Genomic DNA, 70,972 nt, shown 5'->3' on the forward strand with positions numbered 1-70,972 from the left:
TCGGAGCCTGGAGCCTGTTTCCGATTCTGTGTCTCCCTCTCTCTCTGCCCCTCCCCCGTTCATGCTCTGTCTCTCTCTGTCCCAAAAATAAATAAACGTTGAAAAAAAAATTAAAAAAAAAAAACAGTAAACCAAAAAGCAACAGAAACAGAATTGGCTTGTGTTCTTATGGAGGCTGAGAAGTCCCAAGATCTCAAGTCCGCAGTGAGCCCACGACAATGTAGTTGTAGGTTGTAGTCTGTAAGGCAGCAGGCTTGACACCCCAGAGAAGCCAATGTTTATGCCTCCGCTGCCTCCCAGCTCAGGCCTGGCCCGGGCTAAAGGCCTAAGTGGGAAAGGGGGACCAGGTGTGGCACGTTCATCCCACTGCGACTCAACGAGAATATGCCTCCCTCCCCGTCTCCAACCATTAGACCCCCACATGGAGAACTGTCCTCATTCCCCCCAGTCACCCCCTTTCGAAACTTATTTGGATTCTGACTTCTTCCCACCGTCCCCCGCAAACTCTGAGACCTCCGAGCGGCCTCCTGCAAGACCCGTCTCCTTAGTAAGTTGGAGGTGTGAGGCCTTTTCGCTCGGAAACTCAGCAGCCTTTCCAGCTTCTCCAAAGGGGGCCCCTCTCGATTCCAAATCCCCCAGACGCTGCCGTGTTAGTTAGGAAACACCGTCTAAGGGGGAATAGCAGGACTTGACACGTCGGTGGCCTTTGGCTGGCACAGAGTCGGAAGCACGGAGAGCACGAGAACAAGCAACACACGAACCCAAGAGAAGTGAAATCAATGTTGCAACTTGAATGGTTTCCTCAGGGGAAGGATTCGTGGACCCACACCATTTGCTGGGATTTTTCATGATCCCCAAGGACCTTGGGTGGCTCAGTCCCATGGCTTTTTGGCAAAGGCCACGTCCACCCTGGTGACCGTTGTGCGAGTGTCCACAGCCACCGGGTCGGAGCCTCATCCTTTTTGTGCCTCCCCAGCTGCCGCCCCAGTAAAAAGCTCAGCGCGTTTTAACAGGCCCAGGTGGGTTTCAGGTATTCACCTGCCTTCTTGATGCTCTGCGTGTCCTTTCTCCATGACTGGTTGACCCCAGAGCCGGCTTCGGGAAGAAGCACGACCGAAAAAGCCTGTCAAAGTGGACGGGATCTAGAATTACCTCTAGGAGAGATAACAAGTGGCCCCAGAAGCTCCTCCGCACTTTAAGAATACACACAACATGTGTATGCAAGGGCACGCACACACACACACACACACACACACACACACACACCAACTTAGTCATAAGATACTGCTTAAAGGTGACATCTGATGTGAAACGCCAGCTTTATCCCTTCCTTGATCCCCACATATATATGAAAATATTTCTAGACTCTCTGGTTTGTTCCACTGACGTGTTTGTCAATTCCTGTTTCATTGCTAATCCTATAGAGTAAGTTTTAATATCCAGTAGGGAAAACTCCCCCGTTTGGATAATCCCTCGCATTTTCTCTTCAAGGTCATTTTATAACCCAGGTACTGGTTCCAAGTATACACTCAAATTCCTGTTGTGGTTTATGATTGCGATCACACTGAAATCACACATTTAGAGGGGAATTTAGAGCAGAATCGACAACATTTCAAAGATTAGCCTTCCTTTCCCCCCCCAAAATAAATAAAAATGTTATTTCAGTGTCCAAACAGGAAGCTCATGAAAAGGTTCATGGACATTTTCCCTAGGTTTTTTTTTTTTTTTAAGTTAATTATATTTGGAGGTATTTTACAATGCTCATGACGCGTTTGAATAAGACATTTTCTTTGTATTGTATTTCCTAATAGAAGTGTCTACAAAACTTATTTTCTTATGTGTTTAACTGATGTCAGCCAACCTTTCCTGATCTACTTCCTGGGTGTTTACTTTGGTTCTCCTAAGAAGGAACTCCATTAAGACAAAGGCAGTTTTGCCACTGTCTTGTGTTAGTCGGACACTAATAATAGTTCTCGTCCCTTTCTGAGGTCTTTTAGAGACTGAACTCCGTATCTTAGTGTCTTGACCTGGTTCTACTCGGTTTGGGACAATAGCTTGGAGGCTGGGTCCTCCCTGCCTCTCAGGCAAAGGAGGTCTGACCTGGTTCTCATAGTCCTCAACTAATCCAGGTGTCACTGAATGTGGGTAACAACTGACCCCCCCCCCCCCCGGCCCTGGCACCACTGGCCCACTTGCAGTTTTCAGCCGTGAACCAGTAGTAACCAAGGTGATCGTGTCCAGCGCTCGGAACTTGCGTGTGGTCAAAAGGTTCTGAGAGCCATTGTGAGTCACCGTGACACCTCTGGGCTTAGCCAGTCAGGCCCTGGGGCTCAGGGCAGGAAGGATAAGACAAGGAGGAGAAGAATCCTCTCTCTCACTCCTTGACCTCTCTTCCAGACGTTCCTGAAGCGAGCTCGGTGGTCTGAGAGGTAAGACATCCATATCCACCAATAACATGTAATATTTCTTTGTGACGTTACCTCACCCACCCACCTGATGACCCCCAACCCTACTGGATAAAACGGGCACTGCGTCGGGTTCAGAAATACAGCACAAAGCTTTTGGGGGGGGCAGTCTGGGGGTCGTGGTAGGGATCAGGGGTGTGGGGGTCAAGGTCAGGTATTAGGGGTGAGTGCGGTCTCCAAACGCAGTTTGTCAGCACACTCACAGCCCTTGTCCTTTGCTCCTCTGGGCCTTACACAGATCCTTTCCTTAGGAAAGGATCCTTTCTTTAGATTCCTAAGGATCCTTTCCTTACATCCTTTCCTTCTTGAAATGCCTGGAGTGGATTCTCTTTAACTGTTCTTGCCTGTTGCAGGGAACAAGGCAGATAAAGCGATCTCTGAGGACTCCCCTGGAAACAGGTGCATGTGGTGGGGGGGCGTGGGGGGGGAAGAGCCCCCCGGGTCCCCTGGGTCGATTGACTTTCATCATCTTTTCCAGGAGTGGTGCTCCTTCGTGAAGCCGTCTGTGGCGTCAGCGAGTCATGGAGAAAGAAAAACCTGAAGTGAAACCCAGCACACCCGCACCCAGCAACGAGGAGAACACACCTAGACCCTCCAAACGCCCCAGGCCTTCCCAAAATATTGTGTGCTTTTTACTGAATAGGCAGCTGGGGAGGCACAGAAGTGACGTGGACCTGTCCATGTGGGTGTGGATGCTGGACTGAGCCACGCCCCGGTGCAGGTGGCCCCTTCCAAACAACCATGGGTCTTGCCTGCTCACCCCCACCCCCACCCCCACCCCCAACCCCACCTCTTGAAAATGCGAAAGAAAAATTGATTTAAAATAACAAACACCTCTCTCGTGTCAGCTCTTGAAATAAAAGCTACGTTTTCCTCCTTTTGGTTCGATGTGTTCTTATTGCCCGAACAGCATTCTTAGGTCAGTTACACCGGACAGGGGATCGTACTCATGGTCACACGGAGCGCAGGAGCTCTCCTACACCGGGGGATGGCGAGGTCACACTGCAGGGCAGGTCTCTTCCACCTTTAACCCGGGACAAAAGGGAACCGAGATGTGGAAGCAGGTCCCTCCAAGAAGGGAGACTCCTCTCCCTAGGCGGTTTTGAGACATCCTCTGGGTTCCCCCTGGAAAACCCAGGTACTAGCCTAGGGACACGCATTGTTTCAGAACAGGCCACCAGCAGGGCGGGAAGTTGAGGACACTCCTTTGGGGTTTCTTATTCTGATGCTCAGGAGATTATCATTTAGACACGACAGCATTGCGTCTTTGTTGGTTCTATTTCATATTTTAAAAGTCAGAGCACAGGGCATTTTAATATGGGAATGTCACACCCTCTGGGCCCCCTGAAGGTAATGGCTCTTCTCACTGTCCCCAAAGTCTGGACCGGCCAGACCCTTATCCGGCCGGGTGGGGAAAACCTGGCAGTCGGTGCTGGTGGTGGCTGGAAGCCGGGAATGTACTGGACTGAAGGCCCCAGCCCATCTTGGCAGTACGGGGCCCTGGATCCCCTGTGAGAGCGTACAGGGCTCCACAGTCCCTCAGGGAAGTCGGATGGGAGTGAGAACATCGGGCATTGAGAAACAAGCTGAGGCCCAGGGGAGAGCGCCCTGGGTACATGGCCCGCTCAGGGGACCAGCCAGGGACCAGCGAGAGAAGGTGCAGGGGCAGCGCAGGTGCGGGAGCAGTGAGGCACGGGCAAGACTGTCCTGGGCAGCGAGGACAGCTGCCTGACCCCAGCCCCACTGCTGGTAGGGGAAGGCCCCCACCTCCCCCCACCTGCCCGCAGGTCGGGGCGCCTGCTCCTCCCCTCCCCTCCCCTCCGACCTTGGGTTACGCAAGACCACTCAAGGCCTCTGCATCCCACCACCTCCGCCCCGAGCCTGTGCCCTCCCCGAGTGGAATCTGACTCGGCCTCTAGTGTTCCTGGAGGGCGGCTTCCGGCGTCCTACCTCTCACGACTCACAGCAAATGGAGTTGCGATGGGCCGCGAACCTTGGGACGCGGGGGGCCACGTTCCAACAGGGAGGACACTCACGGATAGCACCTTGAGCGACAGCACGAGCGGCGCAGAGGGACGTCGCAATGTACCCTCTGGTGCCGGGCACCGTGGGTGCACGTGTGTGCACGCAGGTCTCGACCTGGTGCAGCAGGTGGCACTGTCGCTCCTGGGACTCGGGGCCCCGTGCAGCAGCTGGCACCGCCTACCCTGCATCTCCCAGGGGTGCCTGAGCCAAGCAGCAGCCCAGCGGAGGCTCCACAGAGGCCCAGCCCTGGGCAGTGACACTGCGGTGGCAAATGTGACAGGTCCGCCACTGAGGGGCCTGCTGTGAGGGGGGAGGGGGGAGGAGGGGGGGCTTGGAGGTCAGAGAGGCCTCCCCGCGAGCCCCCATGGTGTGCAGATCGGACCGGAGGGACATCCCTCCACCACAATGTTACTGGAGGGATGCATTTCAGCGTCATTTGTGTCTCCAGAAGTCAGAAGCACAAGTAAGACATCCAAAGGGGCGGCGGCGGGCAGAGAGAGACCGAGTCGGAGGAGAGGGAGCCAGAAAGGGGGAAGGAAAGAGAGATTGGCCCCAGAAGTCGATCCTGGGCCCCCTGCACAGGACCAGCCAAGTCCACACCCATCCCCCTTAGGAGCCTCCCGCCTTCTGGTTTGTCCAGGGGCTCAGACCCTCTTCTAGAAGAGTCCTTCCTGGGGAGCTTGACAGCATCCCCTGTCCAGTGCCTGGAGAAGCAGCGCCAAATGGCCAGGGAAGACCCTCCATCGCTCCCAAAGGCTCTGGAAGAGGGGACACAATGCCCACCCCTCCTCTGTCTTCCTGGGGTGGGGTCAGGAACAGGAAGTGAAAATGTAACCAGCAAGGGGTCGGCCACCTCTCTTTCCCTCTACTCAATTGGCTGCCCTCCTCCCCTCCCCCCCCCCCCCCCATTAGAGCAACCTGAAGGAGAGAGGAGGCAGGGCTCCCTGATGTGTGTAAAGGGGCCTGTGCTGTCAAGGACACCAGAGACCCTTCAACAGAATGGTGCACAGACACGATACTTGTGCATTACAAATACACTTATGATCGGAAGGAATCTTGCGAAAGAAAACATGCATCTGTCCAGGAACAAAAGTTCTATTAGCATCAAATACAGACTCTGACACTATGACTTCTCTCTGGAAGCAAAATTGCCATAAAAAGTACTTTGTTCCTTGGGACACGCAGTTCTCATTGACACAGGTACACGTGAGGCCATCAGTCAAACAAACAAACAAGCAAACAAACAAACGTTGGCAACATACTTTTGCCTGTTCAATCTCCTACACATAGCACACTTAGAGAAACCTTTCAAAAAGTGTCCCTCTTCCCTGAAATAATTAAATTGTGGTTCATGAAATCACATTTACCGTTGTAACATTTTAGAACTGTGGAAGGCTTAGAACGGACTTCCTCTAACCCCTCCGTGTTACACGCAAGGAAGCTGAGACCTGAGCAGGGCGTAGTGACTTGGGGCTGTCCCTGGGCTGTGGCTCAAACGTCCTGATGGAAGCACTCAGTCATGCTGCCTAGAGCTGTATACTGTGTTCCTCCATGAGGTTTCAGCAGATATTTTAGTTTCCCCAACTTGCCTCCCAGTGGCTTTTTGTAGAATAGCGAGTAGAGACTCATTGTGATAGCTGTGAGCCAAAAGTTAAAATATTGGGAATGAAATTCCATTTGCAATAATAGTAGGAATAGAATCAGACACAAACCACATATAGAGGAAGGATGCAGAGCTCTGACAAGATCTGCAGATATTATACAACGTGCAGATGTGATTAAATGCAAGAAGGGGGCGCCTGGCTGGCGCAGTTGGAGAAGCATGCAAGCCTTGATCTCGGGGCTGGGAGTTCAAGCCCCACGTCGGGTGTAGAGATTACTTAAATAAATAAACTTTGAAAAAAAAACAAGAGAAGGAGACATTAAGGCAGGCAGGCAGGCGGGCAGGGAGCCCTCTAGATTCTAGCGCCAACAAAAGCGAGCAAAATCGGGGGCGCCTGGGTAGCTCAGTCCGTTAAGTGTCCGACTTTGGCTCACGTCAGGATCTCAGGGTTTGTGAGTTTGAGCCCCTTTGGACCCTGTCTCCCTCTCCCTGCCCCTCCCCCACTCGTGCATGCGAGTACTCTCTCTGTCTCTTAAAAATAAAAATAAAAACATAAAGGGGAGTAAAATCAGAAGTGGGGATCACATAAGAACTACCTGTTTAACTACCAGTGACCCTCCCTGTGTTCACACCCCCCGCCCCGCAATCTGTTGTTAAGCAGTGTCGGGCTGAGTTAAGGTTGCTGTAATTGAAATCAAGTAGTAAGCAGAAGTTTAAATAAATGAGATGGGGGGTTGATGCTATCAGAAAAAAGTAAGAAAGAAAGAAAGAAGAAAGGGAACAAAGTAACACAATAAAAAGATACAAAAGGCAGAGAAAGTATCATTCTAGGGAAAAGAATCACTACCAGGTAGTGTAAGAGAAAGTTATGCATACTCTTTTTTTAATAGCATTAAGAAATTTTAAATAATGGAAAAAATGAAAATAAAGGAGAAATGATAAGATAAAGAAGGAAATAAACAGATAACAATGAGCTGGCAAAGTTCATGTAAAAATAGGAAGAAATAGGGGTTCAGTCCGTTTGAGTGTCTGACTCTTGATTTTGGCTCACGGCATGATCCCAGGGTCATGGGTCAAACCGTGCCTCTGGACCCTGTGCTGAGCATGGAGCCTGCTTGCGATTCTCTCTCTCTCTCCCTCTCTCTCTCTTTCTCTGCCCCTTTCCCCCTCCTGCACTGCTCTCTCTCTCTCTAAAATGAAAAATAAATAAATAAAAGAAAATAAAAAATACTTCTTAAAAAATAGTAAGAAATAAAGCCATTGCTGAAATGAAGCCACATTAGAAACATCAGGAATCAGAATGAACTGGTACAAGTAAATAGAATAGAAAAGAAAAAACACCTAAGAAATAACAGCCGCTTTAAAAACGGCCATAAACGTGGAAGAAAAGGACAATGCGTTAACCTCTGGGTGTTTGTTATCCTCGCAACAATTGGGAACTGGGGAACTCAGTTTTACAAGGGGGAAAGAGCAGGCTGCTTTTTAAATTCTCTTCTGCGACTTGTAGCATCAGAAGGTTCATTAGTTTGCCACAATCTCGGTGGAGGAAATAACAGAAACGTATGGAGTCACAGTTCCGGAGACGAGAAGTCAGAGGTCATGAGTGGGCAGTGTTGTTCCTTCTGAGGGCTGGGAGGGAGCATGTGTTCCAGGCCCTTGCCTAGCTTGCTGGCGAGATTTGGCATTTCTTACAGTATTAGTCAGGGTTGTCTGAAGAGACAGACCGAATAGGACGGACAGACAGACAGGTAGGTAGGTAGGTTGATAGAGTCAGATTTATGAGAAAGAATTAGGTCGTGGGGAGCCTTAATAAACAGTATTTATGGGATGCTTGGCTGGCTCAGTCGGTAGAGCATGCAGCTCTTGATCTCAGGGTCGTGAGTTTGAGCCCCACATTGGGCATGGAGCCTAATTAGAAAAAAGCATAAATTAAAACAGTAAACCAGGGGCGCCTGGGTGGCGCAGTCGGTTAAGCGTCCGACTTCAGCCAGGTCACGTTCTCGCGGTCCATGAGTTCGAGCCCCGCGTCGGGCTCTGGGCTGATGGCTCGGAGCCTGGAGCCTGTTTCCGATTCTGTGTCTCCCTCTCTCTCTGCCCCTCCCCCGTTCATGCTCTGTCTCTCTCTGTCCCAAAAATAAATAAACGTTGAAAAAAAAATTAAAAAAAAAAAACAGTAAACCAAAAAGCAACAGAAACAGAATTGGCTTGTGTTCTTATGGAGGTGAGAAGTCCCAAGATCTCAAGTCCGCAGTGAGCCCACGACAATGTAGGTGTAGGTTGTAGTCTGTAAGGCAGCAGGCTTGACACCCCAGAGAAGCCAATGTTTATGCCTCCGCTGCCTCCCAGCTCAGGCCTGGCCCGGGCTAAAGGCCTAAGTGGGAAAGGGGGACCAGGTGTGGCACGTTCATCCCACTGCGACTCAACGAGAATATGCCTCCCTCCCCGTCTCCAACCATTAGACCCCCACATGGAGAACTGTCCTCATTCCCCCCAGTCACCCCCTTTCGAAACTTATTTGGATTCTGACTTCTTCCCACCGTCCCCCGCAAACTCTGAGACCTCCGAGCGGCCTCCTGCAAGACCCGTCTCCTTAGTAAGTTGGAGGTGTGAGGCCTTTTCGCTCGGACACTCAGCAGCCTTTCCAGCTTCTCCAAAGGGGGCCCCTCTCGATTCCAAATCCCCCAGACGCTGCCGTGTTAGTTAGGAAACACCGTCTAAGGGGGAATAGCAGGACTTGACACGTCGGTGGCCTTTGGCTGGCACAGAGTCGGAAGCACGGAGAGCACGAGAACAAGCAACACACGAACCCAAGAGAAGTGAAATCAATGTTGCAACTTGAATGGTTTCCTCAGGGGAAGGATTCGTGGACCCACACCATTTGCTGGGATTTTTCATGATCCCCAAGGACCTTGGGTGGCTCAGTCCCATGGCTTTTTGGCAAAGGCCACGTCCACCCTGGTGACCGTTGTGCGAGTGTCCACAGCCACCGGGTCGGAGCCTCATCCTTTTTGTGCCTCCCCAGCTGCCGCCCCAGTAGAAAGCTCAGCGCGTTTTAACAGGCCCAGGTGGGTTTCAGGTATTCACCTGCCTTCTCGATGCTCTGCGTGGGCGCGCTGGGACCGACTTCGCCGTGTCCTTTCTCCATGACTGGTTGACCCCAGAGCCGGCTTCGGGAAGAAGCACGACCGAAAAAGCCTGTAAAAGTGGACGGATCTAGAATTACCTCTAGGAGAGATAACAAGCGGCCCCAGAAGCTCCTCCGCACTTTATTTATTTTTTTATTTTTTTATTTTTTTCCAATGTTTATTTATTTTTGGGACAGAGAGAGACAGAGCATGAACGGGGGAGGGGCAGAGAGAGAGGGAGACACAGAATCGGAAACAGGCTCCAGGCTCCGAGCCATCAGCCCAGAGCCCGACGCGGGGCTCGAACTCACGGACCGCGAGATTGTGACCTGGCTGAAGTCGGACGCCCAACCGACTGCGCCACCCAGGCGCCCCGCTATTTTTTTTTTTTTAAGTAGGTGTCAAGCCCAGCGTGGGGCCTGAACTCAGGGCCCTGAGATCCAGACCTGAGCTGAGATCAAGAAGAATAAGTTGGTTACTGGACTGGGCCACCCACGTACCTTGCTATTCTTGAGCCCTGACATTCAGAGTTAGGAATACTTCTAATGTTAAGAAACGTACTGGTAGGTTTTCCAGTAATACATATCAAGAATTAGTTATCTCAACTCTTATGAAACGTTTAGATAGATTGTAACTCTTAAACTAGCAGTGGCGATTTTGAGCATTCTAAAATTGTGTGTGTTGATGTAGTGATTCGGCAGCAATCTTTCTAACCTCCTCTTAAAAGGCTGCTGAGTCTAAAACCTCAAACTTCTGATTATGACGTTCAGATCCATACATTCCTTTACTGCTCCAGTAAAAATTTTTAGATAAAGTGACTTCCTGAAAAAGATCATACAATTCAGGGATTTTTTTTTTTCAACGTTTATTTTATTTTTGGGACAGAGAGAGACAGAGCATGAACGGGGGAGGGGCAGAGAGAGAGGGAGACACAGAATCGGAAGCAGGCTCCAGGCTCTGAGCCATCAGCCCAGAGCCCGACGCGGGGCTCGAACTCACGGACCGCGAGATCGTGACCTGGCTGAAGTCGGACGCTTAACCGACCGCGCCACCCAGGCGCCCCCAATTCAGGGATTTTTGTTGTAATACAACAATATAACCTCCCTGCCCCAGGTCTGGTACTAGGGCTTTGTTTCCATCAGTGTAGAAATGCGGCACTGATTCTCTACCCAGCAGCCTTCCGCCCCTCTCTCACACTACCTCTGCCGCAAAAAGGCATGGCTCCTGCTCAGGGTCGGCCCATGTCTCACAAACATGTTCTTGTGGCCTCTGGGTTTAGGGGCCAGGGGTCCTTACTGTCCCGAGCATCAACCTCACTTTTGTATAAAACCAGTTGAAATCTGTTCTGGTTTCCTTTACAGACTTGTCAGAGCATAACAGCGTGTAGTACGTGATGTAAAAGTAGGAACATAAAAGGTAGGAACGCAGCTGCCTCTTTGCTGTGCAGTGGTTTGGTATTATCTCAAATCCACTTGCTTCGGACAAGACAAAAGAGTTGTTTTGAGAGAAGAATGGGCAGATTGTGTCGGGACGTCATCATCTGCCTGTTCTCACTGATAAGCACGCAGCAGCTCAGCTGCTGAAAGCCCTCGCTGGGGGCTTATCTATAAAAAACATACGAAGAAGCAACATGTCCAGATAAGGGGACATTTTGGCTATCAATACGCAGAGTTTGGGAGGGCAATCCAAAAGCGTTTGGCCTGGGCCAGGCCACACTTTGCTGATCTAAACAGTTCTCCAGAGACCTTGGGGGCAATTAGCTACTGCCACGGTAAAGGCGCCTCTTTTTCCAACAGTGATGAAAGCCACCCACTGGCCCTGGGAAGGCCATCCTCTTGCCCAGCAACACCGGTAGCCACATTGGTTCTCTAGCAACCTGCTCTAGCCACGGGGGTTTTGCTTTTGCGGTGGTAGCTGCATGCCAGCTGGCAGCTGGCTAAGTCATCTCTGCCTAGTACCAACTCACAGAAAGGTACAGCTCAACTAAATCTGCGCTTGGTTCCTCTCATCTCCCTTACCTGGAACAACAGTGTGGTCGATTTGGATCATGACGCTTCTGTATTCATTTATTAAGAGACATTACCCTGGGGGCACCTGGGGGCCTCCGTTGGTTCAGCGTCTGACTTTGGCTCGGGTCGTGATTTCGCGGTCAGTGGGTTCGAGCCCTGCGTCCGGCTCTGTGCTGACAGCCCAGAGCCTGGGGCCTGCTTCAGAGTCTGTGGCTCCTCTCTCTCTGCCTCTCCCTCACTTGTGTTCTCTCTCTCTCTCAAAAATAAATTTAAAAAATTTTTAAAAGATATTACCCTGTATGAGAGTGGCTTATGAAATTCCCAAGGGAACCTGTGTTAAATACATTGCTCAGTCTCTGAGCACAATTTGCTTCCCAAAACAAAACACCCTCACAGGGACCTCATGGGATCCTCCAGGAAGGGGCTTGGGCCTGCTGTATGAAATACCACTACGAAAGCATGGGGCCCATCGATCCTGCCTTCCCATAGCTGGTTATCACCACAAAGTCCGGCCAGTGTTATCTGACATTGACCCCAGGGCCAGGGACTAATAAGAAAGGAAATCGGCCAGCTTACTTGTCCCCGGTCAGCACAGACACACGTGTGCACCTGGCCCATGTTTTACGTGTGATGTTTCGTAGTGACATCATCTCACGAAAACAGCAGAGAATAGCTATGCCGGTGACGTTTGCCAGCAGCGGCACAAGATTGGGGCTGGGTGAGGACTCTCATCCGGGTGACTTTCTAGTGCCTCTCAAGTATCTGGGGCTCCTCACTGTTCTAGGTTCAAGACACAAGGCCTCAAGGAAGAGCCACATCAGTTTGATGACAGGGGAACGTCTGCCTGGGGGAGGCGACAGTGGGGAGAGACGGTACGTTCCTTGAAGCGTGGGTTTAATACGATAAAAGAGCCTTAACTCTCCTGTGTCAGTATCAACCCAAACTGTATGTGACTGGGAAACTCCAGAAGGAGAAAAAAAGATGGGTAACCAGAAAAGGACCTGGGGTTCAGAGGAAAATGAGGTCAAGAATCAAAACTCCAACTGGCGTGTGCTACGCTACAAAGAGAAACGGCAAACCTCCCTCCACCGCCTGCAGACAGAGACTTCGGACAAGCCCGATGGCAAGAAGCGGGGATCTGGACTCCCCTCCGTATCTGGTGCTCCCTGAAGGGGCTGGGCTCCAGCTTGGGCACCGCAGCGGTTGAAGAGTGACATGGTGACAGTGGAGATGGTCCCAGTAAAAGGAAACAGAAACCGTGACCCCTTTGCAGAATTCGTGTCGATGTTTTCACAGTTGTGACCACTTCGTGTACTTGATGCACGAAAGCAGGTTGAAGGGTGGTTCTTCCTTCCCCTGTACTTCAATGTGCTTGTGATCATAAGGTACACGGGTCTTGTTTTATGAGGTTTCCCCTTTTTTGTGTGGGTCCCTGGGTGGGCATGAACCATGGTATTCTTAAAAGACTTTCCCCATTGTCTACACACAGAAAAGTTGGAAAACTTGGACAGTGCACAGTGTATGCCCTCCACCAAAATCCAGGGATGAGCTTTGTGTCATAGTTGGTCATGGTGTCCCTTGAAGAGAAGCAAATGGACAGTCTACTAAATTCTTACTTGAGCTATTTAAGTGGAAGTGTTCCCGGTTGAGTGTGCAGAAGTTGAAATTGATTGACCAAAACAGTCACAGCCCCTCAACCGACTGCCAGATTTGAGCCAGTTTTTTTTTAATTCTTTTAAATGTTTATTTTTGACACAGAGAGACAGAGAGACAGAGCATGAACGGGGGAGGGTCAGAGAGAGAGGGAGACACAGAATCCGAGGCAGGCTCCAGTCTCTGAGCTGTCAGCACAGAGCCCGACGCGGGGCTCGAACTCCCAGACCGTGGGATCAAGACCTGAGCCGAAGTCGGACACTCAACCGACTGAGCCACCCAGGTGCCCTGAGCCAGTTTTTATACCCAGCTCCCTTTGAATGAAGGGGACACAAGGCCCCTAAGGAAAGACCTCACCACACTGCCAAAAATATAGAATGTTAATCTTTCTGCCAGCCTTCCCCCGAAGGGACCTAGGGCCTATTACCAGGGTGACTGTGCATTAGGGAAAAGGAGATGAGCAGACCTTTGGGGGAGTAATGAACACTGCTTCTGGGCTGACACTAATTCCAGCAGACCCGAAGCATTGCTGTGGCCCACCAGTCAGAGTGGGGGCTCATGGAGGTCAGGTGATTAATGCAGTTTTAGCTCAGTACTGTCTCACAGAGGGCCCATTAAGTCCCCAAATGCACCCTATGATTATTTCCCCCATTTCAGACTATAACTGGAACAGGTATACCCACATTTCTTCCCTGACCTATGGAGTGACAGCTATTATGGTGAGAAAGGCCAAGTGGAAACCACTAGAACTTCCTTTATTTACGAAAAGTAGTAATCCAGAAGCGATGCCACATCCTTAGAGGGATTTCAGGGGTGAGTGCCACCACCAAGGACCTGAAACACGTAGGAATGGCGATTGCCACTGTGCCCCAATTCGCTTTGCGGATTTAGCCTGTGTAGACACCAGACGCATCCTGGGGGATGACAGTGCCTTACCGTAAACTCGCCCAGGTGGGGGCCACAGTTACAGATACTATTTCAGATGTGGTTTCATTGCCGGTACCTGGTATGCAGCTCCTGGCAAATGTGTCTCCTCGATAACTGTTAGTAAATACCACCAGAAGCCATTTGATTTCAGCCAGCAAGGCCAGCAATACATTTTCATTGTCCCACCTCGGGCATTTGTCAACTTCTAAATCTGTGTCCTCATTTAGTCCCTGGAACTTTTTTTTAAATTTATTTTTTTTAAGCTTTTAAAAAAAGCTGATATATTAGAGAGAGAGTGTGTGCATGAGTGAGCAGGGGAGGGGCAGAGAGACAGGGAGAGAGAATCTCAAGCAGGCTCCAAACTCTCAATGCAGAGCCCGACACGGGACTCGAACCCATGAACCGCGAGACCATGACCTGAGCCAAAATCAAGAGCTGGACGTCCAATTGACTAAGTCACCGAGGCACCTCTAGTTCCGGGAATCTTGATCAACTTTCCCTTCCACAAGACATCACCAAGAACTACTATATTGATGACGATAAGCTGATTAGACCTAACGAACCAGAAGCAGCAACTACTCTAGGCTTCAGGGCTTCCCTGAGTGTCCACTGGCCACAGCTTGAAGCTCAGTGATGTTAACGCTGTTCCCTGAGGCAAAGTTTCCCTGGAAAGCATGTCTGTTCCCAGCCCATTGTTTGTGACCTAAAAGCCAACCTGCCATCACTTATCATAAAAGGGCCAAACAGCAAGGGCAATTATGACAGGGATCTGAGGACAAACTGTCCTAACAGACGACCGGTTTGTCACTTTGGACCCAACGAGAGCTTCAAACGGCTTCAAGAGTGGAAATGTGTGCATGTGATTGTATGTGGAGCGTGTGGGGAGACGTTCCCAGGGCACACCTTCCCCCCATCCATCTTCCGATGTACTCCACTCCCTCTTTCCTTCCCCCACCAGTTCCCCCATTCCTCACTGCTGGATAACCTGACTTGGGGGGGGTGTGGGGGTAATGACTTCAGCGCCTCAAGCCAAACTGCTTTTCTGGGCTCACCGTCAACGGAGACCCAGCTCTGCGGACGGGACCGGACTGCTGACCCTAACGTAAGAACGGCTAACCGTTGTGTTTGTTTCGAGACGGGTCTCCCTATGTTGCCCAGGATGGAGGGCGGAGGTCATTCACAGGCACAAGCGCACTGCTGGTCCACCTGTGAAATTTCACCTGCTCAGTTTCCGGCCTGGGTGGGTTCGCCTCTCCTCGGGTAACCTGGTGGTCTCTCGCTTCTGAGAGATTAACCAAAGAGATGGCGACCTTGGCCCACGCACCCCGCCAGCATAGCGCTCTCCAGCCCAGAACTCCTGCGCTCCAGTGATCCTCCTTGGCTCAGCCTCCGGGGCAGCTGGACCGACAGGTTTGGCCACCAGGCCAGGCCAGCTAACAGCTTTAAGCACCAACATGCCAGCAGTGCCGTCAAATGGACACGGTGCTCCCCCTTTAGTCCTCAAAACCACCGCATAAGCCTTTGAGCCACGCGGGAAGCGAGGCCCAAGGGGCAACGGTCACCTGCCCAAAGTCCCATCGTCAGTGGGCAGTGAGCAGAGCCAGGACCTGAACCCCTACCTCGAGTGGACACTGACCGTTGTAGCAGCAACACTGCCTCCCTGTGGAACAGGCCCTCTTCCCCGTTCACTCTGCGCCTGGGGAAAATCTGGAGGATCGCAGCTCCAGACGAAATGAGAAAAAGTCACTTGCCCAAGGAAGCTCTACTCAGGGGAATCAAGAAAATCCGAATGGGGAAGTAAGTCTCCGTGGTGTCCCAGTCTTCGGGGCCAACCAAACCAGATAAAAGCACTCTCTCTGTCCCTCTCTCTCAGCTATTCCCTCATCTCTCAAGCTCTCTGCATAGACGCTGCAAGAGGCAGAAACAGCTTCTGCACCTGGCTGTGGATGTCCTGGGACAGGAGGGCCAGGGACCGCTCGGACACCAACAGATCTAGGGCCTGCTCCAGGGTGCGCGTCTCAGGCCAAAGCCACCTAGGAGTGACACAGCTCCAGGAGCCGCCTGACTGTTTCCAGGGACCTAGCGCCAGGAGCCACAGAAGCGCAAGTGGGAGGCCACCAGTCTGGGCCATCAGGTGCGGGGGGCAAAGGGGTGGGTGGGCAGGGCAGGTCCTCACTGTAGGCACAGTAACTCCTGGGGTGTCACAACAGGGGCCCTTTTTTGCTCCTGGGAGCCAGGGCCAGATGCCATGGTCAGGTTCCTAGACATCCTGACCCCGAAACCAGCCGCGACCTCCGGCAAAGGTGTCCGGAGCCCCGTGCGACAATAAACAGCATGTGCAGGATCCGCATGCCCCTGGCCCCCAGTCCCAGCCCACCAGCCCAACTCCGACCCGGGGGGAGCTGTCTCCAGTGCCCGGGGCCTCTGCGTGTTCGGGGCGGTGGGACGCCTGGTCCCTCATCTCACTTCCGCCCAGGTCTGGGAGGCACAATCACAGGTGGCTCTCCGTCCTGGTCCCAGGAGGGAAGTACCAGCACTAAAGTCTGGCGTCCGAATACCATCAGCACTAACTGAGGACCAATGTGAGGACTAGATCTCCCAGGAACAGCATCCCCTCTGGCCTTGTGCCAACTCACCCAGGAGGGGAAATGTGACCCAAGCGCGGGGCGCGGGAGGCACCAATCAGAAGACAAGAGGCAGGGCCACTGGGCGAACCCAAAGTCCCAGAAGCCCGCGGGTGGCGGCGGTAGGCAGAGAGGAGCACACAGGGTAGCGAGGTTGAAGCTCGGGTCTTCAAGAGAAGAAACTAGAAAGGTAGCCCAAGGCCACTGCGATCTGTGAGAGCCTGACCAGAGTCATAAGCCCAGGAAAGGTTGTTAAAATGCGAATTCTCGAGCTCATGCAAGCTGCGGTGCTTCAGGGTGTTGGGAAGGGGCCCAGAAATCTGAAGTTTTCCCAGACTCTCCCAAGAAATTCTTCCTGCACAGAGAGGTTTGGGAATCAGTGACCCAGTCCTAACAGAGTTAACGGAGGTCCCCACCGCTCTGATCTCTCTAGGGTTACCGGGAGAGAAGCCCTCCCTAGGATAGGAACCGGGAACGTCCCACCCAAGCCCCTGGGCTCCAGAGGCACTTAAGACCGGAAACGGGAAGGCTTCCATAGCAGCTGGAGGCCCAGGGGAGGCCAAGGAAGTGGCGACCCCTCCCACGTCAGCTTGCTAAGGGGCCCAGACGGCTGGCGGGTGTTTCGGGGCCTGCCGGGAAATGTAGTCCAAAAGGCGGGCGCGCGCCTGCGCCCTGCGCAGCTGCCCCGGGGAGCCTGGGAGAGCCGTGGGCGCCGAGGCGGTGAGTCCCCGAGCGGCCAGAGGGCGTGGCCGTCCCTGGGGCGCGGGCGCGGGCGGAGGTGCTCCGGTGCTGCTGGAGCTACGGCAACCGTCCATCGCCAGCTCTGACCCCGCGGCGTGTGCAGGGGCGAGCGACGGGCGGCGGGCCGCTGTCCGGCCGGGACCCTACCACCGCTCCCTGCGACCGGGCCGGGCCTTCCCGAGTTTGTCCGAGACCGGGATCGCCCCTCGAGGCGGCGGGACATCGTGGGCGGGAGCGCGCTGGGGCCATGCTCGCGCCCCAGGCAGGCGATTTGTGACTGGCTTTTAGACGTTCCCACGACGGGTCCCCCCTCGCCTTTCTCCGAGTGCCCGCTCTGCAAACACCTCTCTATCCGTGGGCCGGGTGAGAGCAGGCTCGCTCAGGCGGCTTTTGGGGAGAAGCCGTGAGTCCCGGGGTGCAGTGACGTTTCTTTGCGGAAGGGCGGATGGGGGGACAGCGGGACGGTCAGGGCCCTGGTGGACGTGGTGGAGGGTTCGGCGCGTCTGGGGAGGGCTGCGGGCTGCGAGGCTGAGCACGGTAAGGGCGGGTCCACAGCGCCAGCCGGCCGAGTTCCTGGATGCCCTCCAGCGACGGTTAGGTGCCTAGGCGGGAGATGGGGAAGCTTTCTAGGAATCAGTGCTCGGGACAATAACCTTTCCTGAGTGCTTCCTCTGTGCCCCGCATGCTGTCGTTCGCTTCCGTGCAGTTGCATCCGACACAGGAAATTTTGTGAAATCGATGCGATCATCATTTTCATGTTACAGACAGAAGCGCTGGGTGTCAGGCTCACAAAGCGAGCAGGTTATCCCGCCTGGGTGGTCTGCCGCTGAAGTCCAGGTTACCATCACGATAAGGGGTGATAGGATCACAGTGTACATTTGGAATGACTAGGTAGGAAGATCATGAGTATTTTTTTCTTTGTCCCACAACGGGGAAGAGGACAGGTACCTGAGGCATCTTGGCAAATGCAGAGAGAGAGACAGGACCCATAGCTTAGGGTGGGTGCTGGTATTGAGACACGTCTGTGACCTCAGGCATTGCCCTAAGAACATTTGGATGTTTTTAGACACGAGCGTTGCAGGAATCTGTTCATTCTAACCTTGTCACCATTTCTGTCTGGCATTTACTGGGTGACATGGGACAAGTTATTCAGTCCTCCTGAGCCTCAACTTTCAGTTCCCCCATCTGAATTCGTGGCATAATACTAGTCCCCGCCTCCTCTCTTTGGGTGAGGGCTACCTGACCTAATAAATGCAGGAAGCCGAGAACAGCACTTGGACTTAGCCACATGAATGCCATCAGTGGCCTTCGGAATTAATGCAGCCCAGATGGCTGATGGCCTGCCCTGATGTAGTGTATTTTTCTCATGAGAAAGCCAGCAGGCATGCCATAGCAGGATGAGGGTCACGCTGATGTGGGCTGAAGTACACACGCCTTGAGTGGAGAAGAATGAAAGGTTGCGGATTTGGAGCCTTTGGAGGTGTGGTTCTCCTAAGATGCCTGGTATTTAAGGCAACCAAGGGTTCCAATAGCACAGGGACTTTCAGGGTGGTTCACCACTGCTCCCCTATTTCTTTTGTGGCCTGTATATATTCAGAGACACAAAATAGCTTCTATTAGCTTGGGAGTATAGTCACAGGGCAGCACATCTAGGGTGCTTCATTTAAGGGAAGAGGTTCTTAGCCTTGGGTCAATGGAATTCTAGAGTTGCACTATCTAGTAGAACTTTCTACAGCGATGTCTATGGAGCACTTGAAATGTGACTAGTATGAATGAGAGACTGCATTTTTAATTTCATTGACTTTGAACTGAATCTACCACATGGGACTTGTGACTACCATATTGGGCAGCACGGTTCTCGAGGGTCCGTGTAGGGCGTAGAACATTTTGTAAATGTTTGGAAAATGGATGCAGCATTAGATGTGTATGGGTATTTTTCTAGGAAGTGATTCCCTGGCCTTCCTTAGATTCTCAGAATCACCAGAAAAGATTAAGGTCTGCTGCTTTAGGGCTTTGGCGGAATGTAAACAAGTTAAGGTAATCACTGCTGTTTCTCCTTTCCTTTTGTCCTGTCCTCAGCTGTGGGTGGCTCCCCCTTGACACACGTACACAAAGAAATACTGGAATCTGAGACTTCAGGCCCCAGAGAAATTGCACACGGCCAGAAGGGGGCGATGGCTGTGGCCCTGGGTTGTGCAATCCAGGCTTCCTTGAATCAGGGCTCTGTGTTTCAAGACTATGACGCGGACTGTGAAGTCTTCCGCCAGCGCTTCAGGCAGTTCCAGTACAAAGAAGCAGCCGGGCCTCATGAAGCCTTCAACAAACTCTGGGAGCTTTGCTGTCAGTGGCTCAAGCCAAAGATGCGCTCTAAGGAACAAATCCTGGAGCTGTTGGTGTTGGAGCAGTTCCTAACCATCCTGCCCACGGAGATAGAGACCTGGGTGAGGGAACATTGCCCAGAGAATAGAGAAAGAGTTGTGTCGCTGATAGAAGACTTACAGAGAGAACTTGAGATTCCAGAGCAGCAGGTGAGAAGAGTTTGGGATCTTGGTAATTAGACAGAAGGAAGTAGCAGAGACGTCTGATACTAGATCAGACATTTCGATTCCAACCCCGCGCTTTCCCTGAAACGATTTTCATTTTTTCCTTCTGCTGGAATTGGCATATGGTTCCGTGATTCTCAACTATTAAACCCAGCTTCTATTCTGTAACAAATACTTAGTAATGTCTCTTCTGCTGTCCTGAAATGAAATTTACATATAAGGTAACCTTACATATGCACAAAATCAAAAACAATACTACAATAAGTGGTCTGTGGGCCAAATGCAGCGCCAGGCCTGTTTTTATGCAGGCCATGAGCTAATAATGGTTATTGCCTTTTTAAAAGGTTGTTAAATACAAGAAGTGTAGGTGATAGACCAACATGACCCATAAAGGGTAAATTATTTAATATATGACTATAAGAAAATGTTGCCAGCCCGGGTCAGGTGGAGTCTAGAAAGGATATCAAGGGAAGGGGACATAGTTTGCCATAACCGAATCAGCATGTGAACACACTCCCTTTTCGGGCTTGACTGCACAGAAGACTTGAAGTTGTCAGATGCCCGCATCTGTGCCTAAAGTCACCGGGAAGGCGACAGCCACCAGTTCAGACTGGGACAGCTCAAACACTGGGTGGCACCGTGTGATTTTCCACAGTGGCAACGAGTGTCAGTCAATCTGAACAACAAGGAATACAGTGGTTGTCTGATTTCCCAGGTAGGGCTTTCCTAGAAAATTCAGGTCACGCTACCATATGCAAAACTATTTGGTGTGTAGATGAGCCACAGTGTGAAGTCCTTGACAGGTTCTTTTTACCTGGATGGAAGTTTGAGGGGGAACTACAGAGTTGGCGGGGACCCGGAGCAGTGCCGCACCGTGAACGGTATATACTCCCGTCTCTGCCCACTGAATGCCACCGGCCACCTGCCTTCATGCCACGTCACCCTGTGGTGGTGGCGCTGCTGTCCCCTGCTCAGAAGGGCACAGGGCAGAACCTGTGGCAGGAGGGAGAAAGGGCTTCGAGTTGGGCCTGAGGTGCCCGGTGTTGTGTGTTGACGGGGCTGTGCAGTGAGCCTCACTGAACCGGAGCCTTGCAAGATTTCCTGCGCCCGCCCCAGGGCGTAAGGAATTTATGGTTTCCCTTCCTCTCTCTGTCCTCCGGGTTTGGCTTACGATAGCAGATTTTACGTGCCTGTGGGCTAATCGTGCACTGCCCAGTACGGCCGCCACCCGCCAAGTGTGGGTGGCCCTTGAGCGCTAGCGATGTGGCCAGTGCAAACTGAGATGCGCTCTAAGTGGAAAATGCTGGCCACATTCAGAAGACTGAGCATGAGAAAAAAAGTAGGTGAGATATCTCCCTAGTGATGGTTGGCGTTGATTACATTCTGAACTTAGGGTATTTTAGCGGTACTGGGTTAACCGAGGCATGTTATTAAGGTTGACTTCATCGCTTTCTTCTTTGTTTATGCGGGTACTGCAAAAGCAAAATGACGTACACGGGTCACACTGTCGCTACCGGGCATTGCTGGTCTAGACTTTAGAGTGATGGGTTCTGCCATTTGCCCCAGATCGATAGGCAGGAAATGCTCTTGGAAGAACTGGCACCGGTGGGAACGGCACACGTACCACCAAACATCCACCTGGAGTCACCCCCACTCCAAGTAATGGGACCTGCCCCGGAGGGCCCAGTGGCAGAGCCTTGGATCCCACAGGCAGGGCTGCAGGAGCTGAGCTATGGTGCCGCTGAGGAGTGCCAGCCCTTCCTGGACCCCGGTAAGGCAGGGGTTTTATTTCCTTTCTGAGGTTTGTACTTTGAGAGCTGAAGCCTCTCCAGGTCTGGGGGTGGGTCAGAAACACCCACTGCTGGATGGAAGGGGACCACTGTGATGAAGCGTGGGAGGAGGGACGCCTCTCTGGGAGGAGCCGAGAACAACGCACGGTACATCAGATGGGATTAAAAACCCTGTAAGCTAATGACCCTGCTCAAGAAGCCTGTTTTCCCCTTTTCAGTTGTTTTTATTGTTATAAAATGCACATAACATAAAATTTACCATCTTAATCGTTGTGACGTGTATAGTCCAGTGGTATTAAGTGCATTATTAATGTCAAACCACTACTAACATCCGTTTCTATAACTGTTTTCACCTTGTAAAACTGAAACCCCAAACTCATTTAAACAAATAATTGCCCATGTCTCTAGCCCTGGAAACCACCAGTCAGCTTTCTGTCTCTATGAATTTGACTACTCTGCGTACCTCATCTACATGGAATCATACAGTATTTGTCTTTTTGTGCCTGGCTTATTTCACTTAACACATGTTCTGAAGGTTCATCCATTTTGTAGCATGTGGCAGTATTTCCGTCCAAGTAAAGGCTAAATAATACGCCATTGTACGTACCTACTGCATTTTCTCTATTCTCCGTAAATGTATGCTTAGTTTTCTTCCATGTTTTAGCTAGTATGCAAATATCCCTTTGAGACCCTGCTTTTACTTCTTTTGGCTATACAACTAGAGGTGGAAATGCTGAATCATACGGCGATTCTGTTTTTAATTTTTTGAGGAACAGCCACACTGGTTTCCACAGTAGTTGTACCATTTTACATTCCCGTCAATAGTGCGTAACTTTTCTAATTTGTCCACATCCTCATCAATGCTTGTTATTTTCTGTTTTGTGATAGTAGCATTCTTAATGGATGTGAGGTGGTATCTCACTGTAATTTGGAATTGTGTTTCCCAAATGTTAGTGACATGGAACATCTTTTCAAGTGCTTATTGGCCATTTGTAGATCTTCTTTGGAGAATGTGTATTCAAATCCTTGAACATTTCTTTTTCTTTAAGGTTTATTTGTTTATTTTGAGAGAGGGAGTGTGAGCCTGAGCATGAGTGGGGGAGGGGCAGAGAGAGGGAGAGACAGAGAATCCCAAGCAGGCTTCATGCTGTCAGCATAGAGCCTGCCACTGGGCTCGAACTCACAAACCACGGGATCATGGCCTGAGCCCAAACCAAGAGTTGGATACTTAACCTACTGAGCCACCCGGGTGCCCTATTTTTTTTTAAAGTTTATTTCCCTTTGTACCTTTCAAAAACGGAATGTGCTTTGTTGTTGAATTTTAGAATTCTCTATATATTCTAGATACTAATCCCTTATCAGATATGATTTGCAAATATTCTTCCCATTTGTGGGTTGCCTTTTTACTCTGTTGAAACTGTCTTTTGATGGATAAATTTTTAAATTTTTCATGAGCTACTCTGTGTCTAGCTTTTCTTTTGTTGCCTATACTTTAGGTGTCATATCCAAGAAATAATTGCCAAATCCAGTGTCATGAAGCTTTCCCCTATGTTTTCTTCTAAGTTTCATAATTGTAGGTCCTGACTTTAGGTTTTTGATCTGTTTTGTGTTAATTTTTGCACGTGCTGTCATGTAAGGTTCTAACTTCATTCATTTGCACACACATATCCAGTTTTTCCAGCACCATTTGTTGAAAAAAGTATTGTTTCTCCATTGAATAATCTTGGTGTCATTGTTAAAAATCATTTCACCGTATATATTAAGGTTTATGTATGGGCTGTCTGTTCTATTCCATTAGTCTATATGCTAGTAAGTTTTGAAATCAGGAAGTGTGAGTCCTGTAGCTTTGTTCTTCCTTTCCACGAATTTTTGTCTGTTTGGGCATCCCTGTAGAGTCCATATCGTTTTAGGTATGGGTTTTGCTATTAATGCAAACAAAGTACCATTGGGATTTTCATAGAGATTGTATTGAATCTGTAGATCACTTTTGGTAGTATTGACATCTTAATAGTATCAAGTCTTCCAATCCATGAACATGGGATGTGATCTTCTTTCTTTCTTTTTGTTTTAAAAAATATTTATTTATTTTTGAGAGAGAGAGAGACACACACACAGAATGCGAGCAGGGGAGGGGCAGAGAGAGAGGGAGACACAGAATCAAAGCAGGCTCCAGGCTCTGAGCTGTCAGCACAGAGCCCGATGTGGGGCTCAAACTCACAGACCATGAGATCATGACCTGAACCAAAGTCAGATGCTCAACCAACTGAGCCACCCAGGCGCTCCTATTTATATCTTCTTTAATTTATTCTACCAATGCTTTGTCATTTTTGTGGTATAAGTCTTTGATGTACTTAATTCCTAAGTATTTTATTCTTTCCGATGCTATTGTAAATGGAACTGTTTTCATAATTTCTGGAATTGTTCATTGTTCATCGTCAGTATATAGAAATGGAACTGATGTTTGCAGGTTCATTTTGTATCCTGGTACTTTGATGAATTCATTTATTTATGTTAACAGTTTTTTAATGGAATCTTCAAGGTTTCTACATACTAGATCATATAATCTGCCAATAGAGATCATTTTACTTTTTCCTTTTCACTTTCAATTCCTTTTACTTCTTTTTCTTGCCTAATTTCTCTGGCTAGAACTTTCAGTACTGTGTTGAACAGAGTGGCCAAAGCAGGCATCCTCACCTTCTACCTCAACTTAGAGGGAAAGTTTTCGGCCTTTTACCACTGAGTGTGATGTTCCCTGTGGGTTTTTCATATATGGCTTTTATTTATGTGGAGGTAATTTCCTTCTGTTCCTATTGTGTTGAGTGTTTTTTTTTTTTTTTTTTATCACGAAAGGATGTTGAATTTTGTCAAAATGCTTTTTCCACATCATTTGAAATGGTGTGTTTTTTTCCCTTTATTCTGTTAAGGTGGTATATTACATTGACCGATTTTCATATGTTGAAGCAGCCTTGCATTCTAGAAGCAAATATCACTTGGTCATGTTATATAATCCTTTTAATATTGCTGAATTCAGTTTGCTAATATTTTGTTCAGGGTTTTTTGTATCAATGTTCATAAGGGATATTGTTGTGTCATTTTCTTATAGTGTCTTTTCTGGCTTTGGTATCAGGGTAATGTTAGCCTCAGAGGATGAGGAAAGTGCTTCCCCCCCTTCATTTTTTTTTGGAAAAGTTTGAGAAAGATTTGTATTAGTTCTTCCCTAAATGTTTGGTAGAATCCACCAGTGAAGCCATCAGGTCTAGGGCTTTTCTTTGTCAGGAGGTTTTTGATTACTGCTTCACTCTCTTTACTAGTTTACTGAATAGGTCTATTCAGATCTTTCTGTTTCTTTGTTATGTAGTCTTGGTAGGTTTTGTGGTTCTGGTAATTTATCCATTTCATCTAGGTTATCCAATTGGTTCGTATACGGTTGTTCATAGTGCTGTCTTGTAATTGTTTTTATTTCTGTAGAATGATTGGAAATATCCCGACTTTAATTTTAATTTTAACAATTTTTGCCTTCTTTCTCTTTGTCTCTTTGTCTTAGTTCATCTGGCTAAAGGTTTGTCAAGTTCATTCATCTTTTCAAAAAGCCAATGTTTGGTTTCATTGATTTTCTCTATTGTCTTTCTAGTCTTTATTTTGTTTATCTCTGACTGATCTTTATTGTTTCCTTCCTTCTGCTTTGGGCTTAGTGTTTTTCTTTTCTTATTAGTTCCTTAAGTTGTAAAGTTATGTTACTGTTTTGGGCTTTTTTTGTTTACTAATGTAAGTATTTATTGCTATAAATTCCCTACTTAGCCCTGCATTCATTATGTCTCAAAAGTTTTGGTACTTTGCATTTTCATTTTCATTGATCTCTTAAGTATTTTCTAATTTTCTTTGTGACTTCCTCTTGCATCCATTGGTTATTTAACAGGGTGTTATTTAATTTTCACAAATTTGTCAATTTTCCAGTTTTCCTTCTGTTCTGATTTCTAACTTCATTCCAGTGTGGTCAGAGTAAGTACTTTGAATGAGATCTGTGTTTTTAAATATATAGAAACGAATTTGTGGCCTAACATACCATCTGTATCCCAGAAACTGTCTCATGTGCACTTGAGAAGAATCTGAGATTTTTATTCTGGCCATCTTAGTGGGTGTGAAGTGTTTCTTCAAAGACTGTAATGGTGTTGAGCATCGTTTCATGGGCTTATTGGGCGTTTGTGTATCTTCCCTGGAGAAATGCCTATTTAGATTTTTTGCCTATTTTTTTTTTTTTTTTTAAGTAGGCTTCACACACTCAACGTGGGCCTTGAACTCCGGTCCCTGAGATCAAGAGTTGGATACTCTAACAACTGAGCCAGCTGGGCACCCCTGCCTATTTTTAAGTAGGATTATATGTGTTTTTATTATTGAGTTGTGTATGATCTTTTTATATTCTAGATAAAAGTCTGTTATTAGATATATGACTTATAAGTAGTCTTTCATGTTTCGTGACTGTCTTTTAACTTTCTTAATAGTGTCCTTTGTAGCACGAAAGTTCTTTTTTTTTTTTTAATTTTGATGCGGTCCAGTTTAACTATTTTTTGTTTTGTTGCTTGTGCTTTTTATGTCATACCTAAGAAACCATTGCCTGATACAAGGTCATGAAAATTTAGCCCTAAATTTTCTCCTAGGAGTTTTATAGTTTTAGCTTGCATTTAATGCTTTGATTCATTTTCAATTAATTTTTGTATAAGTTGCACAGTAGCGGCCCAAATAATATGTATATTTACATATATTCTCGCATATTCAGTTGTTTCAGCATGGTTTGCTAAAAGGCTCATTCTTTTCACATTGAATGGACTTGAAACTCTTGCGCAAAATCAGTTGACTACAGGTATATGGGTTTACTGCTGGACGGTCAGCTCTAGTCTAGTGATCTCTATGTCTATTCTTATGGAAATACCACACTGTCTTTATTATTGCTTTCCAGTAAGTTTGGAAATATGAGAGTGTGAGGGCTCCAACTTTGCTTTTGCTTTTCAAGATTGTCTTGGCTGTTCTGAGTTTGATACAATTCCATGTGATATTTAGCATCAGCTTATCAGTTGCTACAAAGAAGTCAGTTGGGATTCTCATAGGGGTTGTGTTGAATCTGTAGATAAGTTTGGGGAGTATTGCCATGTTAACAGTGTTAAATTTGTGATGCATACACATGTGGTGCTTTTCCATTTGTTTAGATTTTCTTTCATTTTACATTTTTTATAGTTGCCCAAGTATAAGTTTTTACACTGCTGTTATGAAATTTGTTCCCAAGTATTCTTTTTAATAGTTCTTCCAGAGGAACTGTTTTCTTCATTTCATTTTTGGGTTGTTCATTAAAAATATATAGGATTACAGGGCGCCTGGGTGGCTCAGTCGGTTAAGCATCTGACTCTTGGTTTCAGCTCAGGTCATGATCTCACAGTTCCTGAGATTGAGCCCCCGCCTTAGGCTGCTGTGCGCTGACAGCGTGGAGCCTGCTTGGGATTCTCTCTCTCCCTTTCTCTCTCTGCCCTTCCCGTGCATGTGCTCTCTTTCTCTCAAAATAAATAAACTTGGGGCGCCTGGGTGGCGCAGTCGGTTAAGCGTCCGACTTCAGCCAGGTCACGATCTCACGGTCCGTGAGTTCGAGCCCCGCGTCAGGCTCTGGGCTGATGGCTCAGAGCCTGGAGCCTGTTTCCGATTCTGTGTCTCCCTCTCTCTCTGCCCCTCCCCCGTTCATGCTCTGTCTCTCTCTGTCTCAAAAATAAATAAACGTTGGGAAAAAAAAATAAATAAATAAATAAACTTAATATCTCTCTATATAGGATTATAATTAATTTTTGCATATTGATCTTGAGTCCTGTAATCCTACTTGTTTAATAGTTCAAATTATTTTTTAGTGGGTTCCTTAGGATTTTCTATATCAAAGATTATGTCATCTGAAAAAAGAGATAGCTTTACTTATCTTGTTCTAATCTAGATACCTTTTCTTCCTTTTCCTTGCCAAATTACCCTGGCTAGAACCTCCAGTACAATATTCAATGTAAGTGGTGAGACCGGACATCCTTGTCTTGTTTCTGATCTCAGGGGAAATGTATTTAGTCTTTTACTGTTATTTATGATGTTAGCTGTGGGCCTTTCCTCGATTCCTTTTATTAGGGTGAGGAAGTTCCCTTCTATTCACGGATTATTGAGTGTTTTTATCAAAACAACTCTTGAATTTTGTCACATGCTTTTTGTGCGTCTATTGAGATGATCATGGTTTTACTTTTTATTCTCTTGTAATGGTGTTTTTCCTTAACTTTTGAATGTTAAACCAACATTGCATTCCTGATGCAAATATTACTTGATCCTGGTGTATAATTCATATTATATGTTGCTGGATTTGGTTTGCTAGTATTTTGTTGAAGATTTTTATATCTATTTTCATCGGAGATACTGTCTGTAGGTGTTTTTTTTTTTTTTTTTTTTTTTTTTTTTTTTTTTTGGTCCTGTCTTTATCTGGTTTTGTTATCAGGGTACTATTGGCCTCATAGACTGAGTGGGAAAGTCTTTGTTCCTTTTCTATTTTTTGGATGTGTTTGTGAAGAATTTCTGTTTTTTTTCTTTTGTGGTTTATACCTTGGATGTCACATTTAAGAAACTGTTGCCTAATTCAAGGTCATGAAGATTTATAGCCATGTTTCCTTCTTTTTTTAAATATATTTTTTAAGTTTATTTCTTTTGAGAGAGAGAGAAAGCACGAACAGGGAGGGGCAGAGAGAGGGGAGATAGTGAGAATCCCAAGCAGGCTCCACACTGACAGCGTGGAGCTGGACATGGGGCTTGAGCCCACGAACTGTGAGATCATGACCGGAGCCAAAGTCAGATGCTTAACTAACTGAGCCACCCAGGTGCCCCTCTTTTTTTTTTTTTTTTTTAAAGAGAGAGAAAACGTGAGTCAGGGGAGGGTCAGAGGGAGAGAGAGAGAGAGAGAGAGAGAGAGAATCTTAATCAGACTCCAGGCTCAACGCAGAGCCCAGCAGAGGGCTCAATCCCATGACCCTGGGATCATGACCTGAGCCAAAATCAAAAGTTGGATGCTCTGGGGCGCCTGGGTGGCGCAGTCGGTTAAGCGTCTGACTTCAGCCAGGTCACGATCTCGCGGTCCGTGAGTTCGAGCCCCACGTCGGGCTCTGGGCTGATGGCTCAGAGCCTGGAGCCTGTTTCTGATTCTGTGTCTCCCTCTCTCTCTGCCCGTCCCCCATTCATGCTCTGTCTCTCTCTGTCCCAAAAATAAATAAACGTTGAAAAAAAAAATTAAAAAAAAAAAAAAAAGTTGGAGGCTCAACCAATTGAGCCACCGGGTGCCTCTGTACCTATGTTTCCTTCTAAGAGTCTTGTGGATTTAGCTCTTAAATTTAGATCATTGATCCATTATGAATTAACTTTGGTATATGGTGTGAGAAATGGGACTAGCATCATTCTTTTACATGTGCATATCTAGTTGGCCCAGCACCATTTGTTGAGGAAACTATTCTTTTCCCATTGAATTGTCATGGTACCTTTCTCAAAAATGGATTGACAATAAATGACAAGGCTATTTCTGGCTTATCAATTCTATTCCACTGATACATTTTTCTTTCCTTATGCCAGTACAGTGAGTTGGAAAGTGTTCCATTCTCTTCTGTTTTCAGTGAGAGATTATGTAGAATCGGTGTTAATTCATTAAATGTTTGGTAGAATTCACCACTGAATCATCCAGACCTGGGCTTTTCTTTGTGAGAAGTGTCTTGATTACTAATTCAGTACCTTTACTTGTTATAGGTCTATTCTGATTTTATATTTCTTCTTGAATCAATTTTGGGTAGTTTTTGTGTTTCCAGGAATTTGTGCATTTCATTTATCTAATTTGTTTCTGTGCAGTTGTTCATACTATTCCTTTATAATCCTTTTTATTTCTGTAAGGTTAGTAATAGTTCCCCTTTCATTTATGATTATAGTAATTTGAGTTTTCTTTCTTCTTTTCTTGGTTAATTTAGCTGAAGAGTTGTCAATTTTGTTAATTTTTTTCAAAGAACCAACCTTGGTTTTATTGATTTTCTCTATTGTTTTACTGTTCTCTGTTTCATTAAATCCTGCTCTAATCTTTATTATTTTCTTCTGGTTGTTTTAGGTTTTGTTTGCTCTTATTTTTCTAATATTTTAAGGTGCAAAGTTAGGTTATTAATTTCAGATTTTTCTTTCTTTTCAATATAGGCATTCATAGCTATAAATTTCTCTTTAAGCAGTGGTTTAGGTACATTCCTAAGTTTTGGTATATTGTGTGTTCATTTTCATTTATCTCAAAGTATTTCTAATTTCTTTTGATTTTTTTATGATTATTTATTTAAGAGTGTGTTGTTTAATGACCTTGTATTTATGAAGTCCTCAAGTTTCTTTCTGTTATTTCTTTTTTAAGTAGGCTCCATACCCAGCGTGAAGCCCAATGCAGGGCTTGAACTCAGAACCCTGAAATCAAGACCTAAGCTGAAATCAAGAGTCGGACACTTAACCAACCTAGCCACCCAGGCACCCTTCTGTTATTTTTTTCTAACTTCATTCCATTTTGGTGGGAGAATATACTTTGTAATTGTGATCCTTTCACATTTTTGAACATTTGTTTTATGGTATAGCATCTTGACTGCCCTGGAGAATTTTCCATGTGCACTTGAGAAGAACACATATTCTGTACTTCTTGGGTGGAATGTTCTGTAAATGTCTGTGACATTTAGTAGGATTATAATCTTTTGTCTTCTATTGTTGATCTTCTGCCTAGATATTCTATCCAGTAGTGCAAAGAGGTATTTAAGTCTCTGCTACTGCTCAATTGTCTATTTCTTTTACTCTTTCTGTCAGTTTTTGGAGTCATGTATTTGGTACTCTGTTTTTAAGTGCATGTATGGTTAGAATTGTTGTATCTTCCTGATTGGTCATTTTACCATTATAAACTGATCCTCTTTATCTCTAGAAACTTTTTTGTTTTGATGTCCATTTTGTATGATATTAGTGTAATCAGTCTGGCTGTCTTGTGGTTGTTATTTGCATGATATATCTTTTTTCATCCCTTTACTTTCAGTTAGTATCTTTGAATCTAAAGTGTGTCTCCTGTAGACAGCATGTAGATGGATTTTTAAAACCTAGTATGATGATCTCTGCCTTTTGAGTGAGTTGTTTAATGCATCTATGTTTAACCTGATTTTTGATATGGTGTAATTTACATCTGCGATTTTACTTTTTGTTTTCTATATTTCTCATATCTTTTTTGTTTCTCTGTCCTTCGTTTGCTGCTTTCTTTTGCAATGAGGAAATGTTTTGAATGTAGCACTTTACTTAAGTCAATTTTCACTATTTTTTAAAAATTATTTCCTTAGTGGTTACTCTAGAGATTAGCATGTACATCTTAACGTAATCAGATTTAGATTTATACTAATTTCATGCTAGTAAAATATAGAAATATTTCTTATATGTACCTCTATTTTCTTCCTTTTTTGTGGTGTTCCTATCATACATATTGCATTAAAAATGTTAAAACCTCAAAAAAATGTTAGAAACCCAAAAATACATTGTTAAAGATACTACTTTATATAATTTTAAGCCTTCTAAAAGAGCTAGAGAAGAAAGAAATACAAATAGATATTATGACTTTTGTTGTATTAACATTATTTATATTTCCGGTTTTCTTCATCTTTCCTGTGGATTTTAGTTATTAATTAGAGTCATTTTTTTACCCCCATACAGTTTTGCGCTCATCCACCTCATTTGTGCTGTTATTGGCAAATATATTACATTCCTACAGATTATTTGCCCAACAGTGCACTACATATATATTGTTCTATACACTGCTTTTAAAATCTTTTAAGAGAAGAGGGGCACTTAAGTGGCTCAGTCAGTTAAGCAACTGACTTCGGCTCAGGTCATGATCTCAGGGTTCATGAGTTGGAGCCCCGCGTCGGGCTCTGTGCTGACAGCTCAGAGCCTGGAGCCTGCTTCAGATGCTGTGTCTCCCTCTCTCTCTGCCCCTCCCCTGCTTGTTTGTTCATTCTCTCTCTCTCTCTCTCTCTCTCAATCTTTTAAGAGAAGAAAGGAGCAGAAATTAGTATTTATACCGTCTTTTATAATTACCCTCCCTTGTTGTGCCCTTTGTTTTTTCGTGTGGATTTGAATTCCCATTTGGAATCAGTAGCTTTCAGACTGAGGAACTGCCTTTAGTATTTCTTGTTAGGCAAGACTGTTGCCAATGAATTCTCTCAGTTTTTGTTTATTAGAAATACTGTTATTCCAGATTAATTTTTAAATTTTTTTTAATGTTTATTTATTTTGGAGACAGAGACAGAGCGTGAGAGGGGGAGGGGCAGAGAGAGAGGGAGACACAGAATCCCAAGCAGGCTCCAGGCTCTGAGCTGTCAGCACAGAGCCTGACGTGGGGCTCAAACTCATGAATGGTGAGATCATGACCTGAGCTGAAGTTGGACACTTAACCGACTGAGCCACCCAGGCGCCCCTCACAATTCATTTTTTATAGATAGCTCTTCTGGATATAATTTCTCATTTTTCTTTGAGCACTTTGAATATGTTGTCCCACTGTCTTCTGGCCTCCAGTGTTGCTAGTGAGAACTCGGCCTTTAATTTTATTGGAGTTCCCTTGTAAGTGACAAGTCATTTTCCTCTTGCTGTCTTTCAAGGTTTTCTTCTTTTTATGTGACCTTTAGGATTTCTACTATGATATGTCTGGTTTTTTAAAATGTTTATTTTTGAGAGAGAGCAGGAGAGGGGCAGAGAGAGAGAGAGGGAGACAGATTATCCCAAGCAGGCTCCTCCGTGCTGACAGCAGAGAGCCCTGATGTGGGGCTCATACTCACAAACCCGGAGATCATGACCTGAGCCGAATTTGATGCTTAACTGACTGAGCCACCCAGGCTCTCTGATATGTCTGTTTGAAGATCTCTTTGCGTTTGTCCTGCTTGGAATTCATCTAGCTTCCGAGATGTGTAGATGAATGTGTTTTCAACACATTTGGGCAGTTTGGCACCACTGTTTCTTCAATTTGGTTTTTTTTTTTTTTCTGCTCCTTTCTCTCACCCTCTCCTGGGTCTCTCATTATACATGTATTATAATGGCACCTAGTGGTACCCGACTTTTCTCTGAGGCTCTTTTCACTTCCCTTAATTCTTTTTTTCTCTCTGTTCTTCTGATAGTATAATCTCTACTGATCTGTCTTCAAGTTCACTGATTGTTCTGATAGTTCACATCCATTCTTGAGCCATTCTAGGGAATTTTTCATTTCAGTTATGGTACTTTTCAGCTCCAGAATTTCCACTGGATTCTTATTATACTTTCTATTCATTGATATTCTCTATTTGATGTGATGTGATGTGATGCTGTTTGTCATCATAATTTACTTCCTTAATCATGGATTGGTTTCGTTCTTGGATACTCATAATGGCTACTTTGAAGTCTTTGCTATATTCACTATCTAGTCACTTACATAGGCAGAGTCCGGTCCCCACTCTTTTTTTTCTTCTAGTGTATGAGTCATACTTTCCTGTCCACATGCATGGCTCATCATGTTTTGTTGGAAACTGGACATTTTCTTTTTTTTCTTTTTTTTTTTTTCTTTTTTTTCAACGTTTATTTATTTTTGGGACAGAGAGAGACAGAGCATGAACGGGGGAGGGGCAGAGAGAGAGGGAGACACAGAATCGGAAACAGGCTCCAGGCTCTGAGCCATCAGCCCAGAGCCCGACGCGGGGCTCGAACTCACGGACCGCGAGATCGTGACCTGGCTGAAGTCGGACGCTTAACCGACTGCGCCACCCAGGCGCCCCGGAAACTGGACATTTTAGATAAAACATTGTAGCAACTCCGGAGTCCTTCTTTCCCCTCCCTAGGGCTTGTTATTGTTATTTGTTTGCTTATTTGTTTGGTAATGGCTGCGTTCCTTCAGTCAACTCTAGTCCACTGTGAAATGTTAACCTTTTGATGTTGCCCCTCAGGGAGCACAGTCTTGGATGTGCACACAGTCACCCTGGAAAGGCAGCACTTTTATAGGGCTTTCTTTGGCTGCCTCTTTCCCTGACCTGACCCTGCCATTAATTTCCAGCTAATTGCTCTATTGTTTTCAGCAATGCCCTGGAGCATAACTCCTCCCTGGACCAATCTAGTCCATTTCAGATACCTTTGTTGGGCTGGCTCCTGAGGTCAAGTTTTGAGATTTGTTGTGATCCCAGGAGGGCTCCTCCCAGCTTGTCTTTTTTCCCCACTTCTCTTCGGCAAGCTAGTCAGCCTGGGGTTTAGGGTGTATAGTCCATAAATCTATCAAACTCTTTCCTGTTGCCTTTCATTATCATCTGTGCTCTTTTTTAGAATATCCTTAGGCTTAAATGTTCATCCTCTGTTGCAAATGAATCAGGTGTTTTTTTTTTTTTTTTTTTTTTTTTTTTTTTTTTTTTTGAGAATATACTAGGAGCTACCTGTTTTAAGGCCTGCTTCTCCGAGGCCAAATCTCTGATACATTGCTCTGGAGGTGGGGGAAATGGTGTGCTTATCTCTAAGTGAAACTGCCACTTTCCAGCTGAGCACTAGGTCCGGCCCTCAGGTCTTCTTGGGTTGCATCTCCAGGCTTAGAACCACTGTCTTATAATCACAACTGCCTTACAAGGACAGACAGGGAGTACTCTAGTGTTGTCACCAATAGGACACCCAGGGTAGCTCCTCCATGCCACCAGTAGAGACTGGGCAGATAAAAGCTGTCCCCACCTTGCAGCCACGATTGTTTGGACCTGAGAATCAACAATGGGTAGCTGGGGTAGGATGAGAAATGCTGAGGTCCTGCCCCTTCCAAGAAGATAGCCCTCGGAAGGGTCTGGGGGAGAGGCTGCCTCGGTCCCTGTGCCAGTGTAGAGTGGAGCGGGGAGAGGCACCAAAGAGAACTGTTGTGGTTTAAATCCTCAAGAATCTCCCTATTACCGGGGCTCCTGGGTGGCTCAGTCAGTTAAAGGTCTGACTTCGGCTCAGGTCACGATCTCGCTGTTTCCGAGTTGAGTTCGAGCCCTGCATCGGGCTCTGTGCTGACAGCTCAGAGCCTGAAGCCTGCTTCCGGGTTCTGTGTCTCCCTTTCTCTCTGCCCCTCCCCCGCTCGTGCTCTGGCTCTCTCTCAAAAATAAATAAACTTAAAAAAAAAAAGAATCTCTCTATTACCTGTGAATTTTAGCAGATTAAAAAAAAATAGATGTTTCCTAGTTTGCTGTAGGCCCTTAGGACCAATGTTTGTTTTATTTTTTTTAATTTTTTAAAAAGTTTGTTTATTTATTGAGAGAGAGAACACGAGCAGGAGAGGGGCAGCTGGAGGGAGAAAATCCCAAGCAGGCTCCTAGCTGTCAGCATGGAGCCCATTGCGGGGCTCGATCCCATGAACTGTGAGATCGTGACCTGAGCCCAAATAACGCTTAACTGACTGAGCCACCCAGGTGCCCCTGTTTTTTTTTTTTATTTATTTAAAAAATTTTTTTTAACGTTTATTTATTTTTGAAACAGAGAGAGACAGAGCATGAACGGGGGAGGGGCAGAGAGAGAGGGAGACACAGAATCGGAAACAGGCTCCAGGCTCTGAGCTGCCAGCACAGAGCCCGACGCGGGGCTCGAACTCACAAACCGCGAGATCATGACCTGAGTCAAAGTCGGACACTTAACCGACTGAGCCACCCAGGCGCCCCATCCTGTTTTTTTATTTTTAATAATTGTCACTAGTTTCAGTGGGAAGGAGGTCTGCAGAGCTCCTCGTGATATGTTGGAAATCCACCTCCCCGACTACATTTCGGTTATAAATCCACATTTTACACCGAGGCCTTTGCTAGTCTGCCTCTTTCAAGTTTCAGTTTTCCCTCATGGCAGCTTTCCTTTGATCTGGAACCCCCAGTTTTGTTTGACCTGTGCCATGTTACCCTTTGATCCCACTCTTCGCTTTGCAATCTAAACAAAAACAATGCAGTGAATTTATTTTTCATTTTTTGTGAGCTTATGTATTTTGAGAGAAGGAGAGAGCACATGGGGGGAGAGGCAGAGAGAGAGGCCCCAGCGATCTGGGGCTCACACTCACAGCAAGACCCTGACTCGAGATGAAATCAAGAGCCAGACACTTTACAGACTGAGCCACCCTGGGCACCTCAACAATATAGTGAACTTAAACAAAATTGTATTTGAAATGCATTTTTGCTTGTCATTCTCAATTGCAAAAGGTCTTTTTTCCATGAAAATATAAAATAAGGTATTTTAGTCCCCTTCCTATGTTTTGACATAATGTTTTGAAACGTAAATTTTCATTCCTTTGCTAATGTATTTTAATAATGCTACTATTTAAAAAAATATTGCTGATGTTTAAACAGCATCCTGCAGTTAGATTTCAAGGCAACAGTTTTCATCCCACACTTTATTGCAGACCAATATACTTTGCCAGACCGAGGAAGGTGAGGAAAGGTCGTGGAAAGAGAATGTGAGCCACAGCAGCTGTCAGTGGGGAGAGAGGTGGTAGGACATGGGGACAGTGAATGTAAGAACTTGTTCTAGTTGTTCTTAGACTGATAGAAATACCGTTGGATGGTTTTTTGGGCTAATTTCAAGAGAGTGCACTTCTAGACTTCCCCTGAAATAAACATAAACCCTGCTTTTGCTTGTTGGCAACCTAGGCATTTTCCATTTTATTTGAAAATCTCGATAGAAAAGATTCGAGTAAATAGTTTCATAACCCATACATTTATTTATTAATTTTTTTCAGCGTATTTATTTTTGAGAGAGGACGTGCATATGTGCAGGAGCGGGGGAGGGGCAGAGAGGGAGGGAGAGAGAGTATCCCACGCAGGCTCTGAGCTCTCAGCACAGAACCCGACTTGGGGCTCAAACTCACGAACCAAGAGTTCATGACCTGAGCAGAAATCAAGGGTCACGTACTTAACTGACTGAGCCACCCAGGTGCCCCTCCTAACCCCAACTTTTAGCTTTCTCTTCACTCGGTATCAAGAGCAGCATTTCTCAGTTTTATGCCAAAATATGCCAAAACTCTATGAAGATTTACTGCCTATTTTGGTTCTAACCTGAATAAATTGAATATCAGACTAGATCTAGAAATCACGTAGTGTGTTGATTCCAACACAGAAATGGTTTACTCTCCTCCCATAGAGGAGAATGGCCTGGAATTGAGCACGAAAGGATGTTCTCTCATCACATGTTTTGTTTTTATCTTTAAAAAAGAGGGTCTCTTGTGAGAGATCTTGGGTGGAGTCATAGTCATTGGGGAGGAAGTGGACCTTAAGCGGCCACATGTCCCAGATGTCATCAGAGGAAACCCTTGATGACATACACTATTCTGCTTCTCATCTTTCTTATGGCCAGGGTATCCAATACCAAAGCTGGACGTGAACTTTTCATTGGAGCCTCGAGAAGAGGCATGGGTGAAGGAACTACAAGATTCCAAAGAAATGAAACAGTTACTTGACTCCAAGATAGGTAAGTCCTGGTTCATTGACGTCATGGAATAAAGAAAAGAAAAATTCGGCCTTCATCAGGGTAAGGAGTTTGGGATTCTACCAAGGAGTTTCTGTATTCCTGCTGGTGGTTTAATACAATCCTTCCTTTTCCCTCGTGTGTTCCTCTCTGGGGGACGCAGTGACATCTTCAGTTTCTGTTTCTTCTCTCAGGTTTTGAGATGGGGATAGAAAATGAAGAAGATTCTTCAAAACAGAAAAAACTGGAGAACATGTATCCATTTATTGTTACTTTAGAGGGGAACGCTCTCCATGGGCCCATTTTGCAAAAAGACTACGTACAGTTGGAAAATCAGTGGGAAAGTCCCCCGGAGGATCTACAGACAGATTTAACAAAACTGGTAGATCATCCGAACCCCTCTGCAGGAGAGAAACCTGAGAATTCCAACTTAGAAGAGCCTCTCGACCCCAGACCCCAGAAGAAAAAGAGTCCAGGGGACAAACCTCACCGATGCCCTCAGTGTGGAAAATGTTTTGCGCGGAAGTCGCAGCTTACAGGGCACCAGAGAATTCACTCTGGAGAGGAACCGCATAAATGCCCTGAGTGTGGAAAAAGATTCCTTCGTAGTTCAGACCTTTATAGACACCAACGGCTTCACACCGGGGAGAGGCCCTACGAATGCACTGTGTGTAAAAAGCGATTCACTCGACGGTCGCACCTTATAGGGCACCAGAGAACGCATTCTGAAGAAGAAACCTACAAATGTCTTGAGTGTGGGAAAAGCTTTTGTCATGGATCGAGTCTCAAAAGACATCTGAAAACTCATTCGGGTGAAAAACCTCACAGATGTCACAGTTGTGGGAAAAGTTTCAGTAGACTGACAGCTCTTACTTTGCATCAGAGAACTCACACCGAAGAGAGACCTTTTAAATGTAATTACTGTGGGAAAAGCTTTAGACAGAGACCGAGCCTTGTTATTCATTTAAGAATTCACACAGGGGAGAAGCCATACAAGTGTAGTCACTGTTCTAAAAGCTTCAGGCAGAGGGCAGGCCTTATTATGCACCAGGTCACTCACTTTAGAGGACTTCTTTAAGAATCTTGAAGAGAACAGGTTCCCACAGAGATTGACACTAACTAAAAAAAAAAAAAAAAAAAAAGTTAACCAACAGCAGCCTGTTTGCCTTGGAAGAATCTTTTTGTTTGAGCTTATGAGAACAGGTTTTAAAAACTATTTAAAAAGCCCTTCTTCCAAAGTATATGAATTCCAGACTATCTGTCTACTCTTGCAACATTCCCAGATTCGATTTATGCTGTCTCTCTTCCTTTTTTTTTTTTTTTTTACAATGAAATGTTTTGCGTCCTAAGCCAACTATGTCATAGATATAATCATAAAGCATAGACTTGATGACAATCCTTTTCAGAGTAGGGTCAATATGATGGATGATCATGTCTATCAACATAGCTACTAAAGCAGCACCATAATTATTCTGCTGTCATTACGAAAGGGGATGATGTTCGTGCAAAGCTTTATATGTGTCCTCTAAGTAGTAAGCAAGGAGACAGTGTGTTTTATCAAATAATAAAAATGTGTCGAGAACACATTTGCCTGGTAAGAACTGGGTTATTTCCATTGAGATTGTTTATGTCGAAGGAAATTAAGATTTTAACCTTTACTTATGCATTTTTGCAAAGTTTGCTAGTCTGTTTAGTTGGCGGTCTGGGGTGATGCTGCTTAGAGCTGAGTATCAACTTGATGATTGATTTTGTTCACAGAATAACTAAGCTCTTTGTGGAAGAATCCCTTGGACAATTGATGTCACACAAGTAGAATCTAACTTAATTTAGATTGCGAAACCAGTGTCTGTGGCTTTTTACTGTCCTTTGATATTCACCGATGTGTCTCTCCGTGCTTTTAAGATTTTGCCCATTCTTTAATTCAGTGTCCCGCTAACCGTGTGTCATAGAGCACTTAGTTCTACAAGATGTTTTACAAATAAGTTCGGGAATCCCTGCTGTCCCCACTTTTCTACATACACAATGCACATCAGCACACAAGGATCTCTGAGAGGTCCTCCGGTAAAGGCAGGAAAAGCACCTCTTTTGGCTGAGTGTTTTCTAAACTTATTTGACGCCCAGAACCCTTTTTCATGTATACCCGGTAATAACCCACAGAACTAGTATTCTGCAAACATTCCTTGGAACACACCGCCTTTAACCATTTCTATAGCTATCAGTATAGTTTTGTTGCTCCCAAGCCTAGTTATCTTCAGTTGTTTCAAGGGTGTTATGAAAAATTCTTTACGTATATACATTTTTTTTTTATATATAACACACACATCATTTTAAGGAGGTGAGGGTCACCAATCGAGATAATTTATCAGTCGTTCAGTGATTCTCAACCTCCTTGAATTTTACTTATAATCACACACGCATATTGCTACTTATATAAACATTGTATAATCGTGGTAAGGACTCAAATTCCTGTAGCAAGGGAGGCACTCTCTTTGTCAGTTATAGCTGTTAATACATGAAAATATTCATTCAGCCTAGTTCCTTGTTATAAAATACAAGAAGTAGGACATTCAAGTATTTTCCCTTTATGAAGACACCAGTCATTCTTTCCCTAAACTAGGAGTAGGGAAAGTGTATTTTGTTCTATTCCACTGAAGTTCTCGGAAGTGATGTTGAAAATAAGTATTTCGGGGGCAAGTACTCTGTGCCTAATTGGTCCTGTTCTAGGCTTAATGGAAACTAGTAAAGACATGAATCCGTGAGTCCGGTTCATAAGGAGTTTATAGTATCGTTAGTTAAACAAGAGTTGGGAAATAAATGGAGAACAATGCAAGAGAGTTTGTAATTAAGTGCCAAAGCATATCACGTGCTACAGCCAGGACGTATCTTTAATTCCTGTCATCCAGGTCCCTGTATGATGCTGCTATAAGTGTGGGGTTAAAATTGACATCCCAGTAGCAATAAACATGTAACACAGGAGGAGTCTGAATGTAGAGATGAAAAATACGGAATGTAATGGCTTCTCTTTTCTCTCTTGTGGACTTGCATTCAAACCAGAACAGTGCCTTAGAATGGATGTGCCCAACTGCTCTGTATCTATGCAATATTTTAATAAAGTGGAAATGTGTATGCTCTTCCTGCTTCAATCACATTAACTGATGGTTTGAACAACTCAGAAGCACTTCCGACAGCTATGGCAGCAAGTGCCACAGTTGACTGCTGCTCCCACCCAAAGGTGGGATCACTTTACTCCCTGCGGCCGTGGTGCCGGCTTCATGCATCATTCTGAGCATTTCCTACAGGCAAGTTTAGCTAGTAGGCTTAGTTGTGATCATAGTGTGAGCCACATCCTCCCCGTCATCTGTAGCATACACACATAGCCGGGTTTTGCAGGGTTGAGAACATCCGTTACCTGTTGCCTTGTGATACTGTCCCATATGTAACACACACCGATAAGTACTTGTGACATCAAATCAAGAAATATGTGAAATCTTGGAAACAGACATCCTAGTTAGAACATTGTGTGGATGTGTCTCATTAAATTTCTGAACATTTCAGAAAGGTAAGGGCAAAATATCTACCTACTATGAAGGGCAAAAACCAGTACCCATCTCAGCAGTGCTAAGAAGATTAAATGAGAGATGTATTGTTCAGGCCTTACACAGGATAAGCTTTCAATAAATATTCAGGATATGTCATTCATTCATTCATTCATTCATTTGTTTATGTGTTTATTTTTGGGAGAGTGCAAGTGGGGGAGGGGCAGAGAGAGAGAGAGAGAGAGAGAGAGAGAGAGAGAAGCCCAAGCAGGCTCCACACTGTCAGTGCAGAGTCCAATGCAGGGCTCGGGCCCATGAACCATGAGATCATGACCTGAGCCAAAATCAAGAGTCAGACACTTAACTGCCTGAGCCACCCAGGTGCCCCAGGATACTGTCTTTTAATTCTTTGCTGTTTAATTATAAAAAACATTTCAGTTGTTGATTTTCCTCTAAATATGGTTTTAGTCCTAGTCACATTCTATAGTTTTATATATAATGTGTGCATTAGGATTTTCTAGAGAAACAACCGATTATATATATATATATATATATATATATATATATATATATATATAAAGAAAGAGAGAGAGAGAGATTATAGGAATTGGCTCATGCAGTTATGAAGATTGGGAAGTCCCATAATCTATCTGCCAGCTGGAGAGGCAGGAAGGCTGGTGGTATAATTCAGCCCGGGTTGGAACACGTAAGAACCAGGGGAGCCGATGGTGTAACTCCCAGTCCTAAGTGGAAGGCCTGGGAACCGGGGGGTTGCAGGTGTAAGTCCCAGAGTCCGAGAATCGGAGAAGCAGAAGCTTTTAATGGTCAAGAGCAAGAAAAGATGGACATCCTAGCTCAAGAACAGAGCAAGGGAATTCACTCTTCTTCACCTGTTTGTTCTATTCAGGCCCTCAAGATTGGATGCTTGTCCATGCGCTTGGTGAGCGCAGAACGCTTTACTCAGTCACTGTGTCAAATGTGGATCTCTTCTGGTAACACCCTCATGGACAGGCCCAGAAGTGATGTTTTGCCAGCTATCCAGGCATCCCTTAGTCCAGTCAAGTTGACATGTTGAATTAATCATCCCATTGTTACGACTGATGATTTCAAAATTGTTTGTTACTGCAGTTTTCGTTACAATTCCCCTTGATCCAAAGCTAGACGATACTGCAGTTTTCCTTTTAACTTTTGGTTTTGCCCCATTGAGACTAGAAAATGAGGGTCATTCTATCTCTGCTTTTAAAGTTCATTTTAGGCTTTTAAAACATTTAAGCTTCTGTTTGGTAAAATTTGGGAGGTATCCCAAAGCCCTAGACAATAAGGATCCTGGATGTAAGGCACACATTTAGAATACAGTCTCGGACCTCTCCATTACTTTAATGTCTTTAGGGGCGTCTTGGTGTTTGTGAAGGGAGCAGTGAGACAGAAGAGATTGGTTTCCTCCTCATTCTGCCTCCCTTCATTTTTGCACTCCTTGCTCCCTCGGTAAGAAGTGTTTTTGGGAATACGTTCTGGGTGTTATATAGCAGTTGTTGATAGCTGCCCAGCTGTCAAGGCCGGCAGTACAAGCAGGAGGCCAAATGACCTAGGAGAGACCTAGAGTCTCCATACCCAGCCGAGAATCTGAGCATTCCATAGTGGTCTATCCCCCTGAAAGCAGAGAGCCTGCACTGGATGCCTTGAGGTGTTTGCGACTGTGGCCCTGCTGAATCAGCGGGGATTGCTTCAGAGTGTGCCGACGAGGCTACCCAGGTTCAAGTCCAGGCAATCGGGACACACAGGTGAATCAGCCCCTAGTGGCTCACTGGCAGGTTGTGAAGCCTGCTGTCATTTCTGGCCTAGGGATATGGGCTGAATAATCTCGTACATAACCAAAGCTCACACTTAAGCCCTGGGCAGCCCCAGCTTCTCTTCTAGTCCCTCTGTAACAGATGTGGAACACACGTGCAGACAGCTCACCTCCTAGCCTCTCCTTAGCATTAATCAGCGTACTCCGCCCCTTCCTTCCCCCCCACTCCCCCTCGCCAGCCCCGAGTTCTGGAATTTTAACTACTGGGACTGAAGGGTGGTCGTAGATTCTTTTCTCACCGGTGTGATGATGGATAAGTTATTCTCTATTCAGCTTTTCCATCTTGGTTTGCCAGACGGGACTTCTCAGAGGTCTAGCAAGGCCTAAGTTCACATTTTTTGAGGATCCAAAGATAACGAAAATACTCATCTTTCCTCTGGGTGAGCGGAACCCATCACGATCCCTGATACACGTGAAACGCTGATTTTCAACACCGAAATTTTATCTCCAAGGATTACCTGGAAACCTGATTCATATACTAGAAAACCAGTTTACGTTCAAAAGATACAGAACTACTGAGTCACTGAAGAATTTCTCGAGATTTTTATTCGAAATGGACAATATGAGTAGTTTGTGTTGAATGTACGCGGTCACCGCGGCACTCAGAATTTCCTTTCAACAGGGCCATGGCGGATTCCATCCGTGACCCTCACTCTCCTGGACACTCCTACCACTGTCCTCACCTTTCAACATGGCTTGCATTTTGAAGTGCTACATGCCGTGGAAGAAAGTCCAGGATGAATAATACTCTGTACCTCATTCCAGGCTTTTCCATATTCCTTAAACTACTCCCCTTGTCCTACTGCCTTTCAAAACAAAATTCCTGTTCTCTTAGTTTCACCAAAGCCCCCGCTCTGACTCCCACCTAAGCTGACCCAGAGCTCAAGCGTCTAGAGAAGACAAAACGGTGAAATAGAGAAACCTAACCACCCCTCCGAATACGACTTCCACCTTATCCTTCAACCACTCCAGCTGCCGAAGAACTACAAGAAGTTGAATAAATCTCTCTGTTGTGTCCACGACACCTTCCGTGCGAGTGGTAAGTCCAAACCAGGATGCTCCTTCTAGCCACCTCAATCTTCAAGTTCCATTCTGATCTCCTTGATGCACTGAGTTCTGGCAATAGTGTCTCCAAACTTTGGAATCTGGTTTTTCCCCTTAGAGGGCGTGTCTTAACTTTCTCATGCCCCTACAGTCTGACTTACCTTTTCAAAGTCCCCTGGGATTAAAAAACATCAACGAGTTGTTGGATTAATACAGCCGTACCAAGACCTTACCCCATACACAAGGGAGGGGTCACCCCTATTGGTAAAGGTGGGACTGAAAGTCAATTCTTCCACGTGATGCCAGAAAGCCTCTTAGTACAAGTCATTTGCTCATAGCAAAGGTGCATGTTGCTACAGGGTTTAGTTTTTGAACATCTTTAGTATGGAGAAGTGGGTTTGTCCTCAAGAAAACGGCTCTCTCCTTTTTTCTCTGCTAAAAGCCGTTGGCTGTTGGTAGTCTGAACCCATTTGCCATTTTGGTTTTCTCACAGGGGCACTTCCATTGCCTCGAAGGGGTGTTGCTTACCAGAACTTTATCTCTGAAGCCTCGGGGAGCCCTCTGCATTTCACTTTACAAAAGCCATTCAGGTTTCCCTTTCTTCTCTGTACCTGATAATGTGATGACCTAGTTCCCTCAAGGAGTAAACGATCCATGGTTTCAAGCGGGCTTGTAGCATTTGAGTGTCTTACTTTTGATTTGAAACCACATCACATAAACTTGTACAGAGGTAGTCTGCTTCTTGGTCATGGCCTAAGGAGTGGTTCCTGGGATAAGTATACTTGATTGGATCTCTATGTGATTCAGGGACTTAGTAATTCTCCCGATATCAAGCATATGCCGTTTGGAGCCTCTTCCTTGAGGCAGCGTGCAGGTATATGCCTTCTTAGGCATTCAGGAATAGTAGGGTCAGGCTGCCAGCCTGGACACCTGGCCTGGGAGAGTGCTGGGCACCCAGTGTTGTCTACAGGTGCCCATTAGGATTCTAGCCTGGAAAGGGTAAGTTTCACTATAAGACGTGGCACGAAGCAGACCTGGGAATAAGTTTACGTTCAAAGTGAGATAAGGGGCGCCTGGGTGGCTCAGTCGGTTAAGCGACCGACTTCAGCTCAGGTCATGCTCTCGCGGTCTGTGAGTTAGAGCCCCGCATTGGGCTCTGTGCTCACAGCTCGGAGCCTGGAGCCTGCTTCCGATTCTGTGTCTCCCTCTCTCTCTCTGCCCCTCCCCCTCTCGTGCTCTGCCTCTACCTGTCCTAAATAAATAAACATTAATTTTTTTTTTTTTAAAAAAGGACTGCTACCAGTCTCGGTTGGTGTGGAGGTGGTGGGGGGGGGGGGGGAGAAGTGCGCCTGCGCCTTAGAGCTGACTTGGGGGCCTGAGCACCCTTCCCAAGGGGCAGTGGGCTCTCATCTCTGCCTCCTCTGTTTACACTCAGTGACCAGGTCCTTTACAGAAATCACATCGCACTGGATAATTGAGGAATGAAACGGGGAAGGAGCAAAGCATTGATTGCAAACGGCTTAGTAATGGGCAAAGGTGGCAGGATAAATTCTATTAAAACAAGTGATCGTGGAAATCATTGACTCTCAGCGGGATGGAACATTCTGTGGAACAGATTCTGGTGGCAGAGAATGAATCTGCTCATATGCAGATTCAGACTGGTCAAAATTCAAGCCCTGCTTCAGCTCGCATTTCTGTAGCAGGATCAGGCACTGGACACGGCTCCTAAGCTATGAGTCTAGCGTGCAGTTACCTTCAGGCCCAACTGTGTGTGAGCAGGGAGCAAGTGAGACACCACAGCATTGCATGCATGCACAGTCTGATGTGGTACATTCCTGGCTGTACGTCTTCTCTGGTTACATGGCTGCATCCCGGGTTTGACGTTAAATTATTCCGTTTAATTTTTTTTTTTTTAACGTTTATTTATTTTTGGGACAGAGAGAGACAGAGCATGAACGGGGGAGGGGGAGGGGCAGAGAGAGAGGGAGACACAGAATCGGAAGCAGGCTCCAGGCTCTGAGCCATCAGCCCAGGGCCTGACGCGGGGCTCGAACTCACGGACCGCGAGATCGTGACCTGGCTGAAGTCGGACGCTTAACCGACTGCGCCACCCAGGCGCCCAAATTATTCCGTTTAAAAACGCATCATGAATGCCAGCTATGTATATCGTAAAATGAAATGTGAATGTTACGGTGAGAACTTCATACTGAGAGCTGTCATACGCTTTTGAAAAGTAAAAAGTTTTATCACTGAATACAGAAGAAAGTTTGCGGCAAAAAGAAACAAGGGACAGTTTTTTCTATTTATATGTATTTTTAATATCAAAGTATAATTGACATAGAATGTTATATTAGTTTCAGGTGTACAACATAGTCAACAATTCTATACAATATTCAGTGCTCACCGTAAGTGTAGTCCCCGAACAACGTTATATTACAATATACTATTGACTATATTCTTTATGCTGTACTTTTCATCTACATGACTTATTTTTTTTATAACTGTACATTTGTATCTCTTATTCCCTGTTATCTATTTTGCCCATCTTCCCATCTTCCATTCTTCTGGCAACCACCAGTTTATTCTCTGTATTTAAGAGTCTGTTTTTGTTTGTTCATTTTAGATCCCACATGTAAGTGCAAATCATGTGATATTTTGTCTAAAAATCATATGGTATTTTGTCTTTGTCTGACTTATTTCACTTAGCAGAATTCCCTATAGGTTCATCCATGTTGTCACAAATGGCAAGATAGCATTCTTTTTTATGGCTGGGTAATATTCCAGTGTGTGTGTGTGTGTATGTGAGAGAGAGAGACAGAGAGAGACAGAGAGAGAGAGAGAGAGAGAGAGATCTTTATCCATTCATCTGTTGGTGGACACTTGGGCTGCTTCCATAACTTGGCTAGTGTAGACAATGCTGCATTAAACATAGGGGTGTATATATCTTTTTGAATTAGTGTTTTTGTTTTCTTTGGATGAATAACCAGTAGTGGAATTACTGAATCATATGCTATTTCTATGTTTAATTTTTTTGAGGAACCTCCACACTGTTTTCCACAGTGGCTGTATCAATTTACGTTCCCACCAATAGCGTACCAGGGTTTTCTGTTCTCCACATCCTCACCAACACTTGTTATTTCTTGTCTTTTTGATACTAACCATTCTGACTGGTGGGAGATGAAATCTCATCATGGTTTTTATTTACATTTCCCTGATGATTAGTGATGCTGAGCATCTTTTCACGTGTCTATGTACAGCCATCTGTATGTCTTCTTTGGGAAAATGTCTATTTAAGCCTCCTGCCCATTTTTTAATCAGACTGGTTTTTTGGTGTTGAGTTGTATAAGTTCTGTATATTTTTAGATATTAGCTCCTCATCAGATATATCATTTGCAAATATCTTCTCCCATTTAGTATGCTGCCTTGTTGTTTTGTTGATGGTTTCCTTTGCTGTGCAGAAGCTTTTTATTTTGGTGTAGTCCCAGTAGTTTATGTTCGCTTTTGTTTCCCTTGCCCAGGGAGACAGATCCATAAATATATTGCTAAGGCTGATGTCCCAGAAATAACTGCCTATGTTTTCTTTTAGGAGTTTTATGGTTTCAGGTCTCACATTTAGGTATTTAATCCATTTTGAGTTTATTCTCATGTATGATGTAAGAAAATAGTCTGTTTATATGTTTATATTCATCTCCTGGAAAAGTTTAAAACATGTTTTTATTTTTTATGATGCATGCAAACACAATAAAATGCAAATGTTTGTGTTTGTGTTTTATTTGTGTTGGGTTTTGTTACCAGCAATTACATATCATACTTACTAACCTACTATGAGTATGTTTGTTTTCTAAATATATATATATATATATATTTATGTTTTTGTTTATATTATATTTTATTATATATTTTCATATGTTGTTTTTAACTCCCAACAAACAAGAGTCCAGGGCCACATGGCTTTCCAGAGGAATCCTACCAAACATTTAAAGAAGAGTAAACACCTATTCTTTTGAAGCTGTTCCAAAAAATAGAATGGGAGGGAAAACTTCCAAACTCATTCTACAAGGCCAGCATTACCTTGATTCCAAAACCAGACAAAGACCCCACTAAAAAGGAGAACTATAGACCAATTTCCCTGATGAACACGGATGCAAAAATTCTCAACAAGATACAGCAAACCAGATCCAACAATACATTAAGAGAATTATTCACCACAATCAAGTGGGATTTATACCTGGGATGCAGGGCTGGTTCAATATGTGCAAGTCAATCGATGTGATACATCACATTAATAAATGAAAGGATAAGAACCACATAATCCTCTCAATAGATGCAGAGAAAGCATTTGACAAAATACAGCATCCTTTCTTGATTAAAAACCCTTAAGAAAGTAGGGATGGAAGAAACACCCCTCAACATCATAAAAGCCATATATGAAAGACCCATGGCTAATATCATCCTCAATGGGGAAAACCTGAGAGCTTTCCCCCCTAAGGTCAGGAACATGACAAGGATGTCCACCCTCACCACTGTTGTTTAACATAGTGTCGAAAGTCCTGGCTTCAGCAATCAGACAACAAAAAGAAGTAAAAGGCATCCACATCGGCAAGGAAGAAGTCAAACTTCCACTCTTTGCAGATAACATGATACACTATGTGGAAAACCCAAAAGACTCCACAAAAAAACTGCTAGAACTGATACATGAATTCAGCAAAGTTGCAGGATATAAAATCAATGTACAGAAATCAGTTGCATTTCTATACACTAATAATGAAGCAGAAGAAAGAGAAATCAAGGAGTCGATCCCATTTACAATTGCACCAAAAAACGTAGAATACCTAGGAATAAACCTAACCAAAGAGGTGACAAATATATACACTGAAAATTATAGAAAGTTTATGAAAGAAAGTGAAGAAGACACACACAAAAAATGGAAAAACATTCCATGCTCATGGATTGAAAGAATGAATATTTAAAATGTTGATACTACCCAAAGCAATCTACATATTCAATGCAATCCCTATCAAAATAACACTAGCATTCTTCACAGAGCAAGAACAAACAATTCTAAAATTTGTATGGAACAAGTAAAGACCTTGAATAGCCAAGGTAATGTTGAACAAGAAAACCAAAGCTGGATGCATCACAATTCTGGACTTCAAGCTGTATTACAAAGCTCTAATCATCAAGACAATATGGTACTGACACAAAAACAGACACATAGATCAATGGAACTGAACAGAGAACTCAGAAATGGACCTACCAACGTATGACCAACTAATCTTCGACAAAACAGGAAAGAGTATCCAATGGAAAAAAAGACAGTCTCTTCGGCAAATGGTAGTGGGAAAACTGGACAGCAACATGCAGAAGAATGAACCTGGACCACTTTCTTACACCATCCACAGAAATAAACTCAAAATGGATGAAGGACTTAAACGTAAGACAGGAGGCCATCAAAATCCCAGAGGAGAAAACAGGCAACAACCTCTTTGACCTCAGCTGCAGCAACTTCTTGACATGTCTTTGGAGGCAAGGGAAACAAAAGCAAAAATGAACTTTTGGGACCTCATCAACATGAAAAGCTTCTGCACAGTGAAGGAAACAATCAGCAAAACTAAAAGGCAACCGACAGAATGGGAGAAGATATTTGCAAATGACATATTCAATAAAGGGTTAGTATCCAAAATCTATAAAGAACTTACCAAACTCAACACCCAAAGAACAAATAATCCCGTGAAGAAATGGGCAGAAGACATGAATAGACACTTTTCCAAAGAAGACCTCCAGATGGCTAACAGACACATGAAAAGATGCTCAACGTCACTTATCATCAGGGAAATACAAATCAAAACCACATTGAGATACCTCCTCAACCTGTCAGAATGGCTAACATTAACAACTCAGGCAACAACAGATGTTGGTGAGGATGCGGAGAAAGGGGAACCCTTTTGCATTGTTGGTGGGAATGCAAGCTGGTGCAGCCACTCCGGAAAACAGTATGGAGGTTCCTCAAAAAATTAAAAATAGAACTACCCTATGATTCAGCAATTGCACTATTAGGTATTTATCCAAAGGATATAAAAATGCTGATTCGAAGGGGGACATGCATCCCAATGTTTATAGCAGCACTATCCACAGTAGTCAAAGCATGGAAAGAGCCCAAATGTCCATCGACTGATGAATGGATAAAGAAGATGTGGCATACATATACAATGGAATATTACTCGGTGATCAAAAAGAATGAAATCTTGGCATTTCCAACAATGTCGATGGAACTGGACTGTATTATGCTAACTGAGCAAAGTAAGTCAGTCAGAGAAAATATCAGATGATTCCACTCATGTGTGGAATTTAAGAAACAAACAGGTGAACATAGAGGAAGTGAAGCAAAAAACAGAGAGACAAACCATAAGAGACTTTTAAATGCACACAACAAACTGGGGGTTGCTGGTGAGGTGTTGGGTGGGGTGATGGGCTACATGGGCGACGGGCATTAAGGAGGGCACTTGTTGGGGTGAGCACTGGGTGTTCTATGTAAGTGATGAATCACTAAATTCTATTCCTGAAATCATTATTACACTATGTGTTAACTAACTCAGATTTAAATTAAAAAATTTTAAAGTTAAAAAACATTTTTTTAAGATTTTGTTTTTAAATAATCTCTACACCCAATGTGGCGTTTGAACTTACAACCCTGACATCAAGAGTTGCATGCTCTATCAACTGAGCCAGCCAGGCACCCCTGCTTTCTAAATGTATTTTATTTTTTTTTTATTTTTTTTTAAAATTTTTTTTTTCAACGTTTATTTATTTTTGGGACAGAGAGAGACAGAGTATGAACGGGGGAGGGGCAGAGAGAGAGGGAGACACAGAATCGGAAACAGGCTCCAGGCTCTGAGCCATCAGCCCAGAGCCTGACGCGGGGCTCAAACTCACGGACCGCGAGATCGTGACCTGGCTGAAGTCGGACGCTTAACCGACTGCGCCACCCAGGCGCCCCTCTAAATGTATTTTAAATGTAATTCTGTTTTCACTGAGTTGATTTGTGCTACAGTTTTTTTTCTAAAAGAGAATGGAAAAATTTGGTTTTTTTTAAGTTTATTTTTTATTTTGAGAGAGCAAGAGAGAGAGAGAGCAGAGGAGGGGCAGACAGAAAGGGAGAGAGAGAGAATCCCAAGCAGGTTCCATGTTGCCAGTGCAGAGCCTGATGTGGGGCTGGAACTCACGAACTGTGAGATCATGACCTGAGCCAAAACCAAATGTCGGATGCTTAACGGACTGAGCCACCCAGGCACACTGGAAAATTTTATTTTTATTAAAAAAAATTTTTTTAACGTTTATTTATTTTTGAGAGACAGAAAGAGACAGAGAACAAGCAGGGGAGGAACAGAGAAACTGTCAGCGCAGAGCCCGATGCGGGGCTTGAACCCACGAACCTTGAGATCATGACCTGAGTCGAAGTCAGTTGCTTAACCGACTGAGCCACCCAGGTGCCCTGGAAAATTTTATTTTTAAACTATAACAATTCAGGAGATTGTTTTGTTTTAAACGTTTAGCACCAAACAAATGCATCGACATTTACTTTTTAAAATGACTTCCGTAAGTATGTTAATGTTCAGAGCGAGACAGCAAGTATAGATGGCATTTGAAAGAAGGTGAGAGTTCAGTGTTTGATACCAGGCTTAGAGACCTGACTGGTGGACTAGTCAGAAGGTGCAGCATTACTTCTGCAGGTGACCACTGGAGTGAAATTAAGATTCAGGTTGAAAGCAGAAGCATGAGGATGACCGTTTGTTCATCGTACTACAAAAAGCAGGCAACTCTCACTGGGAAAAGGTTATGGTTCAGTACGAGACACCAAGTTCAGTACGATGAGTGCTGAAATAAGGCTGTCCTCGGTGTGAAGAACAACCCGGAAGGTGTCTGTAGGAATGAAGTTAAGGTTCACCGGGCAGCTTAAGCAATTAGATGGCCTCTCAGAAAAGGATTGTTTCAGTTTAACACGAGGATGATGACAAATGCCACAGGGAGTTTGTTCCTCGGTGTGAGACGAAGAGCATCCAAGCTGACTGGTGGGTGAGGTTGGGTTTGGTGTGCAACAACAAGGAAGAAGATCACTGGGGGAATAAAGTTTAGTGTGACACAACAACCATGAACTTGACGGCTGGAGTAAGGCAAAGGCTTTGAGCGTGACCGCAAGCTGGAAGGTCACTGCAGGCATAGGATAACATTCAGTGTGACACAGCAACCAAGAAAATGGCTGAGAGATTACGGTTAAGGATCAGAGTGCGACAACAGTGTGAAGAGTGGCGACTGGAACAAGGTTAATGTTCAGCGTGAGTTGGTGACGGTAGAGACATCCCCTGAATTAAGGTGATTCCAAGTGCGCAACGAAAAGCTGGGATGAGAGGCCCAGGTTTCCCGTTATGGGATGAATGTGATATGCATGGAAGGTACAGCATAGGGAACGTAGTCAGTGATATTGTAATAGCGCTTCATGGGGACAGATGGGAGCTACCCTTGCGGTGAGCGCAGCGGGATGTATAGACTTGTCCAATCATTATGTTGTACACCTGAAACTAACGTAACAGTGTATGTCAACTAGACTTCAATTAAAAATAAAGAGAGATAGAGTTCTTGGCGTGCCTGGGTGGCTCAGTCAGCTAAACGTCTGACTCTTGGTTTTGGTTCAGGTCATGAGGTCAGGCCCCTCGTCTGGCTCCTCGCTATCAGCTTGGGAGCCTGCTTAGGATTCTCGCTCTCCTCTCTCTCTGCCCATATGCTCACTTGCATGCGCGCTCTCGCTCTCAAAATAAGTAAGTAACCATTAAAAAAAAAAAAAAGAGTTCTGGAACTAGAAAAAAGAATTCGAGTAATACATAAGCTATGCTTAAAATGAATACAAAGCTAGGAATTGGGTGTTGGAATAAAGTTACAGTCAATGTGAGGAATGAGCATGCTGATTTGATTACTGCTGGAATGAAGGTTCAGCACGATGCTCAGGCATGTTGACGACAGTTATAACAGAAGGTCAGAACGAGATGACAAACCTGAAATATCATTAGTGCTCCACATGTGGCAATTTGTCTGAAGACATCTGCTGGAATCAGGGCAAGGTTCAGTGTGCAACAATAAACAAGTGGGTGAATTACAAAAGTGTTTAAGCTTCAGTGTGAGGCAACAAGCATAAAATGCCTACTGGAAAAACGTTAGGGTTCAGTCTAAGAAAACAAATGCAAAGATCCTCTGGAGTAAGGACATGTTTGGTGTGAGACTACAGTTACGAAAAGGACCACTGGAAGACGGATAAGGTTGATTGTGAGGCATCAAACATGAAGCTGACCCCCCCCCCCCCCCACCATCAGGCTGTTGTTCGGTGGGAGTCCACAGACCTGAAGATGACCACTGGGGTAAGTGTCATAAGATTGAACAGTGTCAGGGTCATGATTGCTTGAATAAGATTATGCTTGAGTGCGGGACAACAAGTGTAGTGGTGGCCATAGGAATTAGATTAAAGATCCTTATGAGACAACCAACACGATGGGGACTGCTGGAACAAGGGGAAGATTCAGTATGATACAAGGTTCTCCACCAGTACTCTTCTTGCTTGTGTTGGCTTGGTGATATCAAGCATTCAGTTGATCGCTGGAGTAAAGTGAATAAACAGTCTGCAACAAAAGCATCAAGAGGACACTGGAATACCTTTGAGGTTCAGTGAGCGGCAACCAGGATGAAGATGAGAGCCGAGATACAGTTAGGGTTCACCAAGCCAACACAAGCAAGAAGAGTACTGGTGGAGAACGGCTGGAGTTCAGTGTGACCCAACAACCATTAACGTCACTGGAATAAGGTTTGATTTGAGGTGTGTCCACAATCTAGAATATTACTGATGGACTAGGTCAAGATTCAGTATGGCACAACTACCAAGAAGATGTCTTTGAATAAGGACGACATGCAGGTGAGACAATCGGCCTGAAGATGGAGAGGACCACTGGAGTTGAATCAGCTTTGTGTCAGATAATAACTAGGTGAATGACCACCAGATTAAGCTGAAGTTGTACGCATGACCACAGCATGATGATGAAGGCTGAAGTAAGGCAATTGTTCAGTGTGAGACATTAGGTATGAAGACAGCTACTTCAAAGGGTCATATGGCAGTGTGGGCCAAGAACAAAGATGACTGCCACGATAAGATTGTTTCAGGGTGAGGCAACCACATAGTGTTGACTCCTGAATAAGACTCCTAAATAATAAACTTCGGTGGGAAATAGCAAACATGATGAGAAAGGCAGCAATAAGGTGAAGGTTCGATGTAACACGAGAGGCATGACGACGGCTGCTGGAATAATTTTAAGGTGCCATGTGAGGCTATGGGCAACAAAATGGCCCCTAGAGAAGCTAAAGTTTCGGTGTGTGAACAGCTAGCATGAAGATGGTGACAGAAACAAGGTGTAGCGTCAGCTATGATGATGAATGCTGGAATAATCAATCTCTTCTGTGAAAATGGAGGTGAGAGTAGTTACTTATCCCATAGGGTTTTTGAGAAGATGGAGACAGATGAAATGCTGGGCACAGTTCTTGGTCCTGGTCAGGCTTTAAGTCATTGGGAGCTCTGGCTGTGTGCTCATTACCATCACCTCCACAACCAGCAACAATGACTTGGTCATTTCCAACAAGTTAGTGCCTCTTCCAAAAGGACTGTTGCTGCTTGGGTACCTGTATCGGCTGGTTTAACGGGAATGCTTTTTCTTTCAGGAAAGAATACACACAGCTACATTTTTTCTCATGGCGAATGTCTCCCATCTGTGGTTGGAACCTAGGCTCCAAAAAAACAACCTAGTCACCAGGAGAACTGAGGATCGCACTTGAGGGTCAAGTACAGGCCTGAAATTTCCAGCAGGGGGCAGAGGGAAGGAGTGCCTTTCCCCATCCAGATATATATATTTTAAGTTTATTTATTTTGAGAAAGACAGAGACAACACGAGTAGGGGAGAGGCAGAGAGAGACAGAGGGAGAGAGAGAATCCCGAGCAGGCTCCGTGCTGCCAGCACAGAGCCCAACGTGGAGCTCAATCTCACAAACCAGGAGATCATGACCTGAGGGAAAATCAAGAGTCAGATGCTTAACTGACTGACCCACCCAGGTGCCCCCCACCTATAATTTTTTTTTAAATAGGGCTTCTCTTCTGTTGTTGGCACAGATCCTCACTTCACAAAGACCCTGAGAGAGGAAGCCACTTAGCATCCAAGGGGGAAGTAGTGAAAAGAAGAAATTGGGTTTGTTGGGTCAATTGTTTGTTTGGTTGGTTGTTTATATTATTTTTTAAGTAGGCTCCACAACCGACATGGGGCTCAAACTCATGACCCCGAGATTAAGAGTCCCAGGCTCCACGACTGGGCTAGCCAGGTGCCCCATAGAGAGTACATTTAGAGAAGGGATGAAGCTGCCCTCTGAATGGGAGGCTACACAGGTTCCTTTGTGTACTAAGAACAGTCCTGTTCTCCCTCTGCTCCTTTCCCATCATACTTCCAGCTGGCATCTCTTTAATTTTTTTTTTCAATGTTTATTTATTTTTGGGACAGAGAGAGACAGAGAGAGACAGAGCATGAACGGGGGAGGGGCAGAGAGAGAGGGAGACACAGAATCGGAAACAGGCTCCAGGCTCTGAGCCATCAACCCAGAGCCTGACGCGGGGCTCGAACTCACAGACCGCGAGATCGTGACCTGGCTGAAGTCGGATGCTCAACCGACTGCGCCACCCAGGCGCCCCATCCAGCTGGCATCTCTTAACTCTGCCCTCTCCGGTGAATTCCTTGCCCAGACATCAATTACTGCATCAGATGGAGAAGGGTCCAAGCAAAGTCTGACTCTGTGAGGCAACCTCTAGCAGAAGCTCATAGGTCTGCTCTTTGGAAATCTGCCAGTAACTAGGCTGTTCTGTGCCACTTAATGTAATAGTGTGGTAGAGACACCCAGACTTTCTGCCCAGTCTAGCTAGGGAGTTAGGGAAGCTTAACTACAAATTCACTAAAATGCTACCAGTATAATTCTAGGTAGGTGGATTTTCAGCGATCTTAAATCTGATTGTACACTTCTGAAGTCTCTAGACCTTTTACATTAGCACATATCACATCTATTGTGAACAGTCATTTTGAATAGAACAGAAATTTAGCATAGCCAGCCTTTTTATATGTTGTGCTTTTTCATCAATTACTAGCAAAAGTGCCTCCTCCAGAGGTAGTCCACAGGGTTTAAGTCAATGGCCTTGCCTTAAAGTTCCAATGACAATTCATTCTCTTTTCAATAAGGACAATAACAAGGAGAAAGAAAACACTCCGTTTGATGTGGAATACATCACTCCTAATTTATAGCAAATTTTTTGTCCCGCCTAGAAGTCAACTCAAGAATGATCCAAGGAGCCAGACTTCATAAATTTGGAGGAGAGTAACCTTCCCCTTCCTTGGGTGAGTACTTTTCCACGTTTGGAGATTACCACCAATTAGAGTCACCCTTCTTGGACTCCTTTGCCCTTTTTAAACGCCTCTTCTCAGTGAGGTTGCTCATTAAACCAAATAACTCACAGATGTCTTCCCCCAGCCTACAATAAAGGCATTCAAGATGACAGGGTTTCTAAGGTAAGAGAAGTTTTATAGATATAGTTCACCTTCACAACTTTCTTGGTCGAGCAAATAAGCAACATTTTGGTCAAGAGCAGATTATAAATCTGGGTAATGACTGGCCCTTGGTCACCATCAAATCACTTGGTAAAAGAACTTGAGTGCCATGGCTCAAATAAACGGTTTGGGGTTACACTTTTTCTAAACATGTAAGGCCTCAGCATGTCACAGATAGAAAATAACAATGATCCCCACATTCCTAGATTTTTACATTATTTAATAAATTATGGTGAATGTTGGAATGTCAACGTGCTCTACAAAAGCGAGGTTGGGTGTTTGGTTTCTAACCAAATAGAAATTTAGGGGTTTGAATCTTAGGTGTGGGGCTGGCCTCATGAATGTACATCCTGTGCATTCAAACAAAGCCCAGGTTTGGTCTGAACCTTTGCTATTGTTATCTTGAAATTCTTAATAGGTTTTGAATGAGAGACTTATCTTCATTTTGCACTGAAGCCCCGCAAATTATGTAGCTTTTCCTGACATCAGATGCATGATACCACCCTGGTGATCAAACCTGTGCATATAGAAAAAGAGAATAACCAGAGATGTCTGTTGAGAATGAAGGTCAAAGTCTCTTTGAGTGGAGCGCCTGGGTGGCTCAGTTGGTTAAGCGTCCGACTTCGACTCAGGTCACGATCCCATGGTTCGTGACTTCGAGCCCTGGGTCAGGCTCTCTGCAGTGACAGCTCAGACCTGGAGCCTGCTTCGGATTCAGTGTTTCCCTCTCTCTCTCTCTCTCTCTCTCTCTCTCTGCCCCTCCCCTGCTTACACTGTGTTTCTCTCTCTCTCTCTCAAAAATAAACTTAAGAAAATTTTTAAAAAAAAAGTCTCTTTGAGAACATTTTCTAATAGCTCATATTTGTATTTGGTCATCTCCACCCCCCACCCCTCAGTCTCTAATTGTCAAGTCTTCACCTGATCTTCAAGGATTTAATCACTGCCCAGAAAAGAAGTGACCTTATACAAGAAAAGACAGGGCAGAAAGCTTTCTGCCACTGTCAACTGTCAGGCACGGTCAGCATGCACAATATTCACATCCTGGACAGTCCTCACAGGCGCTGGGTACTGAGCCGCGTCAGCCTCCACATAACCAAGTTCACCGGGGCAGAACATGGCTCAGAGCAAGGAAGAGCCGGGGGTCCTGGGCCACCTCTTGTTTCACAGTAAGATTACAGAGTAAGATTACAGAAGTGTGGTTTCCAAAGAGAAGCCCATTTAATCCCTGAGGAAACTTGGTGCCCTTGGGAAAAAAGACAAACAAAGGAAATGATGATCAAGTCTGAAGAGCTTGGATGAGGAGGAGTGGGGGTGGGAGGTAGGGAGCGGGAAGATGGCTGGCTAGGAAGAAATGCTAAACCAAGGTTCGGGACGTTCTGCCCCGAAAATGTGGATTAAGGATATGGGCTGCTAATCCCTTGACTATCTCCTGCATGCTGGGCACTTTACAAAGATGATCTCTCTTGATCCTTGCAACATTCCTCATAGCAAAGCATGATTCCCACTTTATGGCTGAGGAAACCCAGGCTTGAAGCTGAAGTTTTGTGGGAATGAGCCAAGGGGTTCCCAGACTCCAATACTGGAGGCCTGTAAGACATGCTTTGTGGTTCCAGCAATGTCTGCAAAGCAAGAACATGGACCGACCGTGTATCAAAGGTGAAGAATGCAGAGTAACACTGATGTATTTGTGACTTTGTTGGCCTATGCCTCCAAGACCCTTACCACATGCCTACTCTACCGTGGCAGGAAAAGACTGGCAGACCACCCTCCCTGCTCTCCACTTGGTCCGTGGGTCTCATCTTTTCCCTTTCTCCTACATGGAAACACCAAGTCGATATGTCTGTAACAGCAGCACACACAGTGGGCATAGGAACACAAATGAAGACTGGGAAAAATGTCACCGCATAGTACAAACACAGAGAAGGGGTTTCAACACCATCTTTAATGATGGCACATGGGACAGGAGAGAGGGGCTGCCCTCTGCCCAGCACCCCTCACCTCCTCCTACATAGGGAGGCGCTTACTTGTCTGGCTGGTCTTGACAGCTCTGGTTCTGCTCTCTTCACATTACAAGCCCATAGGCTGACCAGTGCTGGACCTTTTCCATCAACAGTTCCTGAAAAAAGAGGACCGTTGGACATGCTACGTGCACGTGACTGTCTCTATGTGCTATGTGCCCTAGAAGGCTGCACCTCATAGATTGCATTACCCGACCTCCTTTGCCTTCTCGCTGGTAGTTGGGTTTGGCCAATGGTAAGCAACTTCACGAAATCCAAGGATGGGTGGGGAGAGGCCAAGGTTCTTACTCCCTGCCTCCCTGCCTCTTACAACCCTGACTTGTCATTGTGTCTTTGGCAATGGCTATGTCCCTCCACAATTGTAGCTCCTGGTGAGTGGCCCTTCCTCCTATGAATCTATCATGATAGGAAGTACATCAGTGACCGCTTAGGTGTGGGAGGTAGGAAAGCGTGGGAGGAAGAAATTACAAAGGGTGTGAGGAGACCCGAGAGTGATGGACGTTTTCACTTGAGCACAGTGATGGTTTCAAGAGGATATACACGACAACACTTATTAAATTATACACTTTAAATATGTTCTGTCAATTATACCTCCATAATGGTGTCTGATAAATGAAATGGACATTGTCTTTTATGCGGGACGCAATTTTTTTTTTTTTTTTTCCAGCCAGAGCAGGAAAGTTGTCTCCCTGTGCACAGACATTTCTGGCAGCCAGGCTAGAATTATTCTAAAACGGGTAACAGATCAAAGTGAAACACTAAGACTATAAAACTTCTGGGGTGCCTGAGTGGCCAAGTCGGGTAAGGGTCTGACTTCAGCTCAGGTCATGATCTCACAGTCTGTGGGTTCGAGCCCTGCATCTGGCTCTGTGCTGACAGCTCAGAGCCTGGAGCCTGCTTCGGACTCTGTGTCTCCCTCTCTCTCTGCCCCTCCTCCGCTCATGGTCTGTCTGTCTGTCTCTCTCTCTCTCTCTCTCAAAAATAAAATAAACCTGAAAAAAATGTAAAAGAAGACTATAAAACTTCTAAAGTCAAGCATAGGAGAAGATCTTGGTAACTTTGGGACAGGCACAGGTTTCTCACACAGGACCAAAAACCATGAACCATAGGGAGAATACTGATCAAATACACTTTATCAGGATTAAAACCTTCTGGTCTTTGAAATTGTGGAGAGCAAGATGGAGTCACTCATGTCAAGCAGGAGCCTGTGTCAAGCGATGACGTAACAGCTGAGGGCATGGAAGCTAACACCAGATATTGCAGAGACCAGCGCCAGCTGATGAGACCCTCAGAACTGATAACCAGCAGAGACAGAGGAGGTCTGCAGAGGCCCAAGACTGATTAAAAACCTTTAAAAAGAGGATTTTTTTGCAGCAAACTGTCAGACTCCTCAGACACTGACCTCTCTATGTCTGACCACTTCAGAAGGGCAGCTGCTACCCAGGGCTCTGCCTGATCGATCTCTGAACAGACCTGAGATCTGTCACTGCTTGAACATAAATAAACAGTAAGCCCGGAGAGCTGGCCTGGACCAGACTGAGGCCTTATCTCAACTGTGTGCCTGCAGACTGATAACGTGTTTGGTTTGTGAACTTCCTACCCCCTGTTCTATCTTGTTTGTTGTATGACTTGTGCTTTGCTTTGTGTGTGACATGTTAAGAAACCAAGTTAAACGCATGGTGAAGTGTCATTGAGTTGGGAATCCTGAGCCTGCTTTATAATTATGTTAACCTTGCTTGGTGACTGAATAAAGCAGATGCCTTGGAAAGACACAAGTTGTGTGCATGCCTTCACTGCATGCTCAGGACAGAAGTATATTGCAAAGATTATTGCTCTTCCGATTGAGCCAGCCAGGTACCCTGACAACCTAATTTTTAAAAGGGGGAAAAAGAGGGATGCCTAGGTGGCTCTGTCAGTTGAGCATCCATTTCTTGATTTTGGCTCAGGTTATGATCCCAGAGTCAGGGGATTGAGATCCCTGTTGGGCTCCGCGCTGAGCCTGGAGTCTGATTAAGGTTCTCTCTCTCTCTCTCTCTCTCTCTCTCCTTCTGCCCCTCTCCTCTCCTCGCATGTGTTCTCTCTTTCTCTAAAGTAAAAAAATAAATGAAAAAAATAAGTAAAATAAAAGGTGGTAAAAGATTTGGATGGACACTTTACAAGAAAATAGATATTGAATAGCAAATAAGCATATGAACAGATACTTAGCATCATTAATCATAAGGGAAATGCAAAAGTAGACCACCGTGAAATATCAGTACACACCCCGTAGGATGGCTACAATTAAAAAGTGTTACTATTAAATGTAAGTCTTACTGATAAATGTAAGTGTTACTATTAAATGTAAGTCATGGAGTCCAGCCTATGTTCAAGGCTGTGGATTGCCCAAGGGAACGAATACCAGAAACAAATCTGTAATGACAGAAAACAGATCAGGGGTGGCCTGTGGATGGGTGTGGAGGGAAGGAGTGACTGGGAGAGGCACAAAAGAACTTTCTGTTATGATGGAATGTTCTATATCTTGACTGTGGTGATGGCTGCACAGATGTGTAACTTTAACAGAACTCCTCAAAATGTATACTTAATAGTGTTGCATTTTATTGTATGTTGATTACATCTCAAACAGAAATCTCTGAAAGATGGAAGCAAGGCTGCCTGGGGACCTTAGGACTTGAGGAAAGACATGGCAATGAGTTCTCCGGGTTGCTCCTTGCCTGCCACTTATCCCTACAGTGGCACTGGAGAAGTCTGAAACCCAGAACTGTCAACAAAGAAAAGCTTGCTCCCCCTGGGCCAAGGCCAGGAAAAGGGTGGCCTCACAGAATAGGACACCTTTTGGACAACACCCACCTTCCTTCAGCCAAAGTGCCCCTCTCATTTTCCCAGTTTCAGCAGGGTGGGTGGGGACCTGACCCTCCGTCCCACCACTCTGATCCCCTCCTGGCCCTCTGCTTTCCCACTCAGTGTCAACTGCCAATTCTGTATCCAGCAAATACATCCTTTAGGAATGAGGTGAAACAAGGACATTCTCAGATGAAGGAAATCTAAGAGAATTGGTTGTCAACAGACCTACGCTTAAAGAATGGCTACCGGGGGCACCTGGGTGGCGCAGTCGGTTAAGCGTCCGACTTCAGCCAGGTCACGATCTCGCGGTCCGTGAGTTCGAGCCCCGCGTCGGGCTCTGGGCTGATGGCTCGGAGCCTGGAGCCTGCTTCCGATTCTGTGTCTCCCCCTCTCTCTGCCCCTCCCCCGTTCATGCTCTGTCTCTCTCTGTCTCAAAAATAAATAAAACGTTAAAAAAATTTTTTTTTTAAGAATGGCTACCGGGAGTCCCCTAAAACCAGAAAGGAAATGGTAACATAAGGAGGATGGGCCTCCAGGCAAGAAGACAGACTGACGGAGTGAGAAAAAGTAGCAGTAAATAGGATAGAAGCACTGTCTCCTCATGAGTTTTTAAGATCCTATTTTATGGTTAAAGCAAAAACTATAGCAGCATCTGATGTGGGTTCAATGTACATAGAGGAAATACTTAACTTATTTATATTTAAAGGGAAGGAGGATAAAAGGACCTAAATGGAAGTAAAGTTTCTCTACTTCACTCCATGGGTTTAAGTGCTAACACCAGTAAACTGTAATATGTACACGTGTATATTGCGTTGAAAAAACTATGAAATAAATATTAAAATTATAAATAAAATAAAATGATATACAGCTCTACAGAGACATATACTCAAAAACACTGTAAGTAAATAAAAATGGAGTTCCTAAAAAATGCTCAAGTATCCTACAGGAAAACAAGAAAAGAGAAAGAGGAATGAGAAGCAAAATGAACAAACAGAAAACAAAGAATAAAATGGCAGACTTAAGCTGTAATGCATCAATAATTACTTTAAACGTAGATGGCGTAAGAATGGCAATCGAAAGAAATTAGCAGGATAGAGTTTTGTGCAAACATCACCCAACTTTATGCTGTCTACAAGAACCTTCAAATTTTACATTCTTTTAAAGATATATTCACATTTAAGCATAGTTTTATGCTTCTTGTACAAAAAATAGGTACCCAAATAAATTACAAAATAAAATTACTTAATTTTATAATGAACATAAACAGGGGTGAACTTGGAAGCACATGAGACTGGGATTGTAAAGGATCACTCAGGCCACTGAAGTTTAGTGGCTCCATCATGGAAAACTTAATTTAACAATATCTCCAACCAATAATTAATTTCCACGTGCTTCTCGGTACTTAAAATGGTGGGAGCCTCATCACTTGTCAAGGCTGTCCATTCCTTATGTTGACCAAGAATAGTTTCAGCTCATTGGCCTGAATTCTAAACCATGGAATAATAAAGCAGTAGTTTAATCCCTTTTAAGCTTGGTAGACCTTCAAGTATTTGAAGGAGTTCTTACATCTCCTTTATAAGTCTTGTTTTCTAAACTACAAATGTTTCTTTCAATCATTTATCACAAGACTTGGATCCAGTTCTTTTTAAAAAATGTTTATCTATTTATTTTGAGAGAGTGAGAGAGAGAGAAAGAGAGAAAGAGTGCATGAGCAGGGGAGGGGTAGAGAGAGCAGGAGAGAGAGAATCCCAAGCAGGCTCCACACCCAGCATTCTCCCCCAACTTGGTAAGTCTCACACTATTTCTAGCATAGGCTTTCTGAACCCATAGACAAATATATATGGACAAACACAAGCCTTAGAATTGCTGAAGACCTGTTGAAAAAGAAAAGGAAAGTGGGAGGAATCACTCCACCTGATATTAACATAAACTAAATAGCTACAGTAACCAAGACAGTATGGCATTAAAGAAAGGATAGACACATAGGTCAATGTGCCAGAATATGGTGCAATCCACAGAGATATACTCAACTGGTTTTTGACAAACATGGGAGAGAAACTTAATGAAGGAAGGATAGCCTTCCTGACAAATTGTGCTCTAGCAATTAGGCGTTCTCATCAAAAATCGGACCTGGACCTAAACTTCCAAACCTTCCACAAAAATGAACTCAAATGGACCACAGATATAAATGTGAAATAAAACTAATATTTTACAAAGAAAACACAGGAGAGAATCTTTGGGACCTAAGTCCTGGCAAAAACAAAACTAAACTAAACAAACCAGTTTTTACATCTGATGCCAAAACGACAATCCATAAGTCAATTGGACCTCATCAAAATTTAAAAATTTGTCTCCAAGAGAGCAGAATGAAAAGACAAACCTGCAGACTGGGAGGAAAATATTTGCAAACCGTGTGTTTGTCATATGTAGAATATATAAAAATAAAGCTCACAAAACTTAATAATAAAAACCAAACACCTCAATTAGAAAATGACAAAAGACATTTCCCAGCACTGGTTAGGCATCGGACTCTTGATTTCAGCTCAGGTCATGATCCCAGGGGTGTGGGATTGAGCCCCATGTTGGGCTCTGCACTGACAGTGTGGAGTCTGCTTGGGATTCTCTCTCTCCTCTCTCTCTCTCTCTCTCTCTCTCTGCCCCTCACCCCATCTCAAAAATAAATAAATAAACTTTAAAACCACAATGAAAGATCCCAGAATGGCAAAAGTAAAAAAAAAAAAAGTGATACCACCCAGTGCTAATGAGAATGCAGAGAAACTGGATGTATTCATAAATTGCTGATGGGAATGTATAATATCACAGCCACTCTGGAGTCACGAAACTAAACATGCACTTGCCATACAACCCAGCAGTTGAACTCTGGGATCTTTATCTTAGGTAAAAAATTTGGTTCACATGATAACCTGTAAACAGGTATTCACAGTAGCTTTATTCCTAATAGCAAAACTGGAAACAACCCTGATGTCCTGCATGGGTGAATGGCACACAAGCATCCACGCATCTTTGATGCAACCATCAAAGAATACTACTTGGCAATAAGAAGAAGTGGCTATTGACAAGACATGCCCCACAACTGGATGACTCTCCACAGAATGATGCTGCTTAAAAAAAAAAGCTAGTCCTAAAAGGATAAACATTGTATGATTCCATTTGTATGACCTTCTTGAAAGAAAATAGAAAACACAGATTCGTGGTTGCCAGGTCTTAAGGAGAGAGGGGAACGGAAGTGGATGTGGTCAGAAAAGGGCAACATGAGGGATCCCTATGGTGAAGAAAGTGCTATTTCTTGACTGTGCATGAACCTACACATCTGATAAAATTGCATAGAGCTAAATGTACACGCACACACAAGAACAAGTAAATTGGGGGAAATCTGAACAAGATAGATAGATGTGTCAATATTGGGGCGCCTGGGTGGCGCAGTCGGTTAAGCGTCCGACTTCAGCCAGGTCACGATCTCGCGGTCCGGGAGTTCGAGCCCCGCGTCAGGCTCTGGGCTGATGGCTCAGAGCCTGGAGCCTGTTTCCGATTCTGTGTCTCCCTCTCTCTCTGCCCCTCCCCCGTTCATGCTCTGTCTCTCTCTGTCCCAAAAATAAATAAACGTTGAAAAAAAACAAAATTAAAAAAAAAAAAAAGATAGATGTGTCAATATCCTGATTTTGATACCGTACCATACTTTTGAGAGATGCAATACTGTGTGAAACTCTGTGAAAGGTACATAGGATTTCTCTGTATTTTTTCTTACAACCACATGCAAATCTACGACTATCTCAAAATTTAAAAATATTTAATTAAAATTCAATTTCAGTTCTATATACTAACAATGAACATGTGGAAACCAAAATTAAACACATAGTATCACTCACAGCCACTCCAAATAAAATGAAATAGATATAACTCTAACAAAATATGTACAGGTGACTGAGTGAGTACAAAGAGGTTGCACAAAGGAGGTCTTTTGTGGTGATGTAATATTTTTGTATCTTGATTGTAATGGTGGTTACAGGAATCCTGACATGGGATAAAATGGCTAGATCAATACACACACACACACACACAAATTAAGGCAGGTTAGGAAAATGGTGAAAACTGAATTAGGCCTGTAGTCTAGATAACAGTAATGTACCAATGTCAATTTCCTGGTTTTGATATTACATTGCATCTATAGAAAATGTAGCCATTGAGAAAGCTGGGTGAAAGGCACAAGGTTTTGTCGTACTATTTTGGCCACTTTCTGTGAGTCTATAATTATTTCAAAATAAAATGTTACAAATAAATGAGATGATGGGGCACCTGGGTGGCTCATTCGGTTAAGTGTCAGACTTGTGGTTTCAGCCCAGGTCATGATCCTAGTCGGGCTCAGCGCTGAGAATGGAGTCTGCTTGAGATTCTCTCTCTCTCTCTCTCTCTCTCTCTCTCTCTCTCTCCTCTCTGCCCCCACCATCAGAGCTCTCTCTCTCTAAAATAAACAAATAAAATTAAAAAAATAAATGAAATGAAGCCAAGGAGGGGTTTCAGAAATTAGATTAGAGGAAATAAGCTATAGAAGTGAATGAGGCTGGATTCAGTCTGGAACAAAAGGGTTTCTATGTGGCTTAAGCCTGAATTTCTGTGGCCCTTCTTTTTCAAATGATGAAGTTTTTCATTGTATTACACAAATAATACTTATACAAATGGATATACATACGTATACAGAGAGTAAAAAAAAAGCATGTCTTCCTACTGCCTTAACCAGAGGTAAACAATGTTGATTATTTGATCTATCTGCTCTAGCATTTTTTAATGCATTCACACCTGTGCATGGTTATGTTGTGGATAAAGCCATGATGCCACACAATAACCTAGTGTTTCTGAAATTCTCTTTTTTCCCCCATGACCATGTAGGTATGACAATTGCTCAAAAAACGTATATAACTCTGCTGAGTTCTTTCATTAGAGAGACGCCACACATATTCAACGTGATGATGAATAATAGGCATTTTGAGAGAGCCTAAATACCCATGCTAGCCCTTCTTGTGAAAACTGGGCCGAGGTCATGGGGAATCTACTTCTTGCAGACAGCTTTTCAAAAGTCATGCTATAATGAAGCTTGAACACTTCAGTAGTCTTGAAAACGTGGTAAAGTTTGGGTTGGATGTGCTTTAGAACAAAGATGAGATGAAACCAGGAAAGGACTTTTAAGCCCACCGGCAAGGGGGGCGGGGAAAGCCATAAACAAGGGCAAATAAAAACTGAGAAGACCTTGTGCAGTATCCAGGGCAAAGATAAACTTAAAAGTACTTAGAAATCACTATGATGTGAAAGGTCGGGGTGCCTGGGTGGCTCAGCCGGTTAAGTGGGCTCAGGTGATGATCTCGAGGTTCGTGGGTTCGAGCCCCGCGTCAGGCTCTGTGCTGACAGCTCAGAACTGGAGCCTGCTTCAGATTCTGTCTCCCTCTCTCTTGCCCCTCCCCAACTTGTGCTCTATGTCTCTCAAAAAAAAAATAAAAAAAAAATAAATAAATATAAAAAAATTTAAAAAATCACTACGATGTGAAAGATAAAGACAACAGGGGTAACAAGGCAATGAAATAATAAAGAAATACACATGAGCAGCAAACATACCAGAGAGGAAAAATGCGCCTGTGGCTTGGGGAAACTCTGCTGAGTTAGCAGAGAAATGTGAATTAAAGAAAGATCCAACAGGTCGCCCTGCGGGATTTTCGGAGGAGATGGTGGGGCAGGGGATAAGGTAAACCGGGGGAGCCTTCCCAGTGGGCCTTCAATACAGAATCAGTATAGCGGTCCAGACCTTCCGGCCCTCCCCTCCCCTCCCCTCCCCTCAAGGATACTCGGCAAAAGCAATCCCTGGGCGGCACCACCTTCCAAACCACTCACGCCCTCAGGCTCTGCCCTTGGGAGCCCAGGAGGAGGAGGGGCTTGCAGGCGGGGCGGTCCCGTAGGCGGGTCTATGACAGCGGCGGCCGCTCTGTAGCGCCCGGGAGGGGTGTGGCCAAGAGGGGGGCGGGGTTATGCTGGCGGCCGCCGCTGCGGCAGCCGGCGAGGGGCGGAGCTTTCTGTGGGCGGAGCTCTCTGCGAGCTGCTGAGAAGGGGCGGTGGCGGAGGTGGCGGCGGTGGGGCATCCCGGGGCCAGCAAGGGAAGAGGTGACAGAGGGCGGCGCGGGGCGGGGCGCTGCAGGCCTCGCGTCCACCTGCCCGGCCGCTCGCACTCGTGTCGGTCGGCGGGGCCTGCGCGGGCCCAGGCCCATGGCGGCGTCCGCGGCTCTGTCGGCGGCGGCGGCGGCGGCGGCCCTGTCAGGCCTGGCGCTGCGGCTGTCGCGCTCGGCAGCGGCCCGCGGCTCGTACGGCGCCTTCTGCAAGGGGCTCACGCGCACCCTGATCACCTTCTTCGACCTGGCCTGGCGGCTGCGCATGAACTTCCCCTACTTCTACGTGGTGGCCTCGGTGATGCTCAACGTCCGCCTGCAGGTGCGGATCGAGTGAGCGCACGCCGCCGCAGCCCCGGCCAGAGGGACCGGCGCGCGCGGCCCAGACGGACAGGGGCGCCGGCATGGAGGACGGCCGCCGGCACGCGGCGGGGGCAGGAGGCGGGGCGGCCGGGGCCCCCGGACCCTAGACCTCCGCGGGAGGACGCGGGCCACCGAGCCACCCAGCCGGGCCCCGGCCGCGACCCGCCCACACGCGTCGCGGCCGGTGACCCATTGCACAGAACCTCGCCAGACGGGTCCTTTCCGTCGGGCTCGAGAAGGAAAACACCATTTGACTGCGGCCGACCTGTCGCCTCACGTTGGCCGGGGTGGGGGAAGCAGAAAGGAAAAATTCTGCAGCAGGGACTTGACTGGCCCTGACCAACAAGGTAGGAGGCCAGAGGCTGGGGCTTCGGGCCGGCGGGAGCGCTTGCCATGACATCGTGGTGGCCGGCAGGAACTGCCCTGGACCCGAGGGAGCCAGCCCCTGAGCTGCCCAGGCAGGGGCGGGGCGGGGGGAGGCACAGGTGCCCAGGACTCCCTGGGTCTCATTCCCAGATGGGTGAGGGGCGGCGGCGGCCTGGGCATCTCGGAGGGTCAGCCCATCCCCGCCCCGCTGTCCCCTGAGGCCCCTATGCTGCCACCGGAACCCCAGGGAATGGGCTGGGAGAGGCGCCGGGGAAGGCTCGAGAAGGAAAAGATGCTGCCATCTTTCACCCCCTTGTGGGGCCAGACAGGAAGGGTGGTTGTGTTCTTGGCCAAACCCCTGGTCGGTCCCCTTCTCAGGCCCCTGGGGTCTCCACAGCTCCCGCCCAGCCCTTGGCAGAACTGCCTCCTGTCCTGTGTTGGGGGCTGGGGGGCCGCTCTCGGCCTGTTCCCGCTCCCCTCCCCCTCTGAGGGCATCCTGGGGCCGGACGTTTGGACGTTTGGAGACCTGGACGAGTGGGAAGGCTGCTCCGCCCTATCCCTGCCCCCACAGTCTTGCTCTTCCGCCATCGCAGCCACGCTCCACGCTCCCTCCGGGCCCTACCTCTGCCGGCCAGGTGCCACGGAACGCCGCCTCCAGCAGCCCCTGTGCACCCAGAGGAGCTAGGGCAATGGGGATCTCCTTGAGCAGAGGGCAGCTCTCAGGCTGGGGTGGGGAGAGCAGGTGGACGAGGGGCTTGTGGAGGAGGCAGCACTTGGGGAAAGGGGAGGGGGTGTTCTGGGTGAGGAGGCACTGTCAAGTCTCCGTCTCTTTCTGTCTTTCAGGAACCAGTGTTTGTAGGTGGTGACCCGCCCCTTCTCTGGCCTTGTCAAGAGACTCAAATCCCTGCCCAGGGGCGCCCCTGGCCCTAGAGCTGCCCTGGGGAGCTGCTGGGCAAAGGGCCTGGCCCAGGAGGACAGGAAGGGCCTTCCAGGCAGAGGCACGGAGGGGTGGGGTACCCAGCGGTCCAGTTCTGGCGTGGGGAAGGACGAGACCCTGTCACCTCCACACTAGACCTCCTAGCAACACTTTGAGGGCGTTCTGTTCTCCCCACCCCACGATTGGAAAAGTGGGCTCTGAGACAGGAAGAGATTTGCCCTTGTCACACACATAAGAAGTGGTGGGGCTGAATCTGTCCCCTGTCTTCCAGAAAACCTGGCAGGACAGGTTGGGGTGGGGGAGGGGACCTCAAGGCCCTTGGGCACCTAGGGGGAGAGAGAGGCCCAGGGTAGGGAGTGTGGGGAACTGGCTTTCCTTGGAGGGGGGGGGGGTGGCAGGTCACAGGGAAGACAGTCGGGGCTGAGATGGACGCGGGAGACAGTCCCAGAACCCCTTGTGGAGCCGAGGCCTTCATCTACACAGCCTGGCCTCCCCTGCCGCCCCACCCCAGGCGTGACCAAGGACTCCTCAGCAGTCGAGCGGCAGAAGCCTCTCAGTCTGGGTGGCAGAGTGGGGGTGGGGGGTAGCGTGGCTCCTGGGAACGTGATGGAACCAGGAGGGTGAAGGGATAAAGCTGGTGTGGGGGACGGGGCCGGGACCCACGCATAACCCCATCTCTCTGTCCCCAGGCTTGGCCCCCCGAGCCCAGGATCACGCGAGAGAACCTCCTCTAGATGGGCTTGGATGGTCCTGGAGGCCCCGGGTGTGCTGCTCCCCCTGTACCAGGATGGCCAGGCTCGGCCCCGGGGGAGCCAGGAAAGACCCCGGTCCCACAGCCGCTCCGCCGCTGGCTGCTCTCGGCCCCCAGTGCTCCGAGTTCCTGGGACTGAAAACCGAAGTGGTCCGGTCAGCCCCAGGGACAGAGTGGCCCAGGGTCACGCCACCTGCCCTCCTCTGCCGTCCAGCTGGAAGCCCGGTCCTGGGTGAAGGGCTCTGCCTGCCTGGCCCTGGGGACTGAGGCCAGACGAGGCCACCATGTATCCCCTGCAGTTTCCCCGCAGACAGGGTGTACTGGCTTCCTTCCTTGTATCGAGTGTCCTGGGATCCCTGGTCCTGTGGCCCCTCCTGCACCCAATCCCCTTCCACCCGGAACCACTTGTGGGAGCCTGCCAGCCTGCTGACTCCATCCACAGATCTGTGGGGACAGCCTGCGAGAGCCACACGGGCTGCCTGAGATGAGAGGACGAGGGACCTCCTCGGGGCTGATCCACAGATGTGCCCCGTTCAAGCCCAGGTCTCACCCTCGGGGTGACCCGCTCCCCAGCTGCAGCCTTGTGGCTCAGCTGGAGCTGCCCGGGGCCTATGACACCTCTTCCCAACAGGGAGAAGTGTGGGGGGAGCCTCAGGGCCCCTGGCCTGAGACCCCTCCTCTGCAGGGACGCCCCGCCCCGCCCCGTGGGTCCCGGGTCCCGGTCCCGGTCCCGAGGGCGAGGGCGCAGGAAGTCTCAGCGCGAGGCCCGGGGACTGGGGAGGGTCCGCACATCTTCAGCATGTGTTCCTGCCTCTGCTTTTCTGACCATTTTGGCCTTGAGTAGTTAGCGTGCTTCCTCCCCCACCTCTCCCCTCTCCCCCCAGTCGGCCCTGGCTGCCTGATGGGCTCTCAGTGCACTTTATTTATTTGCAGTCTGTTTTCCAGGCAGCGAAGCTTCTACAAAATCAGAGACACGAGCTGAATAAGACGAGCGTCACTTTCCTGCGTGTGATTGACTGTACTGGTCAGCACCGTCTGCTGAGAAATGTTCTTGCTTCTGGTATTGTCAAATCTTGTCACTCTAAGTGCAAAACCAAACCAAACAAGACTCCTTGAGTTCAATAAAATAAAATAAGACCAGAGGCCTCCTCTCGTGGTGTGGGGCAATAGCCCAGAGGCCCCCCCTTGGAGGGCCCGGAGCAGGGGGAGGGGGACCCACTTGGGAGGGCTGCAAGGGGGGTGGGGCCGTGGCAGGGATGCAGGCCTGCTCAGAAGATGCTCAGAGGCCCGACTTGCCTGGAGGAGAAGGCAGGAGCGCAGGCCTGACTGGGGGCAGTTTGTCCCATTCACAGCCTTTGTTTGCATAACCGAGTACCCAGTACCCGAGTCTTTCCTCATTTTACAGCCTGGTGTCAGAAAGCAC

The 70,972-nt window shown here is 46.0% G+C and overlaps 2 protein-coding genes and 1 long non-coding RNA gene across 5 annotated transcripts; all 3 read left to right on the forward strand.

The window, feature by feature from the left end:
* Positions 1 to 1,722: 1,722 nt before the first annotated feature.
* Positions 1,723 to 3,341, forward strand: LOC123594842. The gene is made up of 3 exons (XR_006710904.1): positions 1,723 to 2,429; positions 2,819 to 2,864; positions 2,944 to 3,341. It is a non-coding gene; the product is annotated as an uncharacterized LOC123594842 (long non-coding RNA).
* A 13,720-nt stretch (positions 3,342 to 17,061) lies between these two features.
* On the forward strand, positions 17,062 to 40,137 carry ZNF449 (zinc finger protein 449). Of its 2 annotated transcripts, none has more exons than XM_045471217.1 (5): positions 17,062 to 17,151; positions 19,252 to 19,700; positions 21,282 to 21,486; positions 36,896 to 37,009; positions 37,201 to 40,137. In XM_045471217.1, exons 2-5 carry the CDS (start codon positions 19,347 to 19,349, stop codon positions 38,082 to 38,084), a joined length of 1,557 nt encoding a protein of 518 aa, XP_045327173.1. In that variant the 5' UTR covers positions 17,062 to 17,151; positions 19,252 to 19,346; the 3' UTR covers positions 38,085 to 40,137. The 2 variants fall into 2 exon arrangements, with proteins under 2 accessions (XP_045327173.1, XP_045327174.1); XM_045471218.1 differs by having other exon boundaries at positions 17,139 to 17,575.
* Positions 40,138 to 67,045: 26,908 nt separating this feature from the next.
* Positions 67,046 to 70,691, forward strand: SMIM10L2A (small integral membrane protein 10 like 2A). 2 transcript variants are annotated; one of them, XM_045471452.1, is made up of 2 exons: positions 67,046 to 67,842; positions 69,488 to 70,691. In XM_045471452.1, exon 1 carries the CDS (start codon positions 67,233 to 67,235, stop codon positions 67,467 to 67,469), a length of 237 nt encoding a protein of 78 aa, XP_045327408.1. In that variant the 5' UTR covers positions 67,046 to 67,232; the 3' UTR covers positions 67,470 to 67,842; positions 69,488 to 70,691. The 2 variants fall into 2 exon arrangements, 1 of the variants encoding a protein (XP_045327408.1); XR_006710801.1 differs by lacking the exon at positions 69,488 to 70,691 and adding an exon at positions 68,705 to 68,859 and having other exon boundaries at positions 67,465 to 67,842.
* The last annotated feature ends 281 nt before the right edge of the window (positions 70,692 to 70,972 follow it).

Source organism: Leopardus geoffroyi, chromosome X (assembly GCF_018350155.1).
Source record: "Leopardus geoffroyi isolate Oge1 chromosome X, O.geoffroyi_Oge1_pat1.0, whole genome shotgun sequence".
In the NCBI taxonomy this organism is placed as follows: Eukaryota; Metazoa; Chordata; class Mammalia; order Carnivora; family Felidae; genus Leopardus; species Leopardus geoffroyi.

Coding starts and splice junctions, on each gene's coding strand:
- ZNF449 (XM_045471217.1), top strand. CDS start 19,347: ATGGCTGTGGCCCTGGGTTGTGCAATCCAGGCTTCCTTGAATCAGGGC. Junction 19,701..21,281: donor TTGAGATTCCAGAGCAGCAG/GTGAGAAGAGTT, acceptor CATTTGCCCCAG/ATCGATAGGCAGGAAATGCT. Junction 37,010..37,200: donor GTTACTTGACTCCAAGATAG/GTAAGTCCTGGT, acceptor TTCTTCTCTCAG/GTTTTGAGATGGGGATAGAA.
- SMIM10L2A (XM_045471452.1), top strand. CDS start 67,233: ATGGCGGCGTCCGCGGCTCTGTCGGCGGCGGCGGCGGCGGCGGCCCTG.